The sequence below is a fragment of the Pempheris klunzingeri genome, chromosome 5, assembly GCF_042242105.1.
Source record: "Pempheris klunzingeri isolate RE-2024b chromosome 5, fPemKlu1.hap1, whole genome shotgun sequence".
NCBI classification, from domain to species: Eukaryota; Metazoa; Chordata; class Actinopteri; order Acropomatiformes; family Pempheridae; genus Pempheris; species Pempheris klunzingeri.
Genome location: NC_092016.1, coordinates 15,039,353 through 15,110,000, shown reverse-complemented (window position 1 = coordinate 15,110,000; position 70,648 = coordinate 15,039,353). Strand labels below are relative to the sequence as shown.

Sequence of the window (70,648 nt, the reverse complement as noted above, 5' to 3'; positions counted from 1 at the left end):
GTCTGAGAAATAGATATTAATAAAAGACCAGAATAATAGCAAATGCTTTTCATATAAGACTAATAACCTACTTTACCATACAGTCCATCCTGTATAGTTTTTTTACTCCATGCTGGGAATTCCCAAATAATATTAACATACCTATTATTTAAAACATATAACTGGAATAATAAAAACAATGAATAAGCATCGAATATCCTTTTAAGCCTAACCAGCTAATCTTGACTTCAGACTTCAGAAGAGAAGAACAACCTGTAGACGTCTTTGATAATAATGTTAATGTAATATTGTTCAAGTACCACTAGTTAAAAAATCAGCTTTACTGTGCTGCAAAGGGTGAGTTTATCTAATAGAGGCTACTGCCATCTGCTGGGGATTCATTAAAGTCACAGGAATCTGTTGAACTGAACTTTAGACTACTTGCAATATTACGGTATATTGGAAATAATACAAAAGAGGAACATAAATAATATAATAAGTTGCATCACAACAACATAATAATGATACATAATTACATCACAAACGCAAATAAAATATTTGTATAAAGTATGCCTATACTCCTGCTCACATAGGATTTACATATAAATGTAAAATATATTCATGTATTGAACACACACACACACACACACACACACACACACACACACACACACACACACACACACACACACACACACACACACAACCAACAAATAAATACCATTTAGTTTAAAGAACAGGAAATATAAGCTCCTTTAGATATATAAGATAGAAGAAAAAAATAAACTGATTTCAATTCAGAAACAGCCAATTGTGCTTGTTAATTCCTCTGCATTTACTTAAGGCAGATGATGTTTGCACCCAGGTGGCAGTATTCAAACACTATTTGCACCTGGGTGTAAATAGCCACATTGGCTAACGGTGTATGTTGGAAAGATGATATTATGTATTTAATGTACACTGCCTTTTATACTTGTGTGGGCCACTCACTCAGTTCTAATTTGAATTCATAAGTATAAGGATTGTCATGAAATACCTCTTTACATCTGATTACACCTTAGCAGGGGAGATGAATTTGTGAGGACATATGAAAATGAAAAAATAGGATCTGCTAAACAGTAGCTTATGAATTTAGGCATATAACTCTGACGAGAGTGAAGAAAGGCCTGGTTAGCTCATTGTGTCGTTATGTTTTCTGTTACTGCGAGCTTAACTCCCATTCATCAAACTTAGAGCAACTATAGCCCTTCTTCTTACCACATGAATCACAAAACCATCAAAAAACAATAGCACACAAAAATTGAATGCAACAATAGACATATTTTATCACAACATCTAGGTGAATCACCTTTAAAATGTCCTGATATTTAAAAAAAAGAAAGAAGTGTATAACTAAGCCCGGGGTTTATCTTTCAGTTTAACATACTGTACACAGTAGTGTGCTTTGTGGAGTGCTTTGTTGGCTGTTACTGTCTGTAACATTACTCACTGTTCCTGGGATATCTCAGATAGCTGCGGCGAACTGTGATGTCCTGATGCTCCGTCCTTTGCAAAACAAGGTTTCTCCCACATGCAGCAAATCCTGGGCACCTCCACTGCAGCAGCACTCAAAGCACACTGCCCAGAAATTTAAACAAATTAAATTTACTTAACTATAAATGTCATGTTTTTACAGCTCTCAGGGTCCATTCTCACTAAGAACCTCGCCTTCAAAAGCCCTAAAATGTCTTAAATTAACATTTTCTAATGAAAAGCCTTATAATGTATTAAATAGTCTTAAATTCTGTTTGAGATGGTCTTAAGTATTTATTCGTTGAATGCTGTCTGCTGGTCTAAAATGCACTCCAAGAACAAAATGCCTGAACATTTAATCTTTGATGAAATCAATTCAGATTGGATTCAAATCTTCAGAGTAGGATTCAAATGCTCATCCTGAATTATCCTGTTTGGCTGTATTGGACAAGTAACATATGCTGTCCACTCAGAGCCCATCTGCCACAGAATGTATGGTTTTTGCTATTGAAATTTGCAGATTCTGTCCCCTTGTGACCACTGTCGGGTCTGTCTGGATGTCGTGCAGGAGTTAGCCAGTCAGCTAATCTGCACACTCTCTACTTTCTCTTGGTTTACTCTGTTCACAACTTTAACCGTTTTCCCTCCAGGGCTTCCGTTCAGCAGTTAATCTCCAGTATTTAAAAGCGAGTATAGTTCACATCGACACACCGGTTAGCTTGAACTGGTGATTTGCATCGCAAGATCCTTCACATATTCAAAATATAAATATGAGGAACAATAGCCAATGCCCCTGAAACATTTCTGGTAAATAACTGTCCAGCTCCACCAATATTTGGACAGAAAGACAAGCTGTAAAAGATGGTGATCATCAGTCCAAAACACATGAGGAAGATGACTGGATTCATTCTGACAACAGATGTCTGTAGGCTCAAAGAGGCAGGGTTGCATTTACCTCTTTATTTAAAAGCCATGTTTAAACTAGGAAACAGAGAGCCACAATAATAACACAGGGCTCTACATGAAATTAGCTTTCTACCTTGATATTGCCTTATTTCAGACTCTGGCTGTAGGACAGATGTGATTAATATTTAAAAGAAAAAAAAACATATTTGGACAAATATTCTTCTTACTTATAATTTTGAGCTAACAATATACTGTATGTATATAATCAGATGTATGTATATAATCAGCCGCTTTTATATTAGTTATTTTTATTGCACAATTGGCATTACATCTAATAAAACAGTGGTACTAAAAGCCTTACAACGGTCATATATTTAACTTTCTGAGTTAACCTGCTCACCTCCTCCAGGTTAGCCAGAGCTAGCTAGCAACAGTCCACATCTGCTTATAGCATTTAGCTAGTTTAGTAACGTTACAGACGTAAAATAGCTCCAAAATACTAATTCTCAGCACATTCAAAAACTCATTTTTTCAACTCTGGGGAATAACAACAATTTAACAGAATTTAACAAAACTATAGTCTCACTTACTTCCTCTCTGAATGCCACTCCTTGCCACGGCTCTCCATGTATTTATAGTTTTCTCTTAGTCCCGCCCCCTCAGGTTAAATTACCTTTCTATTGCGTGGCACTGATTGGCTAACAACAAATTGACACCTGCCTATCCAATACACGAAAGAAAAGGACCTGAGAGGTTCATGGGCTTCTCAAAACAGAGGACATTTCAGCACTTCTGCTTTCTAACTGTATGTTAAATGAGCCCATTCAAATTTCAAGATACATTTGAAAACAGAAAGAACCAATATGTAAACAAAAATATGTGATATTTAATAAGTGTAAATCAGATGATCTGATTTTTATTCTCTATCAACATCTAACCTTGATAAGTATTATAAATATGTGGGTTAATTACCACAGTGGGTTGAAGAACAACTGGAATGCCTATGCAACCCCTTTGCCACCATACAAGATGAACTGGTACATCTGTTTATTTCCCAATGCCTTCATGGGACGGGATGGTTGAGACTTGCACTCTAGGATTCAAAGGACACTGAGGACATGCAGCCAGGTACAGCTAATTAAGTAAATCGTTCAGATCCTGGTTCTGTGATAATTTCATGCAGCCAAACTTCCCCCTCCTTTAAACATACTCTCTGACATTGCATGCACTGTGCAACTATCCCCCAGACCTCAAACATGCATGTGGATGTTTGCCCCATCAGACAGTATCAAAATCAATGGCCGTAACCACATATGTACATAATAATGACTGAACAGTCAAGTGCATTTCCAAGTAATGTCATAGCATAAGGACATCTTTGCAAAGTCATTGGCTTCTTTCATGGCAATGATGAAGTCAGCATTTGGCTTGAAAGCACACTGAGCCATACATTTGTCAGCAAACCTATGGAGGCCATTACCTTTTGTCTAAACTAAGTCTCATGAACCTGTACATGCTGCCTGCTCTGAAATCGATCTGTTTGGTACACATGGTACACGGTATTCTATGGTATGGCATGGTTTTCTATAATAATAATAATAATGATAATAACTTGGATTTATATAGCACCTTTCAAGAAACCCAAGGACGCTTTACATAAAGAGATAGATCTATATGGTATTCTATGGCATGATATAGAATTATATGTTAATGTATGGCACTGTACAGTATAATATGGTAATGTATATTATGATAATATATCCTATGATATGGCAATCTATGGTATTCCAAGGTGTTGTTACGGTATTCTATGATAACATATGGTAACATATGGTACTCTATGGTAATCCATGGTTTCTATGGTATGGCACAGTAACCTATGGTATTCTATGGTATGGCACAGTAACCTATGGTATTCTATAGTATTGCATGGTAATCTACCATAGAACCATAGAACTCTGTGGTATGGCACAGTATTTTATGGTATTTATGGTGATGTATGGTATTCTATGGTATGCACCATAGAGTGGCCAGTGACAGAAGAAGACTATAACCTGTGCCTGTGTTAGGACAGGAGAAGGTCAGTAGAGGGCGGTCTGAGTTTAGCTGTCAACACTCACCGCCCTCTCTCATGGCGCACAGGGAAGTTCAGAGGTCACACACGGAGCGGGCTCAAAGTTCACAGGTGAGGACTGCCATTGCAATGAAATTTGAATGTTGATGTGCGTATTTGTCGAAAGTATGAGCAAACCGTTCGCGCTAGCAGTTAGCATCATGAGCTAATATTAGCATAAAGTCATCAGTGTGAAGGCTTAGCGCTAGCAGTTAGCATCATGAGCTAATATTAGCATAAAGTCATCAGTATGAAGGCTTAGCGCTAGCAGTTAGCATCATGAGCTAATATTAGCATAAAGTCATCAGTGTGAAGGCTTAGCGCTAGCAGCCACTGTGATTCAGTGCGGCCGGAGAAATGATGCAATTTTCCATTCACCTCACCTTTAAACAGCTGACACCAGGATAGCAGGGTTGTTTTGACTGCATACATCGTCCAGTAAATAGAGTTTAATGTGTAATGATGGTGATGTTTTGTGGCATGTGGAGCTCAGATGTTTAGTAATGTCTGTTCAGTGCTGTTTCTGTGTTGTGTCTAGGTTATGTCAAGGTGCAGTTTAAGCAGGTACAAGTGTAACATTATAGTGTACTAGTTGGCTTAGATCAGTGGAGTTCAGTGTGTGTGTGTGTGTGTGTGTGTGTGTTAAGCAGGACTCTAGGCTTAAGCACACAGGGAGGTCAGGGGTCAACACAACAGGACTAATCCTGGAGAGATGCCGAGCTTTGCTGACCGCAGTATTGAATGTTAACTGGTGCCCTCCATACCAATAAATAAATATTATGTTTGAGCCCAGCGCTTCATTCAACACCTGCAACACAATATGTGTGATGTTTTTGAAATGTCACTTAAGGAAGTTCTCATATCTCTGCCAATTTAATGTCACCCAAAGCTAATGCTGTTTTAAGCCTAGCCACTGTTGCCAGTTTGACTAATCCAGAACAGAAATTCAGAGCCAGCTAACCAAATGATACTTTTTAAAAAAAAAAATCTGGCAAACACAGATCTCTGATCACTGATCACAGGGTCTATTTGAGGCATTCTATATTTGTCATGTAGCATTAATATAACTGTTTTTAACACTGTATATCAAGTATAAAGATGAGAAAGTAAAATGACTCATAAATGTTTAGTCTTTTTATTGGCACACAACGTGCGCAACATCTTCCTCCCTCTCTCTCTCTTTGTCTGACACACAGCTTAAACCACAGCAGCCTACGCTTGGGAGCGGCTTAGAGCTTAACAAATATAACTTTCCTGTGGAATAAAATAAATTCCACAAATTATGTATACTGAGGCAACAAAAATCAATTCCAATCAACAGAACAAACACAGCCTTTGTGAATCTACTGCAGCTTTAGAGACTATTAAAACTGCAACGTCTGAAGTCTACAGGCAAAATATTTTTCGTGTCATTCAGCCCTCAGTTTTTCTGAGTGACGCATTGTGTTTTTGTTTCTCACAATAATCATTCAACTTAATTTTCTTTTTCTAGAATTCAACATCAAAGTAATAAATAAATAAACAGGGCAAGCATCTGCCATGTGTCACACAGCAACTAAACTCAGGTCTGGTAACACTAAGCTTTAGACACTGTGCACACACGACAGATGCTAGTGCCATGTAGCGTTAGCCTTCGAGGATAAAAACAAACATCTCCACTCAGATGCAACAGCTGACTATATTTAGAAATATTTTCACCTCTTTAGCTTGCCATCAGACAGCCCTCTCACACATTCTGATGGGAAACTGAAGCTGTCCTCCTCAACACTGTTATCTTCAGATAAGCCAGTTGGTGTTCCAGATGCAGACAGCTGTAAGTTGAAATTCATGGCTTCAACCCATTGTGTTTGTTAAGCCACGAATTTACAGTATCAATTAATGCTAGATGTTGATGGAGAATTAATCCATGATGCAATTCATGTATGACTCAGTCTGTTAATCAGATAGAGTCTTTGTTAGTTGCTGATGCTGCAAACATTGATGCATGGCCTCTTCATGAGTCATACCGTACCTCATGATCTGTGTATTAGGTAAGCATAAATGAATACATATTAGGGCACAAGTATTGCAAAGTGTTACTAATGAAATGCATCAGTTTGGCATGATTTGGTGGTAGCATTGTGTTGTTTTTCCCCTTATTATTACAAGCCAAAATGTTTGCTCTCTCTATCATGAAAGCCGTTGAAAAAGTTGTTTGGTCCTTATGTAAGAACACAGATGTTAACGTTCCTTTTACAAAACTCAGTGTCATTTTTAAAAGAACACAACCAAGCTCAACTCTGCGTCTGTAATATAGCTCTTCTTAATATTTATTCTTTAGACTCAGGGGGAAACAGCTGATTTTTTACAGCACAATTTGCATAATATCTCAACACATCCTGTGTACAACCACAAAACCATAACATTAGATTCTTTGTTTTTACACTGAGTGAAAAACAAGACAATTTTACAAGCATATTTCTTTACAGTCAGCATACAGATAAATCTATACATATTCTGTCTCTTTTTAAACATAATCTGTAGGCAAAATATACTGACAAACCATCAACAAAACATGCAACATCCAAAACATAAAGTCTCAGACAACTATTGAAGTGGAGTAGATTTTTTTTTTTTTTCCCTTTGTGTTGTTTCAGCCGTTTACGGGACGTGGTTGCACAGATAGTTGTTGGTTGACAGCACATGTTTTGATTACACAGTCAACTCCCCTTATACAACTATAGACACGCATTGCTGTACAATAAGTCTTTTGTGATGTTTTTTTTTTTTTCCGACACTCACATGCTCAAACTTCGGACAATATAAACATTCAATCTTTGTAGAAAATAAACACTTTATGTACACATGTCAAAGGACTTGAGTCACATTCACACCCCTTAGAACAACAACAAATGGATGGATTCACAATTACAGGCAACAGCTGATCTGAACAAACAGTATTTAGCTTGAGGGAAGTCTAATGAAACACGAGGGGTCAAAGTCATGACTGAGCATTGAGGGAATATGTTTTGTTTACTGTACTTTGCACACAGACTGTTAAGTAGACTATGACCATGACGTAGTGAGAGTGATTTCTCCCCGGATTGTGCATTGTGTTTAGGAACCCCAACATGTCTGCATGTTATCCTTTGCCACATAGATACAAAATGCACACCACAATATTTTCTGCCACCACATACACCATGATTCAGTTCATTTCAGTGCAGGGACACAAAACACATAATCTTGCATTTCATTACAGTTAAAATGAGACAAGGAAATAAACAATGTAATCATAAAGTGCACAAGCTCCATGTAGATGTCAACAGCTGTTAACATCAATTCATATTAAAATCAGTAAAAAAATCAATATAGTTAATATTTTCTTTCAACGATGTACAAATTAAAGTTGGTTTTTCTATAAGACATATTTTAGACCATATGTTCACCGATATAACATTTAGTTCCAAAAAAAGAAACCGTCAAACAAAATGCATTCAAACACATCTATGTTGCATAGAATTAAGAACCAATGGGTCAAAAAATCAAGATTGGCACAGCAAAATAATTATCTGAACAATCAACCATGTTCTCTTCCTTATTATATTCTCTTTTTTGTTATCTTTTCCCGTAAGATTTAAGTGACATCTTGTTCTAAGTGTGTTTGCTGTTTCCTCTGTTATAGTTAATTCTTAAAAAATTGCACCAGCCCTGTGATATGCCTAAATACACTGACAGTTAGTTCTGAGGGTCACTTGATAATGTTTTTTTTTTTTGTAATTCTCTAGATATAGTGGCAAAACATTACAAGATAAATACATGGGTCACTTGCCACACATTAGTACTGAGACTATGCCCCATGTGTTCATCTGACATAAATATGATTTAACCCAAGTGGGCCTGAGTGAGTGTTTTGGTCACAGGCAGTGAAAGAGGCTGGTTCACTGTGTTGCAATGGGAGTCACTGACACAAAACAGCATAGTGAGTTTTACAACACAGCCAGACACAGAGGAACCTTGACATTTGACTGGTAAGAACATTTTTTTCTTCATTTTGAAATTATTTGTAGGTAAAACTCAGACCAGGGGGGCTTTACTAATACACAGAGAGCAGAGCTGCCACACTGAAGAAATGACAGTTGCAGACCTACGTATGGTTTTGACACAACTTGTGTGAATTACATGTCCATTCCAACAACGTAATTACATGATGGTCTACACAGAAAGAAATATTAGCGTACTCTCAGTGACTACATCAGCCCTAAAGTAAAAGGTTGTACACATGACACAGATGTGATAAAGTTCTGTCATCTTCTACAGTTGGGTTGCAACACAGCATCTGTTTTGGGCTTCGAAACACAAAATGCTTTTTCATTTTATTGTAATTCTAACCATCCCTACACAATAGCATGCCGATGAAATAGCAATAGGTCACTGGACGTTGACCTTGACAAATCACAGCCCTGTTGAATTTCAGTATGAATGTCGTCAGTGTGATCAGAGGACCGAAGGAGCTGTTTTTCATGGACAGCCTTGAGCTCTCATAGGTCCAAATTCACGTAACAGTCATAAGACTGTCTACACCATAGACTAAAGAAGCCTACTGGATTGTCAGTGCGCCACCCACAGCCTCAGTCTAACAGAGATCATATGTATTTTATAATTATATAATGTAGTGACAATAGAACTATTATACTGTATATTGTATTTAGTTATATTCTGCATCTGATATCTTTGTATATTATATAAATATCACACTGTACAATGTGATTATTTGATATGCTCCGTAATTTGCATGTGTGATATCTACAGTCTGACATGCTGTACATTTTTGTCTTCATCCCATAGCTAAAGTCCACTTTCTGACTCTGTTCTACATAGGCTTTGATATTTTTTTTTTCTTTTTTACATGAAACTGAGAGACGATCATACAAAAACATTATGCATTCCTTCATCACTAAATATCCCAAGACCACTGGTGTCCACACACACATCACAACCATCATTTGGACATTACAACGATGACTCTCTCATGAGGAAAACCCAATACCTTTTTTCATCTTTCCCTCTTATAGATATGTTAGCTCAGTTGCACAGCACCAAAACAACAAAGTCTCGTGGATCGTGGGATTGGAACTATGGAAAGAAGTATATCACTCTGCTCAAAGCCATATTGCTGATGAGTCTGTGTCAGTGCCTACTGTGGTATTTGCATGTTTGCATCCTACAAGCAAAGTCCAAAGCCAGCAGAGACTTAGCATGGGAAGAGGTGGACATGTGTGCTGGCAGTGTTGAACTGATACAGTTGTTATGGTATTAGCACATAACTCCCTCCCTCTTATAACGTATGAACTGGGGAAGTAAAGGAAGAATGGAGGAATTAAATGGATCTTTTCAGTTCCTCTTCTTGTCATTTTTTTTCTCTTATTCATCTTTTTTGTCAAATCGGATCCCTGAACGACCACATTCTGGCTTCACCTTTCGTTGATCCATCTGCGGTGCTCAGGGGTTGGTCTGAGTCGAGCTGACGAACAGCTTGTGCCAGCTGACCACTCTCTTCCTCATGTCCACCTTATCCAACCAGATGTAGGCTTCCCCTATCAAGGTCTTCTTCATGAATTTGCCTCCATTGGACACCAAGAAAAGCTGAAAACACATTTGAGAGAGAAACTGATTTTTCATGGCTTTTTCTGCTATTATCTGACTTACTGTTAAGCTCACCCATTACATTTTGAAAAGTGCACAGGTAAAAGCAGCAGTAAAAGCAATTATCCAGCATGAATAATTCAAGCACCATTGGGCAAAAAGGTAACAAAGTCTAATCTATGGATCAATGTATATATCTATGTAGAAATAAAAGTAAATCAGGATGGGATATAGGCATATTAGTATTATCTTTAGTGACAATAACAACTATAAATACACATATTTATTACACGTTTAACTTTTTCCATTAGAATCTGCTATTAAAAAGAAGTCAGTGACTAGAGATTGTACGATGTGTTAAACTAAAGCTGCAAGTATTATTAACCTTTTACAGACGCTGCTTGTGGCTATTTATAGATGGTTATATCCTGGGGCTCAGGAGGTCCTGCAGTCTCGCAACTGCTACATGAGGCAGCAGACCAGTTAATAAAACTTCTCATAATGAGGTTTCAGTCTTGTTTTGTCAGATGTTACGAGCCTCAGCTTTAATTAGTTACAATGGGACATTTAATGAAGTTTCTCTCAACAGCAAAAAGCTACATGTAAACTGAACTGGAATGGTGAATACGAGTTACTGCAAAAATTAAATGAATTTTCTATGATTATTACAGGCAACACCAGTTATGCAAACAATATATTAAATGTGATACAATAGAGCAGCATTGTGTGGCACGTCATGTTTGACAGGTCTGCAGGCCTGTTGTACCTGTATGGAGTGTCCAGTTGGGTTGAGTGGGAATCTGAAGGTCTCATTGAAAGAGGGCTCTCTGTCATGTCGACACACTCTGGTCTTCTTCTTGATGATTCTCTTTTGAGTGGCTACATTCACCACATACAATTTCACGTACAGGTCTGAAGGCAAATTAGATGAATGATGAAACAAGGATTAGTGAACAGTTAATAAAAAAAACAAACCCTCATATCACACTCATGAAGGTGTAAAAATTCACACTACTTCCAGACCTGGTAGGTGGTCTGGGCTCTTGAACTTGTAAGTGATGTTTCTGCATTGTAGGATCTCCAAGACCAGTTGATCTCCTTCTGTCTTCACCTCCTTCTTGAGAGCGACCTTGATCTCACCCATTACTTGCGTTTTACCACCTAACACCAAGAGAAGAGTGATATGGGTGACAAGTTTTCAGAACAAAGTTCTAGTTTTCTATATTTCTTTATTTGGATTGCTGACTGAACCCTCCACAAAGTCCCAGCAGGCTAATTCCTACAGTCGCACAGAGAATAATCTTAATAATCTCACAGTAAAATGAAAATAGGTCAGGGAACATCCTTGCAGTTTCACATTGGTTTTAGCGACTGGCATATGTCTCTAGTGATATTTAGGTGTAAAGGTTTTCTACGACAGAGTTGAATGTGATAAATGAGTTATTAGTCACCAAGGAAATGACCTTCTGACCCTCATCTGTGTAACAGCTGCTATGCAGGCAGAGACGACCTTGGACTCTTTGTTACAATTTGAAACAAGAGATGGAAGGGAGGCGTCATGACACATGAGCTACATGTAAGGTAGATATAGTTATGACAGTGGGCAGGATAGTGTGACATCCACTTCTCTTCCACCGCTGAAAGCCATGCATTAAGTCTTTAGGCAGGGTAATTATTAATAATTGACAATAAGCCCTTAACTGAGCATTTGACACTACAGTAAATTGAATAGAGTAATTATAAAAACACAGTTAAGGGGTAGTTAAAATGAGTGGCTGAGTAAATAATAAAATAATACAGTGTTGTTACACAATGCACCCAGCAGATGGAGACCTAAAACCAAGTAAGAAAACTACAGAAATCATTTTTCTTCCACCAGCCTTAACAATTTTTTTTTCCTACAGTAAACAGAGGACATTTCTCGAACTTGCCTTCGTTTTCTGGGGTCCCCAGTTGGTTTTTGTCGGTGCCGTTAGGGATAGTCTTACCACTGTGAGCAAAAACACATGTTTACTTCTGTACTCAGGAATGTGACACCATCAGATATATTGAATGACAATGCAATACTATACATTGCTGTCGGCCTGGAGCATAACCGGCTGAAAACTGTCCGAAAAATTAGACACAAATGGTCTTACATGCGTGGCACTTGAAAAATGGCACTGTCCACTCCAGTGTCCGCTCCCTCTTCCCCATCCAGACCTCCATATGCATCTCCCACTAGACTTGGGGCAGACAGCACCACTGACCCTGAGACATCACCCAGTCGGTGTCCTGGTCCTGAGGGTGGCAAGAGTGAGCATGATGGTGAGGAAATGTCTGTCTGTCTGTCTGTCTGTCTGTCTGTCTGTCTGTCTGTCTAAAATCTTCACTGACTTAGCTTTTACCACACGTGCATGCATGTCCAACAGATATGCAGAAACACTTCACACCCCCAGCTATCACTCACTGACGGTGACACTGTCTGTCACACTTAACTTTGACTGAGCATCACATAACGGCATACCAGGGGAGGGACAGATCAATGTAGACGACACTTTGTCCTTGCATTCAGCAGTGCCGTGCGTAACCTTGGTTGAATCATAAAGAGCATATCAAATCCCTTCACTAGAAATAATTGAAGGTTACTGAGTTTAATTCAGACATGGAAAGGAATTTAGTGCGAGACAATATGAAAGTTATTTCATGGATTTAACTATTAGCTTTTGGCCCCTGGCTGCTGTGGGGTTATGCTCATACAGTATGAAAGAGCGTGATTAGTTCAGGGAATAAGTGAAGTGTTTCTGTCTAGACTAAGGATGGATACAGGCTTTGCCTTCATGGTCACAGTGTCCACTGTCTTTATTTACTCTGCAACAATGTCTAATACTAGTTAGATTATGTTTCTATTGCCATGAAAACATAATTATAACAATAACAAAAGTAAAAATGATGTAAACACACACAGTCACAACATTCACACTTACATACATGAAAAATCATTGAATGAAAATTAATTTGTTACTTCAATTATTTGCAAATTTGGTTATATGTTAGGCTTTATTTAGTTTCAAGTCTACTTTTTTAGTTTTTAGTTTTATTGCATTATGATTAATAATGTAGGGTTAATAATACTTATCAGCACATTTTTCCTATGTTGCCTCACCTTCCCTTGACACTTCTGTTCCTCTCATGGTTAGCTGACCGCTTTACTCTCATTGGCCGGTGAGTACAGAGTGAGCCTCCTGTTGACTTTTGAACCTCTTGGTGTGTCTGTGTTTCCTGGTTTGACTGGTTCAGTCTCTCATTTGTGTCCCCTTTGTTTTAGGCGGCAGGTTTGGGAGAGGATTGGGGTAGGAGGGGGAGCCTGTGTGCCACACTTGTGTGTGTGTGTGTGTGTGTGTCTGTGTGTGTTTTGTGATTTTTCTAAGGGTTCATTCATATGGCACACACATGCACACAGAAAGACTGCAGCATAACAAAGTCCTCAGTGGCCAGGGAACAGTAGCCAGGGAAGCTGCAACTGCATGCTTAAATAGCTCTGACACTGGGCTAACTTATCTCAGAAAGGGACGAACACATCTTCATTTTGAGGACATCACACCAAGGATTATGCATAAACATGAATGGATATTGTTTAAATCATGTTAATATAGTACAAGACGTGAGGGACTGCCATCCCAGTTTGGTTTCTATACTGGGGTTGGAAATCTTCACACTGGGGTTCTGTAGAAACCATATGCTTGGGATTGGCACATGCACAACTCATGTAGAAAAAAAGGAGTCTTATTTTGGAGCTAATGAAATATATCTATTCCTTTTGCTATGTTATAAGTTGTTAAACTCTTCTACTGTGTTAATAACTCACATTAATATATAAACTTCATGTTCTATTTAAGTTACCTAAATAGGCAGCAAAAATGTTAAACAGATAGTAAATGTCAAATACTGGAATATTTAGTGGAATGAATGTGATTTATAAATATTTAATTTCAGATTTAAATACTGAAGAGAATAAAGCTTTTACAGCAAGTTTAAGTTTTCATATATCTTAGTTATTTGTCTTTTTCATCTTCCTTAGATTTTTGTTCACTGACTATATTAATACGATCGATCTAACTTGAAGAAGGAGGGAATTAAATTAATTACTGATCAATACAAATCTCTTTGTGCTAATGAGGAGAGCAGAAGGCAAAGGCAAAATGTTAAGGATGTGAATGCACAGCAGTTCAGGTTTTCATCAAATGATCTCAACAAAGCTTGCATGCACAGGAAAATGGAAGCATGGCACAGGAAGTGTATCATGGGTAGGGGCGGGATTTACTTGGTTGCAGGCGGGACTGTTGCACGGCAGCCTCTGCGGCAGCAATGGCTATCCCAGCATCCTCAAGGTGGGCCTGAGTGACGCTGCTCTTGCTTTGGCTTCGGGAGGGGCCATGGGAGCGTAATTGGCCATCAGAGGAAGACTTGGAACTGCCAGGGCTGCTGTGTGACTTTTCCAGAGGCATCATCTGCATGTCTGGAGGAGAATAAAATGGGTGGTTAGGACTGCTAATGAGACAACAGATATAAATGAAAATAATTCACACACTTAACTGTACGTAATATTTTGCGCTCCACGTCGGGCCTGATTATGCCATGTAGCCGTTGACGAGCTCATGCAGTGTAATTACAGCTGTCAAGAAATTATTAGCATTTTTGTTTCTATGGTAACGGCCTCTGTCACTATGACAACTGAGTGACCAACTCAAAAATTGTACTTTTTGTCATAAACAGAAACCTGCATAAAGCAATTCATGGGAATTATGGAGATTGAGGATGTGTAAGAGTAGCATTCAGGCTAGGACCAGACATGTAGTGGGGGATTCTTTTTTACCTTTGGCTGGATCAGGGAAGATGCCATGGCTTCTGCTCTTGATTACAGAGTTTTTAGGTGAATCATGAATCCCATCTCCCTGTCCTGGTGCTTGACCTGGTCCCATATAAGTCCCGGGACCCATCCCCGGCCCAGACATATGGCCCTGGCCTTGGCCATATCCCTGTCCATGACCCTGACCTGACCCAGACCCTGAAGGACCTTGAGCAGCATGGTGGGCTCTGCTGTGCTCAATGCTCTCACTCTGCTCCTTAAGAGGCAGCCAGCGAGGAGTGTTGTCTAGCTGGGTGGTGTTCGACAGGTCAATCAACACCTAAGACACAATTCAAATACACGCACACAGTTACAATGAGAAAGACAAAGAAAAAGGCCTCTAAACTCAAGTGCAACAGTCAGGTATAACATGTTAAAAAAGGTTCACTGATACAAGGAATCAAGGAGAGGAAACGGTAGATAAGGATTTGCCTATAAAAATTCAATGCATACCGGATTTAGTGCAAGTTAAAAAGCACTGCTCAGGTACTGAATGAAAGGCATGAGGTGAAGCTTGACTTTGGAGTTTGAAAGAGGAGAGGGTAATATTATTCGGCTTCTTCAAGAAAATCTGGTCCGTCAAAATATGCAGCAAGCGAAACCTTTTGTGTGACAAAAATACTAAATGCATTTGACAATTTCAGACATAAGATTCAGATTTCAAAAGCACTCACTTCTCCAAGGAAGTCATTGGAGGAGGATCTGTCATAGTCCCACACTGTCACCTCTAGGGTCTTTTTCTTCAACTAGATAGAGAAGAGGAGAGAACGGTACAGATTATAATGACAGTATTATGTGCCTATATATGCATGAGAGAGAGAAATTAGTGGGTGTGTTTGTGTGTGTGTGGGTGGAGGAAGCATGAAAGAAGAAGAAGAGCTCAGGCACACACATAGTAGTTCATGTGCGGCACAACTAATGCAAACCTAAAATAGGAGGGTCATTTACTGTAATCAGAAAAGAAGTGAGGAGTTCCATTATATCTGGCTTGTTCCAATATATGTCCATGCTCATGTGCTTATACCTGCGTATGTATATGTGTGTATAGGAACATGTGGGAGGAGACTGACGCATATCTCAGGGAGGATTGGGTGAATGAGCCTTGCAGCATCATTTTTAAGGCCACTCTGCCCAGCAAAGAGACTTGAATAACAGAAGGCATCCCCGGAGGATCCGATGGCTTCCTCTGCCCTCACAGAGGGCCTCTATTCTCTGACCGCTAAAGCCACTGCATTTGCACTCATCCCTCACAGTTGTAATTACTGTCTGGGTGCTCTCTCTGTCACAAACAACACATGCTCCTAGCAAACACAGAGACTCAAGAATAAACACGCCCATTAACACTTGCACAGTGACAACAAGCACACGGAGCACAGATGATTACCAAGTTTCTATCGTTCTTTTTGTTAAAATGACAAGCAGTAAAGCTGTGTGCATTGAGACTGTGTGAGAGGAAAAATGATGGTTGTTAACTTCAGTCTTGGAAATGCTGATAAGAGTTTGCACAGGGATACTGAAAACATCCCTGGGGACAAGACATGAGCACAGAATCCTAATACTAATAAGGGCATAACGTCCACTTCACCCAAAGTGGCCCACGGCACATACAGCAACTGTGCAATCAGACATAGTGAAAGTTTGTGTGTGCATGTGTGTGTTAATGTCATTCTGCACAGTACCTGCTCCAAATGAATGTTCTTATAGATGACAGTCTGGTTCCATTCTGGGTTCATGGTCTTCTGGGCATACTTGGTCCTTCTCTTGTTATCAGCACTGATAAGTCATGATATTCAGAATGATTGGTTGTCAGTAATGAATAAAAATTTGACTTCCCTACCTGACGCCATGGCAAACAAAATTCACCAAAATGTGACGGACTCAGTAAATGTGAACTTGAAAAGAAGCATATTATAAATAGTCAGTCTCCCGTTGTGGAGATGTCAGATAACAATCAAATGTAAATGTTTTTTTAAATTCTCTGTTTTGACTAAGATGCTCTTACACAATCACAAATTACTTCTGAGGTAGATGCTGAGGAGAGTTTAAAGTGAGAGAATGGAGAGAAAAAAGCAATGATAAGATTGTTCTTAACCACTATGAGATAGAGCGGGTAATTGGACGAACAACAAAGGCCACAACAAAAGGATGGAAAACCACTTTGGAGACATAAATTACAGAAAGAAAAACATAACACCAACAGAAAGCAAAGATCAGCACCACACTACCTTGCATTCTGGACAACCATGACTTGGCTGAGGGAGTCCAGAAGAGGAAGAGGAGGGCAGATATCACAAACAAGAAAAGCAAAAACACAAAAAACAGTCAGAGAAGCCCAGAGAGCTCAAAGAAAAAGCAGTAAAGGATAGAGAGCTGAGGCAATCGATTTTCTCTGCAGGGTGTATCACTGTTTTTGTGCCCTAGCAATGTATGTGATGCAAGACCAAAAAGCCTCAAGATAATTACAACTGGCTCTTGGGTGAATGACTAATTCACTATTCTGAACTGTACCATGGATGTGCGCTTTACTGCTAATGTCAGACAAATGCGTTTCAGAATACTCTTCAAATGAAACAGCAGGAGAACAAAAGTGCTCTCCTACTAGTGTGTAGGTTGAGAGGGCTTATGATCTCATAAACAGGTCTGATAGGGTCATTATCTCAGAGCAGATACTGTTACAGGGCAGATAAAGGCTGTATCGATCCTTTCTCTTGCTATTCACAGGCTCTTGGGAAGACGGTGGAGCAGTCAGGATAAGAGGAGGAAGCCCAGGACACGATACTAGGGGACACCACTATAATACTTAATTCAGTCAAAAGCGGGCAAAGTAAGAATGAGCTTGTGATGTCAGCATAGAGCATGTTTGCACACATGTAAGCTGTCTATGACTAGGTAATTTGACACATTATAGGCATCTCTCCTTAGACCTTTGTATAAAGTCTAAAACACCCATCCATTGATTCATACAGACTGAATCAAATTGAATCAAATTACACTGCAAATGAGTGCCTCATATCATCATGTCCAGTCTCATTCACTCACACAAACTCAAGTAGTTAGTCAATTCCGTACAGCACAGTCAATACAAGGTCAGAAAGAAATAGGGGGAGAGAAAACAAGACAGACACAGAAACAGAAAGGCAGACACAGACTAGACATTCATGAACAGTCAAACACACTCAGAGCTCACCCTCTTCCAGGCAAGAGGTAGACCTTGACAAAAGGGTCAGAGTAGCCGTCATTGTCCCTTGGGGCCAGGTTTCTAGCCTGCAGGACATGGACGATCAGGTTTCCTAGGTTCCTGTCATAGTTGATCTGGAGCTGAGGGAAAAAGAGTGGAGTTTATGGGAGAAAGTCCAAACTACACGTGCATAAAATTCTCTTGTGCTTCTAGTACTTTTTGTACCTGAATTTCTCCAGTGATGGGATGAGGTATCCTCATTACCTCTGTTGGCTACAAAAAAAAAGTGGGCAAGAGCATACAGTGGTTGTAAAATCCTTGCATCATGATTATTCAAATGGACACAGACAACGCTGACAGACCTGACTCACAAAGAAAAGTTCATACCAGACTTCAGCTATTCTACTCTGGGATTAGTTTGCAGTAAGCGGTGCTTTGACTTCTCCAAATATATATTGTCGGTTTGAAGATGAAGTGGGTGTCCTTGTAGAGAAGATGCCAAGTAAAGATTTTGTACTGGATCTATGAGCGTCAGGAGTAATTCCACTATCTGAGTTGTGCAATTGACCGAAAAAGTCCTCTAGTGACATTTGAGAAGGTTAATCAATTATTTGAGGTACTTAGACATTAATGAAATTGTCTATTTCAGTTCGGACAATGTTCAAATATATTTCTGCTGTCATTTTAGTTACATAATGCATTTCTTTTTCAAGAATCAAGCATTTAAACACTTGTTTATAATGAAGCACTTGCCCATTTCACGTTGAGAGGAACCCACATCCAGGGTCATGCAATGTACCACACAATTTCCTTTCTCCATTTTAATTGGCCTGTCACTTTCTGATGAATACAGCCACACCATTTGACCTTCACATGCAACCTCCCTTTTGTAGTGTTAATACTACTGGAGATGCATGGTGGATCACACAGGGTTCCACAGACTACATTTTAAAACAGATCCACACTATTATTCATTCAGACTATTTGTATTTTATACAATGTATCAACCTCTGATATTCAAAGCAGTTGTTCGCTATTTATTTCTCCTCGTCATCACATTGTAAATTAAACTCTTCATAACTGAAGAGTGTGCTTGAGATGAGTGGGCAGAAAGCATGCTAACAAGTTAAATCCACTACCTTGTGTCGTTGCTTCTTGTTTATGGCTGGGGATGCAGGCTGGCCGGGGCTTGGCACACCACTGGAAGCAGCCGATCCAGTACCTGAGTGGAGGAGGGCAGAGCGCTCCAGTGCAGAGAGGACGCCCAAACCTCCTGGCCCAATCACTGTTCCAGCCACACCAGGAGCCTGCTGCTGGGACACCTTCTGCAGTTCTGCAGCCAACTGCTTAGGATCCACTCCAGGGGAACGCTGCCCACCTACTGAGACAAATGTGTATAATGTTGCACATTGTATTTACATGGAATAAGGTACACATACATGCATGCATGCAGACATATCAACAAATCCTTGTACATACCAGCCTTAAGCTGGACATGGTGCTCCAGGGCTTGTGGGTGCTCAGGGTCAGACAGCATATTAAGGTCGCTGTTTGGATCCATACAGGAAATTTATGATTGAGTATCAACCAGTGTATCTTAGCAGTAATCAGTCATAGAGTGATATTTATCAGATGAAGGGGTGTGGAATGAAGAAAATGGAAAGTAGGGAGGAGAGAAGGTGTACATCGGTGCAGAGTTACCATATTGCGACTAAACATGTAGGAGGTTCAGTGGGATAGAGGGGTAAATGATGACAGATGTAACTCACAGCCTCACGCAGAGCTCCGCCTCTGCACATGGCTGGCCCATGATGCATTGCACTTCTTCATAAGTCTTTCCCGTCAGAGGGACTCCATTCCACTCCAACACCTGCATTCCTGTGGTGTGATAAAGGTAAGCAGGTTCAGATGTAGGGACAAAAGGGCGTTATCAGTTTCCAAGCAATATACTCAAGCAAATTCATCTCACCATCTCTTCATATAAAACACGATTCAGTCTGGATAGGCAGCAATCATGCTCACATAGCAGATGTGATACTGTAATTTATAGTATACCCAGTGGAAAACTTTTTCAGTTTGGTGTCTGTGTTGACTTTGATATTTCATCATTATAGCATTACACACACAGCACAGCAACATGAAACAAAAAAATTGCACAGAATCTTATTTGGTCTTGGTCAAACAAAGAATGGCATTTCAGAGGTACAAGAGATAACATTAAAATGTTTGTATTGATCACATACTATACAAAAATAAGAGCACAGCAAACTTCCAACCCAAGGCCACAGCCAGAGCTGTATGAGGCCTAACTTACACAACTGAACACTGGTCTCCAGATTAGACTTCTGCTTATGAAGCAATTCATCTGCTGCTGTGACAATAAAGACTTGAATTAATATCTCCATATTCTTCTGCATGAGCCAGTGCACATTTAGATTATTCCCTCTGCTCTCTCTATAATTCACTGTGACCTCCCCCACTTTATTTCTCTTTGCACCTGAAGGCATGTTCTGCTGCCATTCTCTTTCAGTGAAACGTAAACGCTGCATTTGCATAGCTACAATTCAAGCATATGCTAGAAAGTAAACATTGCCAGCCTGACCACTGTTTCTGTTTCTTTATTGCAATTGCAATAAAATATACAATGCAATGAAAATGGAACCCAGTCTAACATTTCATATCATATTATTTCAAAACAAAAAGAGAAGAATTAAATACATCAGACGAAGAGGAAATGAATTAGCTGATCTGTCCCCTCCCTTGTGCAATAGCAAAGTCATGGCAATCCCTATGGTGGAGTTCCCACTGTAGAGGAAAACTAGAGCCAGCGTGGTCCTAAAAAAATCTTCAAACTGTACCATTAATAGAAATGATTTTCTCTTTCCAAGCAATAAACATTAAAAGATCAATAATTTATAAAATCCAATAACTCAAAGCACAAATTGAGAAGGAACTTTTGAACGTTTATAAAGCTAATTATTGTGTATGTGTGTTTGTCTATGCCTGCCCTAGTGTATTTGTGTGTCTATAATGATTCTAAATATAACCTAATGACTAACACAGCCCAGTGCTGGGGAGGCTGAGTTGACAGGCTTTCTCTGTGTTTGGATGTGATGTGTCGGGGAATGAGACATGACAGACCACAACACAGCGGGCTACAGCAGCCTCTCACATCTCCATCTGGAATTCAGTGATTCAGGCGGGGATTTTTACTTAGGACTTACACTGTCCTAACATTAATAATACTTTATGATATGTATGGATTATGTAGCATGTAATAAAAGATTAGCATTTATACATTAATCTCTCAGGCCTCAGAAATGCTATTTCTTACCATATACAGCATCTCTCCGAGTAAATGCAAATAGATGCACCCCCTACATTCCATTCCAAACATAATAATACAAATAAGAAATACAAGGAGCTCACTGGAGCAAATAAGCACCAATTTATACCACTTTGTTTTCTCATTCTTCTCTTACCCTCTACAACTTTTCCTGTTTGTTCGGCCACACCACCTGTGATAACCTTGGCAATGTAGGCTCCAATCTCTCCGCGGCTCCCCGGGATCTCCTTCCCACCCACCACACGGATTCCAAGTCCATTACCTGAGGGGAAAAATGAACATTCAAATCCTAATAGCAAAACTATGATAGAAAATGGTCGTGTGCATAATCGTTGCATGATGTGTCTGTGTGTTCTGTGTTTGCCTTATACCTGACACACTGGTGTCCTTCAGGTCTCTGTTAAGCTTGATGCGAGTGTGGGGAAAGGCATAAGGAACCAGTTTCATCTGAGGGAGAATTTAAAGAATTGCAGCATAAAGAAAACAGGTTTACCTACAGAAAACATTTCAGCATACTGATAATTAAAGTAAGGAAACAACATAGTGTATAACTAACTGTTGTTAGCTTGGACCTGTCATCTCACCTGTCTCCTGTCTGACATGTTTCCGCTCTGCGGATGCCCTTCTCTTGGTTTATCAAACCAGTCTGTGTCCTCTCTCCTCAGGTGGTAGGCTATAGGTAGAGAGAGCTTGAGGTTAAAAGCCACACACACACACAGACACACATCAACTGTATTCCAAATAACTTGATAAATCTCTGCTTTAAACAACGTAATGACAACTTGGGCAGAGATCATTCTGCAATCAAGCTTTGGAAACAGTTTATGTAGTATGCATCGCAATATTTGTCACATATCCATTCCTGACTGGATAAGTGAAAACAAAAACATATAAACTCTGTTACACCCTATCCATTCTACCTGTGAGATAAAATGATCACTGTACACTGAATGAAGAATGAAAAACTTCAAGAGCATTTCAAGTTTGGCATGCTTTTAGTACCATGATACCATGCAGTGTTCCCCATCAATAATAATAATAATAATAATAATTGTACACCTCATTCATATTGCCATTATCCAAGCAACTGTTTTTTTGCAATTTTTCTTGACAGGGAAAAAAATCTACATGGCATCTAAATCCTTACCTTCCATTGTAACTCATGTTATAGGAACAAAAACCATATAACTGTGAAATAATGTACTATGTTAATGTATTTTTGAAGTACTCTAAGTGTTGATGTGCTGTGAAACCCCCCACAGCTTATCATACAGACATCTAATACCTTTAAAGCATTATATGAAACATCTGAAAGATATTGGATGTCTTGTGCTAAATTTTACCGTAAGTGATTATTGCAAAGCTCAGAAAATTTTAAATATCTATAAAGTAAAAATAATCTAAAGGGTTGGTGGAGAATGGTCTACATTAGAAATGTGAGTCATCACTTTGGTGTATGGATAGAATGTGCATAGGTCTGCCAAATGTCTCTTTGTATTATCAGTCATCTAATTCCACCAAAGGAGATGCACCAGTAATGATGAAGAAAAATAGCCTGATGACTATTTATGCTGAAGGTAAATGTTGCCTGTTATCTACATGTCTGGGATTAGAAAGCAATTATCAGTACTTATCGTTATCAGAGTTTTCTGATCCAGGGTCAGTAAACAGTGGCAACATTGACCTTCAGAATTCTATAAAAAGTGCCTTAAAAAAATATCTTAGTTTTAATATGCTTCACATAGAAATTCAAAACTACTTGATATATAATATATAACACTTATGCATGATCACACAATAGACACGTGATTTTTGCAAAAGTGCATGAACATGGATATTGGAAATGGGTCTGATATGCTTACAGAGCCACTGTGATGTGCAGCCATTCCAGAATGATGTATAACTGAAGTCACTACAGTATATGACACATAAAATATGTCTGGAGCCATTAAGATGGGTTCATTCCAGAATGGTTCTGACATGTCAACTACTACAGAGCTGCTAAATGACATGTATTGTATAGTATTGAGATGTGGGTCATTGCAGAATGAGGCTGGTATGTTTACAAAATCAACCAGAGAAGTGGATCATTCAGAACCATGATGTGCGGCATGGAGGCATACAGGCTCTATTGTAACTACATGGAAATTGAGATGCTGTCTCACCTTCTATATTCCAGTTTGGGCCTCCAGCTGGGGTACAAAGTTGTATGTTTTTTTTAGAAATATGTTCAACATGTGTTCATTAATCTAACAAACTACAGGAACGGTGTTAAGGTTAGATTTGTATTGTGAGTATACTTCAGCACATGCACTGAAAGCAGTAGTAGTCAATGTAAGATGCATGCTTGAAATTTCTACAAGTCTGACATTACTAGCCAGTCAGACAGTTTACAAATTTAAGCAGAAGCATTGTGAAAAACATAAAAAATACAATTTAGGGAAAAAAGCCATCTATTAATTAATATAAGATTGAGCCATACTAGTACCATGAAAGTAAAGGTTTTTAACTAGTACCATAAAATACTCTACCGTGTCTGATACTTTCATGAAAGATTCTGGCATCATCTCTGTTCAAAGCCAGCATGGACTCACTTAGTGCTGTAATCAAGGCAGATGGACACTTTTACATAGGGTCAGAACAAATATCACCCTCTTATCAAGAAGTACACTAATTCTTTGTAAATTGTCGAGAAATGAAGCTAAAGTTGCTAAACATATTTGCTACTGTTATACACTGATACTCAATGCGAATCCCTCTTAGTGTTTTGCAAAAGCCACTTTTTTTCCCCATTGTACTATTTGCAGCGTATAATTTTACTTGTTTCTACTAAATGCGGAATATTACTGTATCTATTTAAATCTTAAAAAATGATTAACTAACTTTTCCATATGGCATATTGATATTTACTGAAAGGGATTTACCAAACCTAATGGAACACTACCTATCACACACTTTTGGAGATGGGGAAAGTTCATATCAATATTTGCTGTCAATCCTTCGGGGGACATGGACATCTCGCATAGCAAAGAGACATCCACAGTAACAACCAACAAGCTGAAAACATTCACTTTATTAAAATGGAAATGGAAACATATGCATTGCACAACATGCAAGGATGCAAAATCAGATACAGATAGAAAATTAAAGATATATAGAAACAAAGGTACACACTCACAGAACACAAACGAGACATTAATATGATGCTAAATGTTATTTTCAACAGTACACATAACTACACGGTAGTCCTTAAGAGAAAGTCGTTGCATTGCAGTATGGGTTGGCATGTACAAAAATTGGATTATTTTTAAATCAGTAGGTGCGTGTCACTGATTTGCTGGAGTTAGAGAGAAAGAACTCCCCAAAGTGAATGCCTTGACTGCACCTGCAGAACACTTAAGTACATCCAGACACCATGATTCAGCAGTATTCCTTTAAACCCACTGCTGCTAGTTGTTCTCAAAAATAGCTATAAGGGTAGCTTGGAAAAGTAAATATACTTGTTTCTGAGGCAATGGCCTACTTCTGACAAAGACACTATTTTGTTCTGCAGATTGGTGGGGGAGGGTTGGAAAAAGGAAAGAGAATCCCTCGACACTTCTTGTCATATCTTCATGTAAAAGCAGCTAAGACATCTTTCAGATGGTCTATACAGCATCTCAAACACTCTTAATGTCACTGTTTTTAAACATGTATATTCAATATCTGTATGAGTCATGTATATGTTTACCAGATTTTTGTTTGTCAGGCACTTCACATATGAGAAGACAATTGAATATTATATGGTTCTATTTTAACATCGGCTCCTTTGTTTAAGAATGAATTATGCCTTACACATCGTAGGGTTTTTTAATAACACAGCCTAATCTTATATGTAAGGTTTTCTTGTTATTTCATTTTTAAAAAAATGATAATATTTTGACATTCTAGCTCTGCTAATAAATTTCGAAATAAGTCTGACCTTATGTGCCACAACCTGTCTTAACATATATATAAATGCGGGAGTGCCTCAACTGTTATATCTACCATGCATTCACTGAATGTGCCCAGTGCAGGTACTTTGTTGGGGTGACTATTTATTGCTTAGATTTTGGGCTCTCACTAAAAGTAAGGCAATGTGGACAACATGGATGAATGAAGTTCAAGCCCAAAGATTTTGTGCAAACCAATTGGGTTACCATTGAGTTTTAAGAGTAAGTTATCATCATTTAACAGTGAAGAAGTAAAACCATTGATAAAACCATGAAATAAAAAGACAAAGCATGCTAGTGAAATCACAGAACAAAGATGGATAGAACTGATTGGTGACATACATAATCTCTGAATAAGAGTATTATGTATCGGTGAGTAAGATATTCAGAAGAAAGGAAATAGCATGCAAACAACTAACGTGACATTTACTGTGACAGAGGGAAATACAGTAACAAACAACTAACGACAATCTAGAAAACAGATGGTTGAGAGATGCACAAAGTCAGTATGACCACTCGGCGTTAGCATGCATGACAAGCAGGTCCACATAGTCGTGTTGCTGCAACAGTCTCAGGCTCCATTTACCTTCGCTGTCAGACATGGCGCCTTGCAAGTCATCCATGATGAATGCGATGTCTCGATCATAGCCACGTGTCCGAGATTCCTCCCTCATATGTTGCTGTACCTCTGGCAGGGAATGGCTAGAACCAAATTGGTCTCTGGAGTCAGCAGAGATGGGTGGGAGAGGTCCAGCTGAGGCTCTAGCCATACCCATAGGCTGCCCCACTGGGCTCAGAGGGCTCTCTTCCTCAGAATTCTGAGCCACAATAGGGATCCGTCCCCGACTTTGGCTGATAGGTAAACTGGTGGGCTTTGCTCTGGCCACCCCAGGAGCAAATGCTGCGTCGAGGACCTCTCCTTCTGTTTTAAGTCTAAGTGAAGAGCTGGATAGATCCCTTTTGATAGATAGATCCAAGCCATATACAGAAGAGGGACGGGACGAGGGGCGCGATGAGGGTCGGGAACGAGTGCCACTTGGGTAGGTGCCATCATCATGGGCAGTGGCCCTGAGTGTGGATCCAAGTCCAAGGGACTGCCCAAGATTAAGAGAACCAGCTAGGTTGGCCCCTAGAGAGGAGCCTAAATATTTTTGCTGCTCAGACAAGTTCTTTCTTAGCCCAAATGTAATCTCATCCTGAAGCAGCCTAGCTGTAGCAGCCAGATTGGTCACAGAGGAAGCTCCAGATCCCATGTAATTGCCAAAGTCAGGCTCCAGGTCCCTACTCTCTTGAATTGGGGAAAATTTAGTGATGGCCTTCGGGTCTATTAGCGCCTTTTTGTTCTTCATCTGTTTCTGGTAAAGCACAGCTGCTGGGAGTTGCTTTGCAGCCTGTTTTTCAAGGGTGAGCCTGCCAATGCTATATTTCTCTCCTTTAGGGAAATGGCGGAAACTGCTATCACTTGGGAGATACTGAGGCAGGCCTAGGCCTGTTAAGTGTTCTAGTCCCTCAGTTCCTCGCCTGAACTCTTGCTTGATCTGCTGCTTCAGTAGCTTAAGCTCATAAGGCTCCTCCATAGTATCGTCTTCTCCTTTACCATAACCCTGCAGCCGAGATGAGCCTAAAAAATCTGCCACCTAAAAGGGAAAAATAATATGCCACACATTAAGTGTTTTCTCAAAGGTAGTGTGCATTTTACATGTTTCACATACAGAAAGACATTAACATATATACAGCATTGGCTCAATTGATCCATTATGTCTACATTTGTTTGCAATTTGTTCTTCTGTTAGTTGTGTTTGACAGAGGTATGTTGCACAGGCCTGCTGATCTTGTTTGTCTCTTTCAAATTTGTGTCTGTATTGACATATTCAAAGAATGCAAAGGCAGAGGTATCTGTGTAGCCAACACACAATAGTATCTGCCCAACAGCTAATGCTTTGTTTTACATCCCTCAATTTTGGTGCATTCCAAACAGGCTATAAAAATGTTTGATAGGAATACAATAAGCAGTTTAGCAATTCTGTAAAATTTTTAAATTTTGTATTTTCAGTGACGGATTAGTGAATATGCACCCTAAAAAACAAACTAAAAATCTAAGTATGAACACAAGGAGATGAGGAAGGTTAAAAACAGAGAACAATTCAGTATTTACCTCAGCTGTGCGCCTGACTTCTGCTGCCCTGAGTAGTCTGTCTGCCTTGGACAACTCCTTATCAGGCAAGTTGAATCCAGAACCCAAGCCGGTGTTGCTAAGCCCTGTTGAGGCCTTGGTGAGCTCCCCTATGTCTTCTATCAGCACGTAGTTCCTGGTATTGTGGTGGTCAATGTCAGCATAAAAGGAATCAGCAGAAATGCTAGACATGGGACTAGAGGCCATGCTTCTCTCCTCTAGCCCTAGCCTTAAGTCCAAGTTGCCATACTTGCCCCCCAGGTGAGCCACCCCATAGCCACTTTCTGTGGAGCTTGGCACAATGAGCAGAGGCTGGTTGCGCATCACTTCATAGTTGGTGGTGATCTTGGGCTCTAAATCAGACAGGGTGGTTTGTCGCTGCTTTCCCTGCTGCAAGAGCAGAGCATGTTGATAGCTGCTAGGCTGAGTCTGGGCATGGGAGAGGGATAGGGTTGGGTAAGGAGATACCTGTTGGTGATAAAGGGATTGCTGCTGATATAGGTTTTGTTGGGTGTAGTGGCTGGTGGTTTGGGTCTGAGGAACATACTGGGCATAGTGAGAGTAGGGACTAGTTAGTGTGTTGTACTGGGAATCAGCTTCTGTTTGTGGGGGGATGAATTGGTCAAACTCAGACTGGGGAGCTGTCCGTGGTCTCTCTAGGCCATCACCCCTTGCCTCTCTGATGTTGCTAACCTCACTGTCTGACATGTAGTCTCTTTCTTCTGCCACACCCTGAAGATAGGCCCTCTCCCTCTTCTCCCTCTCCTTCAGCAAGGCTTCCTTACGCCGGTTGATACCCATCTCCAGGTACCTACAGTGATAAGAAAACAGGATCCACATTGTTTTACAATTTAGCACTAACAATTCTATTAACATAACAATCAAAGAGGCAAATAATGTTCTGGGTTCTCACACATTAGTACCTTTTACTATGTGTGAGTGTGGAGCGGTCTCACTGAGTGATGTCAAGGCAGCCTTTTAGCCCATAAGCTATCAGGGTAAGAGGGGAATCATGCAGATGAATTAGGAATAGTGAGTGAACGAGAGGGACGAATGCAATGATATTGGCTATAATAAATTCATGACATATGAATTCATTATTAATATTATTTGTTTATGAATAAATGTCACAGGGTCTGCAAAAACATGTAAGCCTATATCCCAAATTGTGTTGAGACAGATCTGTCGCATCTCACCGTAACTTGGCGTCAATCTCCTTTTCTTCTTCATCTAGCTCAGCCTGCTTCTTGCGAAGTTTAGAAGATTCTCTCTCCACCAAATCAAGCTCCTTGTCAATGTCCTGCAGGATCTTTGCCCGTGCCATTGTTGTACTACGGGCAAGACGGCGACGAGCGGAGTTGGTGCTGTAGCCTGATCGTCCTGTCAGAGAGTCATCCTCGGGAGGGGGGTCTGGTAGTGTCCGCTTTACCTTCTTACCTGTACCAGAGGGAGAGCCTCGACCCTAAAACATAAAAACAAACCATAAATCTGTCACTCATTACATGATGATTAAAAACACAAAGACAACTGTTATTTTTTTTCCATTCATATTCCGCTATGACTTACAGAATAGCTATCTGCATAGTAGCTGCCCATCCTGTCTTCTGTGGTAGGACTAAGGGATTTCGGATCAGATAGAGACTTCTGACCAGCCTTTAAAATCCGAGGGCCAGAGGAAAATCTGGTTGGGTCAGCAGTCAACATTCTCTGCCCTCCAAGTGACTTTTCCGGGGACAGGGGGGAGACTTGGTTGTAAAACACTTTAGACTTAGAGGGGACATCTGCTGTTAAATGTGTGCTGTAGCCGATCTCAATTGGTGTGTGTCTTCTGTCTGAGTCTGTCTGGCAGCTCAGACTGCCACCCCTCTGAGAGTTCTCTGGAGCTGAGATATGCTTGATGATTTCCACCTTAGTGTCCATCTGGACATTGGGTCGTTTGATAGTTCCAGAGTGGTCAGTCTGAACAGATATCTCTGCCACTGTCTGGATAGCAATGCTAGAGACCTTGGAGCCATGTTTGCCATCACTGCTATGTTTTCGAGAGCGTCGTCGAGCCTTTGTAGGAGCATCCCATTCATCTTGGTCCTCATCATCAGTCTGAGCTGAACTATCAATATTTCTCTTATTCTTCTTTCTTCTTCCTACATGCTGCTTCTCCGCTGAATCTTCATCATCTGTCTGCACGCCACTATCAATGATTTTTTTCCCTGTGTCCTGATCAGCTTGAAGCTTCTTTACTATATTAAGCTGGTCCTGATTTTCCTCTAACTGTGTTCTGATAGATGGAGTTGTAGATTCATCTTTAACAGGCCAGTACTGGCCACTGTCCCCTACCCCTGCATATTTAGCATCTAGGAGGTTCCCTGTGGTACCAGTGCCACCATAGTGCTCATCCAGCTGGCGCTGGAGTTGCAGTTGGAGTTGCTGGATTTGCTGCAACTGCTCTTTCTGCTGGGCATAGGTCTCCTGCTGGGCTACCATGTGTGCATGGTGCTCTTCCTCTTGCTGCATGAGAAGCTGCTGTTTCAGAGCCTGAAGCTCCTCGAGCTCCCTTTGGACCATAAGTTGCTCCTGTTCACGATAACGCTGGATCTCCTGCCTCTCCCATTCGAGCTCCTCAGCTAGACATAGCTGCTTAAGCTTCTCTAACTCTAGAAACTCCCTCTCCATCTGATACTGGGCCATCTTGGTGTTGTCTAAGCCAGGGAATATTGGGGAGGAGGCTAATGCATCCAGAGAGGCAGCAATTGCTTCCAAGGTGGTGTCTGAGTACATGTCTGGATAGCCTGTTATAATGTCAGCCAAAGCGGTGGGTAGAAGCTCCTTAGGTAGCCCTGTGTCAAAAGGAATTATCTGTCCTGGGTCTGTATTGGGAATGAAACCATACGGATGTGGCAGTGACTGGTTCTGGACTGTTGATGTAGGTGTTAAGGTGGTGCTAAAAACGGAGCCTGGTTGAGTTGTAATTGCATATGTGGATGGAACAGGGGCTGCAACAGAGGAGTAAACTATTCCATCTGAGGTTCTTAGAACGCTATTTACACCAAACCCAGTGGCTGGGATCTGGGAGTATGGAGCAGTAGTCATCCCAGGGTAGCCTCCAGTAGCTTTGCTAGTGTAGTCTAGAGCTTTACCTGCATAACAAGTCCAAAGATACAGACTTTACTTAATTGAATACATTGTAATTCCAAAAATAAACATACTGTACTGTACAGGGGTTGAAGATCATGCAATTTGCATTTAAAAAGACTTCCATTGCACATGCATATCTGCAGTCATTTTGGCTAGCAAGATGCAAAACCAAAATATTGAGGGAGCACACGCAGGCACACACATGCATCTGTATGAAGACAAAAGAAAAAAACAAAAAACAAGCAGGCATTACTATTAAATGAAAACATGCATATTAAACAGCAAAGCCGATTAAAGAAATAAAGCAAAGCATGAATTAATCAACTTGAAGGGAAGACAATCACACGTGTCTTCTGTAAGCAAACTATTGAACTGTCAAAATGAGGCGCTTTGTGAATAAAAGTTTAACGTATATTACATCCGTCAAATGAAAGCCCATAAAGCAAGCATAGAAGATAGAAAAGCTGTGAACATGCAGAAATACCCCCATACTTACCAGCAGAAAGTTTGGCAGCAGTGAGGTCTATAGCACCATCTGAAGATCCATTGAGATAGTCATAGTCGTTCTTGGGATCATACGAGAACAGTCCTGCCTCTGTCAGGTTGGTCTCAGACATTGAGGCCTTTATACCATTCATTCCTTTGATTCCATACAGTCCAACGTTATCATACTGGTAGTGGTCATCTCTATAGCCAAAACGGTTGTCTGGCTGGGTTGTTACCGGGGGCTGTGTTCTGCAGCTTCCTGTAAAAGGTAGCTTGTATATGACATCACAACACACACTCCTCCTACCAGCTGTGAGGTCAACAGGGGTCCCGTCATCTTCTACAACAGTGGTCACCACTCCTGGGCTTCTGTCAGACAAAGCTACCATAGCTCTCACTGGTCTGTAGTTTGATAAATCCATTGCTCCTGTGGCCTCTAGAGAAACAACATGGCCTCCATTGCTGATAGCTGCTGGGGCTAAAGGAATTGGCTTGCCTCCTGAGGGGACTCCAAAGGAAAGATTAATGGGTATGTCTTGAACTGTGGATGCTACGGCACTGACGACTGTCTGAGAGTTCACAGGTCTGTAAACAATCTGTGCTAGAGGTTCGAATGGTTTATATGTGGTTAGAGGCAGAGGCAATGATGTAACAGGGCCCTGCAAATCAAGTGGTTTCTCTGATGGAGTGTTGTTATATGAGGCAATGGTTGCTGTGCACGTAACTATTGTGATGCTGTCAGTGACAACAGACAGTGTGGTTGCAGGGGTGATCTCTGCACTGAGGTTTACTATCTCAGGCTGCACTGCTGTGATTTGACGACCACTAGAGTCACTTGAAAAAGACTGTCGACATGACTCAGGTGGTGTCAGGTCCATGCCTTGTTCAGTCATCTTTATTCCAACCTTCATGGTGCGTAAATCAATAACATCACCAGGGTAGATTATCTTCCCATTCTGTTTCGGTAGAGGTTGGACTTTAGCTATATCTGGTTGTATAGTGATTGCAACACTGGGTGGAGGAACCTGTGGAAGTCTTTCATGGACAACAGAAACAGTGGTCCTCTGGACTTCAGTGGTGACCACCTGAGTGACCAGACTAGGCAGGCTTTCAGGAGGCTGGCCTGATGTGGAAATTGAAGAAGAGTACATGTGACTCATACTGGAAACCACCTTTTCTGGTCCTCTAATTTCTTGGCTCTCAATAGACTCTTGCTGGATTTTAGTGATTGTGACCGGTGCCACAGACACACCCTGTGGAATGTCCTGTGCAGTGGGGATTGAGGTTCTCCTGGAGTACGCGTCAGTGGTTATTATCTCCAGAGGGTGATCATATTCCGATGAATAAGTCAATACCTGCGGCCTTTGTTCTGTTGAAGGGATAGATCCTCTTCTGTAAGGGGCCTGAACAGTATGACCATCAATTGGAACATCTTTTTCAGCTGGCATGTTTACTATCTGTGCCAATTGTAATGGTTGCTGCATAGCTATAGATTCTCTCCTGGTGGCAGCAAAGGCCTCAGTTGTAACCACCTGTGTGGGACTTTCATACTCAGCAGGATAGTTAAATGTCTCACTTGTGTATGGTGGCTGCACTATGGATGATACAGATGTCCTCCTCCTACTGGTGATTTCTTCAGTTGTAATAACTCCAACTGGCATTCCAGCCACTGCCTGGGGCTGCATCACAGACGATGGTATTGAAGCTCTTCTTACATCAACATCCCCAGTTATGATTTCTATGGGTATTTCTCGTTCAGGCTGCAATGCTATGACCTCCAGTGGCGGTGTTGAATATGACAAAACCAAAGGTGTATTTGCTCCATAGACCTGTGGACTATGAGTAACCTCTGGCTGTACTGCCACTTGTTGGACTTCCATCACAAATGGTGATGGTGTTACTTCACTGGTTGTAGGAATTATCATCTTAGCAAATGTTGTTAGGGGCACTGACATAGCCACTTCAGGTGTTGGGGTAACTTCACCTGCCACAGGTAGGGGATGAGGCACTGGAGATACTGTTGCTACTACTGGCATTCTGACAGCAGTGTCCATTGTAATAACATCTGTGGGTAATTCAAACTTTGTGGGGAGGTTCCCCACTTCAGCTACTAGAAGTGGTTGCTGCGAAGATAGCTGCTCTGTCACTAATGGCAGAACTTCCAAAGGCTGAATTTTTTGTGGTACCGATGGGAGTTCAGCTCTGGTGTGAGTATAGTTAAAACTTGCAGGCAATCCTTGTTCTGTAGAGTCAATCACTGCTTCAACTACCGTAAATTGCTGTTGAACAGGACTCTGTTGACTCACTGCTGGTATTGATGATCTTATTATACGTCCTTCAGTGACAATGACATCAGTAGACATATCTTGTTCTTTTTGTAGCATTTCTATATGAGTTTCAAGTTGTGGATAAAGAACAGTTGTAGGGACTGCAGTTGATCTATCTTGGGGAACTAACACATCTAATGGTACCCCAGGCTGCAGTGGTACAGTAACAACTTCTGTCAGAGGCTGTGGCTGCCCGGGTACAGTTGGTATTGGGGCCTGAGAAATAGATATTTCAGCTGAAACCTCTTGTGAAACTGGAATTATTTCTGAGGCTATGTCCGGATGCTGAGCAACAGATGGTATAGACTGTGCTCTTGCTGTAGCTTGAACTATTTGTGGTTGAATAAGGACCATTGGTTCTGGGGGAATTGTGATTACCTCAGACATTGTTTTGGGTGGTGGCAGTGGATGAGTAATTGATTGTTGTTGTTGTTGTTGTACATATGGCTTCTTAATTGGAAGAGGTACACTATGTGCCTGAATAAATATGTCCTGACCTGATGACACTGTGATGACATCAGCTACAGATGATGGTGGTGGCACTACAGAAGGCACATAGTCTCTCCTAGCTTGCACTTTAGCAGCCATAACCTCAGACGGTGTCACCTGCTCTGCTGCCACAGTTGGAGCTATGGGCATTTGCGGAGAATGTCTTACAGTGGGGACAGAGGCTCTCCTAACTGTAGCCTGCGCTGAGAATGCCTCAGTGGGTGTTTTCTGCTCTGAAGGTGTGGTCCGTACCCCTGACACTTTTGTAGATGTGATGGAGCCTCGTCTTACAGGTGCCTGGACTGTTATGCCCTCAGTAGGTGATCCAGGCTCAGATGGAAGGGTTATCACCACATAGGTTTGCAAACATTTGGCATGTCTTGGAGACAAAGGTGACTTAGGAGATGTTGCACCCAACTTAGACTCCACAGGGCGTGTCAGACTAAGTGACAGGGCATTTGGAGGTTCTTTGGTCCTCGGCAGTGTTGCAGCTTTGGCGGCCACAGGAGGAGGTGGCCTGACGCTCTCTCCTGGCTTGTGGCTGAAAACCAATCCAGCTGGAATTGATATAGGCTTAGGTGGTATGGGTGGAGGAGGCTTGGCTGTTTGACTAGGGCCAGTTGTTGTAACAAAGACTTGTGCTACTGTCGATGTAGCAGTTGCCACTGCAGTGGGAACTGGTGGCTTTGGATGAACAGTTGGCTTTGGTAAAATGGTAAGAGGTGGTAGAGGTGTTTCTGCAACAGGTATTTCAACTGTGTCTGCAAATGTTGTCCCCGCCATAGGTTTAGGCGGAAGTGGGGGAGCTGAAGCCACTGGCACTGCTGACACCTTAGTGGATAGTGAAGCTGTGTCTGTGCTAGGTATATCAGAAACAGGTTGTGTGGCTATTTGACTACTTTGTAGAAGAGAATGAGTGGAAGCTGTTGGCCCTGTGCTACCTATATCTTGTGGGGTTTGTCCAAGCAGGGATATGTTTTCCACACTGGGCACAATGATCACTACATGCCCTTGTCTGGTTGGGGTCACTAATTGAGGTACAGCTGCACTGTCTGGTTGTATGTTTTCCATTCTTGGCTGTATATCCACAACTACAGACTGCATTGGCTGGCGGACCACTGTGGTGGTGGTGGCCATTGTAGGGGTGATATGCTGAACAGTCCTTACAAGTGATAGCTCCGTGTTAGGCTCAGGTAAAGACACTGAAGTAGATCGAGGGGGAGGAGGGGGCGGGACCTTCTTTTTCACTATGGTTGTTGATGCTGGAGCAGGCACCTGGACTGCTTGAGCTGAAGCTGGGAGTACCACTGGGCTCATAACTGGGACAGCTGCTTGTATAGGGACTGAATTTACCACCTTGGCTTGGGCTTGCCCTGGGATAGTTACGAGTGCTGAGACTGATAATGGGGTTTGTGTTGAGATTGGAGATGTAGTTGAAACCAGATCAGGCATCTGAACTATGACTGGCCCGGTGCAAGAGGCCACAGAGACAGAAGCAGAAACATGGGCTTGAGTTTGAGTGGAGACTACTACAGGTGTTGCTGCAATGAGGACCGAGGGTTGAGCTGAGACAACAACAGGTGCTGGACTTGGTGCTGAGACCTGTATAACAGCTGGAGCTTTTATAGGAACCTGTGATGGAGATGAAACCAAGTCTGGCATTTGAACCACAATGGGTACAGGAGAAGACATCTCCACTGAGGCTGGAGTTGGGGCAGTTGGTTGAGCTTTGGATGGATCAGACACTACATCTGGTATTGTAACTATAACTGTGGTTGGGGTGGGATGAGAATCTGAGCCCCCACTAGACGGTACTGCAGCAATTGTGGCGGGCAAAGGTGGCGAGATCTCTGGAGGTGTTTGGGTTACAAATGAAGCTGGAGGAGTTGGTGTAGACAGTGGAGTTGAATCTGATGAAAGAGGTGTTTGAGTCTGAAATGAGGAGGCAGACGTGGCATTAGAAGCCAAACTGGAATCCGGAGTGGCTGGTGAAGTTGGAGGTGACAATGGTGATACAGGGGAAGGTGTAGTGGTTAGTTCAGGGGCTGATATTGGAGTTGGAATAGGTTTTGGCTCTGGGATTTCACAGACCACACAGATGGGCTCCATTTCGGGGGTTTCAGACAATGGTGGACTTATGGATGGATCTTCTTTAGTCTCCGAATCATCACTGGGTGTAATGTCAGAGGAAATACCAACACCATACTCGTCTGCAAGACTGTCATCCTCTTCCTCCCCAGATGAACATTGGGTAATCTTGAGGTCTGGTATGGGGAACAATGCCTTTCTGAGTGCAGGATCTTGAGGAACCATAGGCCTAACAAAACCTATAGATCCACTAGTAGTGCTGGGTACAACAGTCACCTCAGACCGCTTAGGAGGTTCAGACGGGCGTGGTGGAGCTGGCCGTTTCTTCTTCTTCACTGGCACTTCGCTGGAAGTTTCAGTGTCTGTAAGAGGCATATAAATTTGTCCAGCTAGTAATGTTTCTTCCTTTTGTATGGTCACCACACAGGTCTCAGCAACCAAGGGTGGCCCAGTGACCGAAGTCCCTGATGTGGAAGATTCCATGGCAGTCTGGGCCTGTTGAAACTCTTGCTCTATCATCATTAGTTCTCTCTTTTTCAGTATCATCTCCTCATAAACCTCTTCTGGAGACCTGAGTTTCTTGAGAGATTCAGAGCCAGTATCCTGTTGAGGTTCTTCCTCTTGAGATTCACTCATCTTAATTTCAGGCTCCTCAACCAAGGATTCATAAAGGTAGTCCTCTATTGCCATACCTCCATAGAGTGGCTCAATATCAGGAGGACTCTCCCCTGGAATAGCTTTTGTTTTCTGAATTATTTCCTCATATGCCTCCTCTGCACTCTTCAAGGACTTTGCCATGAAATCCATTTGTTTAAATGGATCAGAAGAGGTGTATGGTATGACTGTTGGTGAAGGCTTACGTCCTCTCTGTACAGCCTGCCTCACATCTGGTTCTGATTCTATGCTGGCAGAGTACTCAGAGCCAGATGTTCTGGTGGTTTCATCCATTATGTTGACCTGTCGCAGATCCTCTGTGGAGGAAGCATCTCCAGTTGGAGACAGTAGTTGGCCATGGGCCCTAAGTTCATCTTTGTCTTTTTTAGACTTCTCTTCCTCCCTCATCTTTTCTTCTTCAGAGGAGTCTTCGATGGTTGGGAGAGGCTGGGTTGTCTGTCTGTGTTTACCTTTGCGATGCTGTTTGTCCCCACTGACTTTCCTGTGACTGGGGCTGCTATCACTGTCGTCCTCCAAAGATGACGCTGACGTGGGTGAAGATCCTGGAGTAAAGCTAGATGCCTGAACACTAGACGATCCCTTTGATAGAGATTCTGTGATACTCTCTACTTCTTCATCAGTGCTTTGTCTCTGTCTCATGACTGGAATTGCTTTCTTGAAAGTAGTGCTGGGTATTGTCTCAGGAACATCTTCAGTAGGCGCAGTGACAGTTTTCAGGGGGGCTTGTTTCCTCGCTAGGCTATCGTCAATATCTGTACTACTTTTTCTAGACAATGGTTTGGCTGTCGCTGAAGCATTGTCAAGGTCAGGCTCCTTGATAGCTTCCTCATTTTCCAAATTCTTTTCGTTTTCATCCTCTGAAAGAGACATTTCCTCTTCATCACCCATACCCATTATCTGCTTGCGGATGAACTCTTCATCTTCCATATAGGAGTCAGCACTTTCAGTTTTGATGTCCTCACTGCTGGATGAAATATTGCTCACCTTTAGCCTTCTCCTCTGGACTTCAGGTGAGGGTGAGGGTGAGAGCTCACTTTCACTACTCTCATCCATTGCTTGAAAACTAAGACGTCTTCTCTCAGATTTAATCTCCTCCTTTACTGGCATGGATGGATCTATATTTATATCATTTTTACTTGTATCATTATCCACCTGCCCATCCGTCAATTCCTGTGATACAGGTAAAATCTGGGGTTGATCTTCATCATATTCCTCTGATTTTGATTTGGGCTTAGTAGCTGACGCAGAGTCAACTATGTTTTCCAGTCTAACCTGCCCAATTGGTAGGGAGACCTTCCTTTCTTTAACTGGCTCTTTTTTGGTTTCATCTTGCTCCTAAAAGAAGAAAACAAGAAACAAGAAAAAACAACTGTAAATAAATTTTTTTCAATGAAAGAAGCAAACTGTCTGGGACAAACATATATTTTACCTTGTTTTCACTTGTAACTCATCATGCTTTTAAGTTTAATTCTGAAAATGGTCTAATGTAATGGGAAGATGGATCATTCAGTCAATTCTTATCAATGTAAGATAAACAGTGACAGTTAACATATTAGATAAGACACATAAACAAGCTAAACAGAGCCCAAATGAGGGATGAAGTAAACTAGTAAATGATGGGTTAGCAAAAAATGAAAGTTCACTAAAATATGCAATGAAATGCAGTAAAATAGTAATGATGCCAATATAATGGCAATGGAAATGTATGCTTAGTGTACATTTTATTTTTTCAATGGCAGTCTTCCATACTGTTAAAAACACAACATAGTCTGCACACTATAATTATTTAGTTATTTTCTTTTATATAATTTAGATTTTATTGTGTTAAATGGAGCAGTGGTCAATTTAAGCATTATTGTTTATCAAGAGGACCCACTCTTACTTTAATGATAATGTTCCTTGTAGATACTGGTTGTGTCTCTGGAGTTGAGGTGACATCAGTAATCTTTTCCAGTTTATCAGCCACTTCCTTATTGTCAACTGCTATGACTGGTTCTGCTACTGATACCAGTTCTGGTTCTTGTGAATGTGGTTCCATCTCAACTTGCTGTAAAGATTTTGTTGGCTCTGTCAGTTTGATATGATCATCAGGCTGTACTTCCCCACTAATCCCCTCTGAAGCAGACACTTCTGGCTTTGTTTCAATCCCTGGAACAACTGCAGCCATAGTAACCTCTGTAGTAATAGGGGAAGGGGGTACACCTGTAGCCTCAGCCACTGGGAAAGAGGAAGCTGCAGCTACACTGGCTTCGACTTTGACTTTGGGAAGGTCAGGTTTAGGCTCATCAGTTTGAGGAAATTCAGTTACACTGAGCTCCTTTTTCACCACCTCTTGTTTATCTTCAACTGTTACAGTCTTAGACACATCTGTAGATGGCAATTCAACCTTTGGTGTAGTGGTAGTGGCAGTGGCAGTGGCAGTGGTTATGGGTTCGTTTATTGATGTTGCTAAAGGCTGTTTTTCTGCTGTAACAGGTGAAGTCTTTGCTGTGGTGGGTATGAGTGTGGTCTCCAGTTCGATTTGTGTAGAAGCTGCTGGGGCTGTGGTTTCCATCTTGACAGATAGAGGTTCCATTTTTGCTTTTGGGGTAGGAGCAGTTGATACCGATTTGAAGGGAGCAGGTGTGGGCTGTGATTTTGCGGTTGGAGGTGTGGGCTCTGCCTTTGAAGGAGCAATTTTGGGTTCTGCGATTTTCGTTGTAGGTGTGGCCTGGGTCTCTGGTTTGGCAGATACAGGTGAAGGCTGGGCCATTTTTCCTGAGTCTCCTAACTGTCCCAACAAAGCTCTTTGAGTCTGGCAGTTCAGACACAGCCATTCCTTCTGTGGTCAAACAAAGAGACACAACATATGATTAGGAAACATTCTACATCAAGACTAACATTGAAGTATATAACACATACAATTTTAATACATTGCGTTATACATTCAATTGATGCTACATCAGTATTTAAAAATATTGGCCTAGAGAGGTATTTCTTACAGGAGGATACGAAAAGCAGGGCTTATTGTGTGACCTAACTTACGTAATTGATCCAGGATTAAGATATTTATTTTGGTTGCTGTTTGTTTTGTCTCTCTCTCACTCTCTGTCCAACCTCCACCCTACATGGACCCTGACAGAAAGCCACCCACCTCTGAGCCTGGTTCTGTTCAAGATTTCCTGTTAAAGGGGAGTTTTTCCTGCCACTGTTGCCTAATATAATATGTGATGCTTGCTCATGTGGGGATTCTTGAATCCTTAATTTTGAATTCATTTTGAATGATATTCCACAAAGCCAATTCGGAGCTAATGTCATTAAATTAATTATAGCCTATATCAAAGTACTTTGTTTGTTCAACAAGATAAATGAAGCATTGTATTGCATTAGCTGATTAGCATTAGCTGTTTCATTCAATGTCTCACCATCAGTGGCTGGTTCATCAGCTGCTTGGCTACCAGCTAAATAGTAACATGCAATAATATTCATATGTGTGAACAGCACAGCCATCTCTTTTTCGGCTTTTGTAATCTACTACTTTTTTCCTCCACAAATGTTTTTTGGTGTTACTTAACTCTAGTGTTCTGGTACGTATTTGTCGATTGCCCTTGCAGTATTTTTGTTGCTACTTGACTTCTTTGTGAATTCAATTCACAAAGCTTTGCTGCCCAATTCAACAGTAATAAGCATTTTTCATGAATTTAATATCATCGATGTAAGCTCTGACTGAAGCATTTTTGGAAAATTAACAAAAGCAATAATACATTCTATTTATTTTGTAATAGTGAAGTCATCTACATGGTGCAATTGTTGTATAACGTTTGATAGTATTTTTATTTTCAAATTGAAACACATAAAGCCAAAGCAGTATATTTCCTCCACTGATTTTACTGTGTGTGGTGCTGTGCAGACATTCGTGCACGGCTGGCACTCTAAATTTTAAAAAGACAATAAACAATAGTAAATAAACAAAAGGTTGCTATGGATTTTAATTAAATTCTTCTTCTTACTTTGCATTTTGTACAGACTTATCAGCATTTTAATCTAACTGAAGATTGTTACACTGGCAAAGCCTGAGTTGAAGCAAACCCTGAGCTGCAGTCTGATTAGGAATTGGATTATGCTGGAAAGGTAGTTTTCATTGTAACATAGCTCAGGTTTTGTAACTCAGCTCAGGTTTTTTGCTTTTTACTTTTTGAAATACCTCTAAATTTTACATCAGACACAAATAAGCATGCAACAAAAAAGATTTCAAACTTAAACATAAATGTCTGGTCTCTGTCTAGTCTCAAAACACCTGTGACTTTGTCACAGTAATAGCAGGTTCCAATTCACTGTGTTTTGCTGGCACATTTAGGTCTTAGACTGTAACTTTAAAGTTGAAATAGGAAATGGAGGTGACATTTAAAAAAAATAATAAATAAAAAATACTCTCAATATCATATGTGTCAAAGCAATGAAGTATTGACGTGTGTTGCAGTACTCCACAACTCGTACTTTTCACATTTTCAACCACTAAAGGCATCTTGTCGTAATTTATTATAAACAACAACATGCTACTATAAAACACAGTCTTTTATGCTGAGTAATACCATAGCACTCAAATATAAATCCACTCTTCACCCTGCACTATTGTTGCTGGACAATTCAAATAACCAAACCATTTACACAAAATATATTAACATATTTTATAATACAATATTTTATAGACGTCAATAGACGCTTGTGATCCCTAATATTAAGATGCTCGCTGCTATGACACCAGAACTAACGACACTTGTAATACAGCAATAAAAATGCTTACCTCGCAGTAGAGCTAATCACATTTTATAAGCAACACTATTACTTTAAAAAATAATCCTCTGAGGACACATTTCTTATCACATCTAAGCTCCATTAATGGAAAGTTAAGGAGGAGAGGAAAGCATAAGCTGTCAATAGATAAAACAGTGAGTCTGTAGCAACCTAGCAGATGAAATCACAGCAATGCGCCTGCCTCTGCAGCGCTAGGGAGAGCAGTTGTGATACACAGGATAGAGGAGGAGATTACATTGCTCACATATCCTGTTTGTGAAACACCATAAAGTTTTAATTGCTTCATCCATGACAAAATATTTAATCTATGCACATTTAACCCAGTGCATCTTAATTATGGAACCACAATTGCCACATGTGCACACCAATATTTACATTGTTATAAATAGGATGTGTATCTGGATGTGTCTCAAAGACACATTTGTCTTGGAGATTAGCACTGGTTCAGGAGGCAGTGATATAAATGAATAACATAGTTCATGGGCTCATGTGCTGAGTTGGGCTTTGGTAAATGATGTAATCTACTCTCTGTCATACGCTGGCTTAGGCCAGCTTTTACAATCCAGCTGTGCTGGACATTTCATCTTTGTTCCAATAAACAAACCTAAAATATCACACTGCTAAGACCTGTGGTGATCATACTCCTAAACAGAAAGACTAGGCTAGAGGCTTGAGGTAACATTTACATTTGATTGGTCAAAATATTTTAATATTTGGCCAGACATTTTTATTTTTGTCATACTAAGAATCCAGTTGTCCAATTAATTAAACTGATTAGATATTTCGGAATAAAAGCATGTTAACATAAATCAGCTGCAAAGAATGAAAATATAAATGCTCATATTGTACCCTGAGCCTGTGAGTAGCAGCAACACTGCAAGAAAAGCGATTAGCTGCAATGCTGTAAAATGCTTTCACTGACTGAGAAATCATAGTAAACAGACTTACAACTAATGAGAATGTCTCTCTCTCTCTCTCTATGCTTGCATGGTTTAGGAGAACATTAATACTGGTGCATCCAGTTTGATTGACTGAGTTGTGATTCAGTCAGGAAGATGATAATCCTATTGGTTGCCAACAATAACAAACAAAGCCTCATCAGCATAGTGCATGATGCTGAAGATCATGTAAGCTATTAAATCATTTAAACCTCAATTTAATGTTATCTGATGCATAAAAGTTCAGGGTAAGATCTAAGGGTTTGTCCCTGTTAAATGACATTCAAACGATAAATTAGTAATCACAAAATCCAGCTCTCCCTACATTTCTGATCATCTTAAATACCCAGCATAGTGGCCTTATTAGCAAGAGCTCAAATTCAATGATGCTATCTTTAAAGCTATGTAAATAAGTTGAATCATGCCTGTATATAATTGCCATTTTGGAGGAACATCTATTCTTTTCTTACAACAATATGAAAAAGGAAAAAAAAAAACATTGTTCTATTATAGATAAAAGTGCACTACAGTGTAAAATCAGATCAATTTCATAATTGCCCAATGTGGATAAAAGAGAAAAAAATATATATATAATATAATAGTAGATTTTCACATTTTTATCATGTCTGTCATTGCCATTTCATCAATCAGTTGTATCATTGCAGGGTAACCTAAATTCATTTTAGCCACTTGAGATTATTGCGTTCTGAAATTAACACATATTAACAATACACAGGTTGTTAAAAAGCTACAGGATTGTCAAAAACCACATTTGCATAACTCATTAAAATCTGACATTGTGGTCTATTCCCCATTCTATCTCTGCTTCCCTCTAACAGGACAAACTTGAAAAGAGATAACGGGAAAGACTGAGAGAAGGATCAAACAGCAGTGTTCGCAGATGGCAGAGCCATGGTCGTGCGTTGTGGAGTCTTTCTGCTGGTCGACTCAATTCTCCCTCTCCTGCAATCTAAATATGGCCCTGCCCCTCACACCTCTCCATGTGCTGGTATCACACAGGTCCAAGTCTCCGCATGATAACTGCCCCTTTTCAACCCAAGTCAAGAACAAATAGACAGAGAAATTTTAGAAGTATGCAAATAAAGGGTTGCACTTCTGCATTATGTGTTATATGCCAAGTGAATACCAAACAAATCTGCAAAGATAAACATTCATACACCACCACTGCACCAACCTTGCATCTGATAACTCATTTATTCTAAATCAAACTGAAAAAAACATCTCAGTCAACAAAAAGACTTAATCCCATCATATTCCCCTCCAGCACTAGTCATTGCCTCACAGTCACAGAGTCTCAGAGCCATGCATCAGAGCCACAGGGTTTGGAAAGCCGCCATCATCCTTTTGTCTAATTAAATCTGTTTTATGAGTAAAGAGCAGGAGCCCCAAGCAGAGAGCTGTGGGAGAGGCTGCTTCCCACGATTAGCCTCTGAGCTGGATTACCAGACCATCACAATGACAGCAGTCAGGAAATTATGCTCTTGACACACAGGCGTGCTGCATTAGGCTGGATCTGCAGAGCTTTATAACAAATTGCCCAGTTCGCTTTATTCACAGCAGAAGACATTCTGCATTTATGCAACACCTTAGAAAAGGCTGCCATTGCCATTGTTCTGATGACCCATTATTTTGAAACCCCAATGTCCAAAAAATGTCTCACTGGTGCACTCCAGTCCAACCGTGCATTGGAGTGTGCAGACCCACAACTTTCAGTGTGTATTATTTGTACAAAACCACATCTTCTTTTAAAGCTCTAGTCAGTGGGTGCCCAAGCTGTCCCAAAATTTACATTTTATGGTAGCTTGACTGAAGCGATGCTCTTTGGGCTGTGGACTACACTACTATTTCTCAGCCTCAGCCTTTCCTGTTGTTGATGCCTGAGTTGGTAAGTTTCTTATTGATTTTCTGGCAGATGCCTTTTGGCATAAGCTGTAGCTGGCTAATACACTTGGCTTTCAACAGCCTCCTCAGAGCAAACTCCACATAAATCAAGCCCTCTGATAATAGAGAGCATTGACCTACTAATCTGTAATAAGCAGAGTGCTTCATTCTAAAGACAAGGAAATATGCCCTCTGCTTTTTCCAATCTGTCAAATGGTGCATCAGCAAACTTTGATGGCAGGGTGCAATGGGGCAAAGCTTGAAGTGGAAGACAGAATGAGAGGGTGTGGCATTAGATAGCAGACAAAGACACTAAGAGGTATTTGAACAAAGCAAAACCTGTAGGTGAGGCCCTGTTCCTATTATTTTTCTCACTGGAAGCCACAGTATCTATTAAAATAGTAACATAGATCCTTTTCTCACATTCAGGGAAATTATCGCAGTTTGAGGGACAACTGTCACATCCTTACAAATGTCATGAAACACCAAGCATACTCTGTCCTTTCAAAAGTTAATTCATAGTCTATACTGATACAACTACGAGAAGAGGCATTAAAAAATTACTACAAAGATGTCAGCGTTCACTTTGGTATAACAGTATTTCAGGAATGGTCTAATGCAGCATAAAGTGCAAAGCATGAGCCAACTCAATTTTAGCACTGCTTGTCTCGATGTGCCTTCTAAGAGAGGCTGTGAAAAAAAAGAGTAGGGATGCAGCAGGTAGGCTGTGCTTGATCTCTCCTCAGAGTGACTATTTTTAACACCGTCACTTGGTGCACTAGGGGGTGTCTCCTGCTTATCATGGGGCCAACAGTCTGTGGTTGTCTGCCTTACAGCAGGAAAGATTTCGTGCATGGACCGGGTGAAGAATGTGAAAACTTTGCGGTTAACGAAAAGGCTTCAAAATGTTGCAGGTTTAAGGGCAGTCTGCTGGGTTTATGTGTCAGAGACCATGCATCTTGATTTGGTCTCTCATGGAGGTTTTGCAAAATGTTTGGCAGTTGCTTTACCTTTAAATGGTAGGCACAATTCCTGCAATTGGTGTTGAAATAAATTTATATTTTAAGATAACATATGAGTTGAAGACTGGTTTGTACAGTGGCCGACAAGGGCAAATGTCCTACAATGGCCCATAACATTTGCATGAAGAGAAACGTACGGCAGCTTCAGAAACAATATTGCATCAAAAACACACATGAAAATTAAACACAAATACAACAACAGAGCATGTTGTAAATGAAAATGATGCAAAGTAAACAAGAAAAAGGTTTTGAGTAACAAATGCAACAGAAAAACACTGCAATACAGCTGAAGTGCTCCACGTCTCTAGGGGGAGCACTAATAGCTTGATTTAACAACCTGAGAGACAAAGACTAGACAAGAGACGAAGTGTAAAGTACTGTAAAAGAGTAAGGAGGCGAAATAAAAAGGTATGTATTCTTCTTAACATTTAGCCTTAGTTTGACAATCTACTCTTATATTCTCTTTTATATATTGCAAAAGGCTAACGGCAAATATAAAAAAAGAATATGTACCTTTTTATGATGCCTCTTTACCATAGACTGTATGTTCTTTACTCCACTGTTCACTTTCTCATCTGGTCTCTCCCTCTCTCTCAGGTCAAATATCAAGCTGTTACACTTAAGCTATTACACTTAAGTTGTGTTGCAGTGTCTTTTTGTTGCATTTGTTTTCAGGGTTTGTTTGCTTTTAACTTAGTTGTATCTATTTTGAATTTTCGTATATGTATGTTTTAGATTTGGCATCGTTTCTGAAGCTATTGTAGTGTGTTTGCCCTCGTCCGCCACCGTAGCTTTTAACTGGAAAAATTAAACAAGAAAATCCATTGTAAGCCAAAGACAGAGTCACGTGGTGACATTACAACATGGTGACAATACTGAGAACTATCATTCATACTGTCTTTCCTGTCACACAAAAAGCTTTAGCTGGCAAAGCACGACACACGTGTGTCCTACTTATCAGACAACAGTCACTCCCAGGCTTTTGATGATATCAGCTGAAGCAGAACAGGCAAAGGGAAAAATGGATAGACTTGCTGCTAGCACTCACTTTGCTTAGAAAGGCCTCTTTTTCTGTCAAAACCTCACATTTTCATGCTTTAAAAGGAGGTATATTTCTACTACACAGCAACACATATTCACGATAGAGAACTAACAGTCACAGCCCATTTATGGTTAAAGCAGGTCATAGGATTGCCAAGTATGCCAACTCATCCTATCAGTTATGTTAAGGCCAAGCTATTTCTGTTTTCCTCAGCTATTAAGAGTAATGAATCTGTGCTGTACACACACCAGCAATCATCCACGCTTGTCCCTTCCCCCATCAAACCTCCAGCCTAAGGCTCTTCCCCCTCTCTGGTGTCCACGAAAAACGTGAGAAGTGTCAATTACATAAGAGGTACATCTCTGTCAGTGTTATCTCTCCATAATAATGTGCCATTTGGGCTGAGCGTGTGGTAATCTGTCTCTGGGAAACCAAACTGAAAGCAGAAAAAAGAAAAAGAGAAAAAATATAGCTCACATTCACTCAATCACTGCAGAGATGACTTATGTTGTTTACTGAAAACCAACATAATGCAAGAACACTGTCCTCAGTCTCTCTGCAAACATCTGTCAACTAGATTTACTTTTTCTTTTATAGAAAAGTACTAATTCCAAAAATTGAATAAAGGGTCAAGTTGTATAATAATTGCATCTGTTATATATTTTCCAGATGTAATTTATGTTTTTTTCTCCTGTTTTAACCGACCATTGAAAATAATGATGATTAAAGAATAAAGAGCCTTTAATGTTTTCACCAAATTACTCTAGCTAGAGCAGGAGCACTCTGGAAACCCATCTACAAACTACTGAACACATCAACTGTTCATACTGTTAACAGAAAAACAGACCAACCCCGTGGGGAAATGAGAGTTGTTCAGAGAGGAACGTATTACTGCACCATACGTATAGGGTAAGAAAAGGCAAGGGTACACAGTCTTCAACAATTACCTGCATGCAGACGTCACAAAGCGGTACATGTACTACTGCCACCCACATAAAATGAAGGGAAAATTGTTGAATTACACGAAGCCACTGATCTGTGATAGAGCAGATGGCCTGAAAGGAAATGTCTGCTGCTCTAATGTACTGCACTGTGTTGTGTTGGATTTAATCCATTTCACCTCTGCTTATTGGCATATCACAGGGCTTTGCCATCTCAGATCTCTCACGGGGGCTGGAGATTCCCTAGTCCCTTGTCTGCAAGGGCAGCAGATCCCATCTCACTAATGCTGTTGCACAACCCTCAATCACTTTATTACATTTTCAGTGCTGCTGGTAGGCTGAAGCACTCTTCTCATGAGCTGTTATGTAATGACCGGGCCACTCTTGTGGAGGGATAGCAGCCACCACATGCCTGTAATTTACTACTAAATTAGGTCAAAAATTACATTAATTAACTCCATATAGATCTCTGTTCAAAGCATAGACTGAGTATAATGATGGACGACATGCAGCTTCACAAAAGCGAAGCTAAAACATCTTCATGGCCCTCTGGTGGCTGGCTGCAATATAAGTCATAGACCCCGCCCCTCAATGTTAATCAAAGTATACATTAAATAATTTTTCACAAAGATAGCTTCGGTTGACTGGCAGCTGGGATTGGCTCCATGGATGGATGGGTGGTTTCTGTCCTTTTAAGTTGTTCTTATCATGCTTATGTGTGTTAAAGTATTCATTGTTTTGATACATTTCGTTTAAATTAGTTAAGTGATACTATAAAAAAAGAGATGTGTCAGCATAATTGACAGATAACCCTAACTCGCGATTGAGTCTGACGAGTATTTGGGTGGGACCTTGATACCAGGGCTCCAGTTCAAATGGCATTGCCAGCACAGTATGGCAGGGCTCATATCAATATTTTGGCTTCATTTTTGGACGATGGGAGGAAGTGAAGAAGCGTTGACCATCTTTATGTACAGTCTATGATTCAAAGTCACTGTCTAGAAACCAATTCAAGGAAGCTCTCTGCTGTGGCACTTTCATCTATTATTCCACCACACATGTAATTCATGGTCTTTAAGAAGAACATTAAAATCAAAAGCTGAGTAAATCCAGCCTATTGTGTGCTACATTTTCATTAACAATATATGGCTGACTAGACAGGCCGACTATCGCCCAGTTTCTCCACCACTCACTCTGAAGAATAAGAAGCAAAAAGACAGAACTTACTAAAAATCTATTGTATTGCTTTTAGACTCCAACCAAAAAAACAAAACAAAAGAATGGGGGTTCCTGACACAACTACCTACTTCCAAGGTGCATGGAGGACAGGCAAGAGTCAGAGGAAATCAAAACTTAACACTTGTAGTTAGACCAACGTGTTTTGGTTTGTGGCCTCTGATGAACCTGATAGGATGACCCTGATGAAAGTCACAGGCCAAAACACAAAGTTGTTTAAACTATAGGCATTGCAAAAGTTTTGACCTCTTGAGACTCCAACCAAAATAATAACATGCTTGACTGCACAAAAATGACCAATTAACAAAGACAGTAACAACTATATGAACTTGATAATACAAGAAATAGTCCTTTTCTGTTAATATTTATTTAAAAAAAGAAACTAAATTACAAACTGTAATACTGTTGTGCTGTAATACTGTTTTCATTCTGACAGTAAACCATGTTCCACAGCAACACTGTGATTTACTGACTCTGAACTACACAAATTTCTCCAGGTGGATTTGGCATTATGAATTCTAAAGATCTTAATATCTTCAGCTTTTATACATTTACCAGTTCATTGCTCTTTGCATTCTATTCATTATATCTTCAGTATCTCTCTCATGTTACATGTGAGTCATGCATAATATGGTGTAGAAACATGTGCATTTGGATTAAATTACACTGCTTCTCTCTCATACTGAAGTGCCCTTAACTAGTATTTTGTTGCTCATTGTCAGACATTAATACTAAAAACCCATGCCATAATTACAGTCCAATAAAACAAATAACACCAAGTTATAATAACCACTGCTGTCAATTGAAAATGAAGCAACTCAACTGATAAAACTGCTGGGGTAGAGTCAGAAATCATTTTTTTCAATGCAAAACCTAAAGAAACTCTAAAAATTGATGTGAAAATGACATGTGAAATTAAATGTCTTACCGTATCTGTATGAGGCATGGGGTTAAATCCACAAAGACTGCAGACAGTGTTCTTGCATTCGGTGCAGGTGTTGTAGTTGGGAAGATCCTTGGAGCCTATGTTGAGTTCAGCCTTACAGAGTGGACATGCCAATGAACCTGCTTTAGATGCAACTTGAGTCACTTCTGTGGTTATGGGAAGCTCTGATGGAGCTTTTTCTACTTTGGCCTGTGTTGATGAAGCAAGCTTGGCCTGTTGAGGTGGCTCTGATTTCACTGCAGCAGGTTGCTTGGTCTCCTTTGCAGGGGACATCTTAGGAGAAACTGGAGGTGTAATTTTAGGAGAGACTGGGGCTGTAGTGGACATCTTAGGAGAAACTGGAGGTGTAATTTTAGGAGAGACTGGGGCTGTAGTGGACATCTTAGGAGAAACTGGAGGTGTCATTTTAGGAGAGACAGGGGCTGTAGTGGACATCTTACGTGGAGTTGGTGGTGTAGTTTTAGGTTCGTCCTGGACAGCTGAAGTTATCAAAGTGGATGCAGAGCTTAAGAAAGATGACCCAAAGCCAAACATCTTTCCAGTCACTGACTCAGCAGACTTTGCTGCACTAGGCTGTGTTTTAGGACCACCAAAGCCAAAGAAGCCTCCTGACTCCTGTTTAGCAGGCTGAGCTGGTGGTGGCACTGATTTAGCTGGAGCGGTACCAGCTTTTGGAGTCTGTTGTGGTGGTGGCTTTCCTACTTCTCGATCTGATTGTGGTGCAGATTTGATAGGAGGAAGCTGATGTGATGGTTTTCCAGCTTCTTGTTTTGCCACACCTGCCTTGATTTCTTGCTTTATAGATTGAGAAAGCTGTGCTTGGGGGGATTTTCCAACAGGATGCTGCGGGCCAGCCACATCCTGGCCTTGCCCTTGTTCAGTATCTGAAACAACCTGTGTCTTCTGTATAGAACCTTGTTGAGGTGTGTCTGTCCTTTGGACTGCAGTTGGCAAAGGAGCCTCAGCTTGTGGGGTTTGTTTTTTGCCTGGAGTTGCTTGTGTGACATCTTTTTTGACTGCTACAGATTCTGTAGGCTTCTCCTTCTGGTCTAATGTTGATATATGCTTCTGCTCAAGAACAGCAACCTTGCTTGGAGAGGGCTGTGGTTTCACTACAGTAGGTCCAGTGGGCTCAGATGCTCCTAGGGCTCTCACCATCTGGCAGTTCAGACAAAGCCATTCCTTTACCTGAAAAGAAATTACAATGGATTGTATAAATAATTGCTGAAGAACAAGCAAGAACACAGTATTTTGACAAACCACAAAGCTTAACAGGACAAAAGTGGTTTCATCACTAAAAATTTTGATTTCAGAGGGTATTCAAGCACTTCCTCACATCCTCAGTTAACATGTATCTATTGCCTATGCTTATTATAAAGATAAAATCTGTTTATTTATAATTCATATGAGTTTGGTATTTATAGTTACTGATAGGACTGACAGAATAAACGTGCTGTATGAGGTTAGTGAACAGATGTATGTCAAGGAGTTATCGAAAAGACTGTCATATTAAATTAAGACTACTTGTTTAAGCAGTTAAAATGCACTTAAAATGATCACCACTAAAATTAATATTTGCTATTTAAACATTGCAACATATTGATTACTAAACAACATTAAAGTGTTATATCAAATTATGGAAGACCACTGTAGGCATATAAACAATGTTGAACAAATTAGAAAATGCTTATCTTAATCAAACAATAAATGTTTTCTTTAATTAATAAATTACATCTTTACTTTGTTGCTTTCTTAAAATAATTTTAGCAAAGGCAGCAGGAGTAAGCAGCAAGGAGTTAGTGATTTACCTCTGCCACGTTTGGCATTGGATTAAATCCACACTGGTTGCAGACAGCAGTCTTGCATTCCGTGCAAGTGTTGTAGTTGGGAGGATCTTTGGAGCCTATGTTGAGGTTGACCTTACAGAGTGGACAGTTGGACTGATCTGCTTTTGGAGCACCTTGAGTGTCTGCTGGTGCCTTGGGGGGTTCTGATGGAGCTTTGTCCACTTTGGCTTGAACTGCTGAAGAAGTATTTTCCTGCTGGAGTTTCTCTGGTTTCTTCTCCTCAGTTTTCTGGACAGCAGGTGGCTTAGTTTCCTTTGCAGGTAATATTTTAGGAGAGGCTGGTGGTGTAATTTTAGGAGAGACAGGGGCTGTAGTGGACATCTTACGTGGAGTTGACGGTGTCATTTTAGGAGAGACAGGGGCTGTAGTGGACATCTTACGTGGAGTTGGCGGTGTCATTTTAGGAGAGACAGGGGCTGTAGTGGACATCTTACGTGGAGTTGGCGGTGTCATTTTAGGAGAGACAGGGGCTGTAGTGGACATCTTACGTGGAGTTGGTGGTGTAGTTTTAGGTTCATCCTGGACAGCTGAAGTTATCAAAGTGGATGCAGAGCTTAAGAAAGATGACCCAAAGCCAAACATCTTTCCAGTCACTGACTCGGCAGACTTTGCTGCACTAGGCTGTGTTTTAGGACCACCAAAGCCAAAGAAGCCTCCTGGCTCCTGTTTAGCAGGCTGAGCTGGTGGCGGTGCAGATTTGGCTGGAGAGGTACCAGCTTTTGGAGTCTGTTGTGGGGGTGGCTTTCCCATCTCTCGATTTGGTGGAGGAGATGATTTAGCAGTAGAAGTCACAGCTTTTGGGTGCTGTTGTTGAGGTGGCTTCCCTGCATCTTGATCTGGTGGAGGAGCAGGTTTATCAGTAGAAGTCACAGCTTTTTGCGGCTCTTGTTCCAGTGCACCAGGTTGTCCTTTGGGTGTTTCTTCAGAAGACTTTTGTATAGCCTTTGAAACATCAGTCTTTATATTACTGGATACAACAGTTTTGTCAGGTAATGAAGCAGCTGTAGGGGTAGCTGCACCAAGGGCTGAGGATTCAGGTTCTTTGGATGTGACAACATTAACAAGGTCGTTTTTGGGTGAAGCTGGTTTAATGTTGTCTTCCTGAGAAGTTGACATTGGGGTCTCTTTCTTTTGTGAGGTGGCAGGGACCTCTTTGCTTGGTGAAGGTTGGAGTTTTATCATGGGAAGGCCTTGGGGTTCAGAAGCTCCAAGTGCTCTCTGCATCTGGCAGTTAAGACAAAGCCATTCCTTTGCCTGAAAAACAAACACAAAACATGAGTGACATCCTTTGGATTTGTTAATAACAAACTGTCAAACCAGTACTTTGATGTATTGGTCCAAATAAATAGTTTTACTAGTAAGTAACAACAGCGTTTGGGGAAAACTAACCAAAAATAAAACTTGTGAGTCAATAGCCAATGTATGCAATTAAAACAATCAATGTATTAATTTGTCTTCTGAGCAAAACTGTAGAATGAGGAAATTAATTCTACGTAGAAGTTAGTTATTTAATCACCTCTGATAGATTTGGCATGGGACTAAATCCACATTTGTTGCAAACAGTTGTTTTGCATTCTGTGCAGGTGTTGTAGGTTGTAGGATCTTTGGAGCCCATGTTAAGTTCCACCTTACAGAGGGGACAAGTAGACTGGCCAACTTTGGGAGCAGCTTGGGAAGCTTCTGGTTTTGCAGGCTCTGATGGACCCTTATCTACGTTGGCTTGCCCTGATGGAGGAGCCTGGGCCTGCTGAGGTTGGTCTGGTATCTTTTCTAGATGTGGTTTCTGAGCAGCAGGTGGTTTGGCCTCCTTTGCTGAAGTTATTTTTGGAGAAACTGGGGGGCTGGACTTTGGAGAAATCTTTGATGCTGACATCTTGTCAGACACTTGCGCTGGGGCAGACATTTTGCGGGAACTTGGTGGTGTTGCACGGGACTCCTCCTGAACTGCAGATGTTATCAAGGTGGATGCTGAGCTGAAGAGCGATGAACCAAATCCCAACATTTTCCCTGTCACCGCCTCAGTTGTTTTTGAGGCAGCACGCTGAGATTTGGGACTACCAAAGAGGGAGAAGCCTCCTTTTTCTTGATTTGTAGGCTGTGCTGCTGTGGTAGCAGATTTGGCATGGATAGAGGATGTGACCGGCTGATCAGCCATTTTCTGAACTATTTCAATTTTCTCCTCTTTCTTTTCTGATATTTCTTTAGTTGTAGGGGAACTTGGTGGAGTGATATCCTTTTTCTTCTGGAGAGATTTTTCAGTATCTGTGTTGACAGGAGGAGTTTGAGCAGGCAGTGGTTTATTGAGGTCGGAAACTATAGCTGTTGCCTCTCTGGCAGGAGGTGCAGAAGAGGCAGGAACCTGCTTGGGAAGAGGTGAACTTGTTTTCTCCTCTGTTGTTGGGGCTGAAACAGTAACTGGCATCTCTTTTGCAGGTGGTGAGACAGTGGTTGATATTTGGGTAATATCCATTTGAAATTGGGGTTTAGTTTCTTCTTTCGTTTGTGGTGCACTGGGTGTTGGGCTGTCCTTCTGATTTTTGTCTGGCACTTCTTTTTGTGTGGAGATAATGTCTTTCTTTAGATCGGCAGTTGTGTTTTTTTCGGCAGCAGCAGTTGTGGACACTTTGTTTGGTGATGCCTGGGGTTTCATCAGTGGAGGCTCTACTAATTCAGATGCTGTGAGAGCTCTTTGCATCTGGCAAGTCAGACACAGCCACTCCTTCATCTGTGGGGAGAACCATATTCATTTGATTAAGTGTTCCTCTAAAACATTCAATGGTTTGTACAATAATGCCATAGTATAGTACAAAAAAAGCAAGCATGTATGTGTTTTTATATTCTATTTTAGATACACCACATCATCAAATTTTAGATTGGCATTATATATTTTGAGTGTAAACTAAAGCCTTTATAAAATGTTGATATCATATGGAAGAAACACCATTAATTCACACATCTTGTGTGAATCTCACTTACGTCTGACACATTTGGCATGGGGTTAAATCCACACTGATTACAGACAGTGTTCTTGCACTCAGTGCAGTTGTTGTAGTTGGGTGGTTCCTTGGAGCCAATGTTGAGTTCAGTCTTACAAAGTGGACAGGTGGACTGGCCTGGTTTGACGGTGGCTTGGGCGGCTGCTGAAGCTTTTGGAGGCTCTGAAGGAGCTTTGTCCACTTTTGCCTGTACCAATGGAGGTGTCTTGGTCTGCTGGGGTTGTTCTGGCTTCTTCTGTTGTTCTTTCTTTGTGGCATCGGGGGATGTCATTACTTTTGCTGGAGACAACTTGGGAGAAACTGGTGGAGTGGTCTTGGTAATCAAAGTGGACGCAGAGCTGAAGATAGAAGAACCAAAGCCAAACATTTTCCCAGTCACTGACTCTGCTGGCTTTGCCTCCGGTTCAGTTTTACCACCCCCAAAACCAAAGAAGCCTCCTGATTCTTGCTGTGTGGTACTCTGCTTACGTTCTGTTTGCCTTATCTGCTCTGGTGTTTTGTTAGGTCCTGATGTTTTCTGGGGCTCCTGTGGCTTTTTCTGAGAAGGAACTGGACTGGGCTGTTTCTGACCCTCTGGCTTGTTAGTGGCCTCAGCTGTAGCTGGCTGTGCTGTTGCAGGTGGCTTCTTTTGAGGTGGTGTTGATGATTCTTTATTTTCAGGTACACGTGAGCTGATGATGTCTTTGTTTTGTGGTTTTGCAGGAGAATTGACAGACGTGACTCCTGAAGGTTGTGTGACTCCAACAGCCCTCTGCATCTGACAGGTGAGACACAACCACTCCTTCACCTAAAAAGAAAAAAAAAAGTTCCTTTATAAACTGCTAATATGTAAATAGTTACTCAGTATTTTACATGTACGTCATGCAGTTATATTTTAGCAGAAGTTAATGTAGTAAACAAGACAAATTGAGGATTTCAATTGTAACATTCACAAAAATCTTGAACAAGGGCATGCATAATTTGAATACTATGAAGAGCCAGTAAAGGACACTTTCAAAACAGTAACAGTCTGTCAACTGTTGAATGTAAAATGAAACTGTAGTTAAAATCTATTTGTTCTCTCTGGTCTTACCGCTGTTTCATTTGTCATAGGATTAAATCCACACTGGTTACAGACAATGGTTTTGCATTCAGTGCAGGTATTGTAGTTCGGTAGAGCCTTGGAACCCAAGTTGAGTTCAACTTTACAGAGTGGACAGGTAGACTGGCCTGCAGCCTTTGGAGGCACTGATGGGGCTCTGTCCAACTTGGTCTGTCCTGATGGAGGTGTCTGCTGGGATGGCTCTGTTTTCTCCTGCAGCTCCAGCTTCTGGGCTACAGTGGACTTGATCTGTTTTGCAGGTGACATCTTGGGAGAAACTGGTGGAGTGGTTTTGGGTTGGTCCTGAACAGCTGAGGTTACCAAAGTAGATGCAGAACTTAAAATGGAAGAGCCAAAGCCAAACATCTTCCCAGTCACTGACTCTGCCGGTTTAGCAGCATCAGACTGAGATTTACCACCACCAAAACCAAAGAAGCCTCCAGACTCTTGCTGTGTTGCTGCTGTGGTATTACTCTGCTTACATTCACTTTGGCTTGGCTGATCTGGTGGCTTCTTTGGATCTGTCTTCTGTCTTTCCTGTGGAGTTTCATGAGCAGGTGCTGGGCTAGCCTGTTTCAATGGTGCAGTAGCAGCTTCAGGTTTGCCTGACTGTACTGACAATGTGGACTGTTTTCTCTGTGGTGAGCCTGGTTCTGAGGTCTCCTTCTTTTGTGCAGCAGGACCTGGACCGTCCTTCTTTAGAGGTGTAGTTGGTTTTGAATCATCCTTCAACTGGACTGCAGCAGGTGAAGGAACTTTACTGGGTGATGGCTGGGACTTTATTGCTGGAGGTCTTGGGGGCTCAGGTGCTCCAACTGCTCTTTTCATCTGACAGTTTAGACATAGCCACTCTTCAACCTAGAATACAGTAAACACCTAGTTATGTGTTGCCTTGGAATTGTGAATTGTAGTAGTTCACAACTATAATATTCAGAGGAGCAGACTCCCTAAAACTGCACTACAGTTCAAGGAGATAACTATAAAAAAGTCACAGATCAATGAAAAAATAATTTTGTAATGACTGCATTTATACTTTAAATGTATACAGATGTATTCTCTCACTTACCTCTCCCATAGGCATTGGGTTAAATCCACATTGAGTACAGACAGTGGTCTTGCACTCAGTGCATTTGTTGTACTTCGGAGGGTCTTTGGAGCCGATGTTAAGGTCCACCTTACACAGTGGACAGGTGGCTTGACCTGCATTAGGAGACGTTTCAGAGACTGTTGCTGCCTTTGGTGGCTGTGAGAGAACTTTGTCCTCTTTGCTCTGGTAAGATTCCTCTGGTTTCTTCTCCTGCTCTGGCTTCTGAGTAGGAGTTTTGGGTTCTCTCGCTGGTGACATTTTGGGAGAAACTGTTGGTGTACTTTTTTGAGAAGTCTTAGGCACTGCAGACATCTTGGGTGAGACTTGTGCTGGTGCAGACATCTTACGAGAGCCTGGTGGTGTAGTGCGTGATTCCTCCTGAACAGCGGATGATATTAAAGTGGATGCTGAGCTGAAAATGGAGGAACCAAAGCCAAACATCCTCCCAGTCACAGACTCCGTTGTTTTTGAAGCATCAGGTCTTGTTTTAGGGCCACTGAAGCCGAATAGGTTTCCTGACTCGTGCTGTGTATCCGGAGTGACCTTATTCTGTTTTAGTCCATGTTGACTTGCCTGGTCTGTTGGTTTCAGAGGACCTGATGCCCCCAGAGAAGTTTTTTGACCAGGAGTTGGGCTAGCCTGTGTGTCACTTTCTGGTCCTTTAGCAACCTTAGTTGCTTGTGTTTCTGCCTTAGGCTGTGCCTTCTGAGGAGAACCTGGCGTGGAACTCCCCTTCTTTTGAAGTGTATCAGCCACTGGAGTCTCCACCCTCAGAGGTGCATCAGTTTTAGATAATTCCTTCTGTAGAGTTTCCACTTGATTGGGAGCTGTTAATTTCTGATGTGCAGCAGATGGAGGAATTTTATTAGCTGCATTGTTAGGTTTCATAGGAGGTGCTGTGAGTTCAGATGCACTAAGAGCTCTCTGCATCTGACAATTCAGGCATAACCACTCTTTTACCTGCAAATAGAAAACATGTCAAATTAAAATATGAAACCTCTACATCACCTGCATGCAATCATTCTTTACTGTCATTTCAAAGTAAATTGGAGAATTGGGAAATGTCATCTTTGCATTTATTACCTCTGATACATTTGGCATTGGGGTGAATCCACATTGGTTACAGACAGTGTTCTTGCATTCAGTGCAGTTGTTGTAGTTGGGAGGTTCCTTGGAGCCAAGATTGAGCTCCACTTTACAGAGTGGACATGTCGATTGGCCTGCCTTGGGAACAGCTTGGAAAACAGCTGCATCCTTTGGAGGCTCTGATGGCACTGTGTCTACTTTGGCTTGCAGCAATGGAGAAGTTTTGGGCTGTTGAACTTGTTCTAGTTTCTTCTCCTGATCTCGTTTCTGAGCAAGAGGTGATTTGGTTGCCTTTGTGGCCGGTATCTTGGGCGAAACTGGTGGTGTTGTTCTGGAGTCATCATGGGCAGCTGAGTTTATTAAAGTGGATGCAGAATTGAAGATGGAGGAACCAAAGCCAAACATTTTCCCACCCATTGATTCAGCAGGCTTTGCAGCATCAGGTTGAGGTTTAGGGCCGCCAAATCCAAAAAAACCTCCGGATTCCTCTTGCGTAGTTGAGGTAGTATTACTCTGCTTCTGTCCAGTTTGACTTGTCTGGTCTGGTGGTTTCTGAGGGCCTGTCTTACGGCCCTCCTGTGGAGTTTTCTGGCCAGGAGCGAAGTTGACCTGTTTCTGACTTTCTGGTCCTTTCACGACTTCAGTCTTGTCTGGCTGCTTTGCTGGTGTTGACGGTTTCCTCTGAGGGGAGCCTGGTGCAGAAGTATCCTTTATTCTAGATTCAGTAGGTGTTGGAGTGTCTTTCTGTTGAGGTTTATCTAGTCGGGGAGTCTCCTTATTTGTGGCATTGACAGGTGCAGTGACTTTATTTGGTGAGGCCTGTAGTTTCATCATGGGAGTTCCTGGAGGCTCAGATGCTCCTAGTGCTCTCTGCATCTGGCAGTTGAGACATAACCACTCCTTCACCTGCATCATAGAAAACAGTTAATAAGTAAAATTTACATCATGGCTGTTGAAATTTATTTTACTTCTTACAATACATTAATTGCATTATTAATCAAAAAAGAATTCATTGTTCAATCATTGTTCAAGTGACGTTTCTGTAATCTACGACTCTTATTATCTTACCTCCTTTACATTTGGCATTGGATTAAATCCACACTGGTTACAGACAGTGTTGTTGCACTCCGTACATGTGCTGTAGTTGGGAGGATCTTTAGATCCCACATTGAGTTCCAGTTTACAGAGGGGACAGATTGACTGGCCTGCTTTAGAAGTGATTGGGGAAGCTGATGCTTTCTTTTGTGACTCTGATGGAGGTTTGTCCATTTTTGGGTATACTGATGGAGAACCTTTGACCACTTGGGGTTGTTCTGGTTTCTTTTCCTGTTCTGGTTTCTTGGCAGTGGGGGATTTGGAGTCTTTTGCAGCAGGCATTTTGGGAGAAACGGGTGGTGTTCTTTTGGGCTCATCAACAGCTGAGGAAATCAAAGTGGATGCAGAACTGAAGATGGACGAACCAAAACCAAACATCTTCCCAGTGACTGATTCGGCAGGCTTTGCAGCATCGGTCTGACTTTTAGGACCACCAAAACCAAAGAACCCTCCTGAATCTTGCTGTGTAGCTGAAGTGGCAATTCCCTGCTTTTGTGCAGTTTGGTTTGACTGATCTGGTTGTTTCTGAGGACCTGTCTTCTGGCTGGCCTGTTTATAACTGTCTGGTCCTTTAGCAGCTTCAGCCTTGGCTGGTTGTGCTGCTGGTGTAGATATTTTCCTCTGAGGAGAGCCTGGTGCAGAAGTCTTTTGTAGCGCAGGCTGTGCTGGAATATTCTTTTTAGATGATGAATTGACCAAAGATGCGTCTTTGTGAGGTTCAATTCCGCCTGCAGCTCGTTTCACCTGGCAGTTTAGACAAAGCCACTCATTTCCCTTAAAAAAACACAACAAAAAAAACAAATAACAAATTAATATTTTTCTTAATAACAAATTACAGTGAAAGCTCTAAAGAAGAAAGCCAAACAGAGAAGCAAGGAGTGGAGGTGCCCTATTCTGAAAAGTAAAAACACACCCACACACATATAAGTCATGAAAAACACTGAGCAGACTCTTTAGATAGCTACAGCAATGTGGATGAAGACAGGACTTGGTTGGGTGTGATGTAGGACTGATGTGACTGATGGTGGAACATATCATCCAGCTTAGTCCTTGCTTGTAATTTTTGTCACATCCACTATTTAAGAAAAACACTTATCTGGTGATTGTATTTAATCAAGTATGTTTAAACTTTAATTTCATCAATTAATTCTGTTATCACAAAAGAGCAAATGAAAGCTTTGAAAGAAGAAAGCTAAGTGACACCACTGACAATGTTTGGATGGAGAGATCCCTCTGTGCTTGCAAAAAACACAGAGGGATCTCTGTTTTAGCTATTAGTTTAAGCAGTATCACGAGATCAAGTAGCCTTGGGCTGTCCTTGGCAAGGTAGCCTACTAACTGTGCATTGAATTACAGAGTCAAGTGTCAGGTCCTTTGTTCCTCAGATAGCCTGGAAGATGCCATGTCCATATGTGGTATTCCCCACAAGACAATCCCCAAGAGGTGTGTGCATGTGTATGTGGAATATGTGTGTAACTGTGTTTTCACTCTCAGCTTTTCACGTAAGTCTCTTTGGATAAACTCCAACAACAGTATTTAACACATTTAATCATGGAGCCATTGTCTTTGGATTGTGCATGTAACTATGCAGTGTAAACCATCTCCTTTTTTATTTTGAAGAGCTGTAGGGAAAGACAGTGACACCAAAGGTAGCCTTCCCATAGACTCAACACCCACAGACTGGTGGCACTGTGAGTAAGATATGAACTGAAATTGTCCGCACAAAAAAAAACAAAGACGAATCTGTTTGGTGTGACTTATCTGCTCATACAATTCCATGAGAAAAAAAAAAAATTCTAAAACACGCCTCTGTCATGAGCTGAACTTTAACTCTGTAACATAAAAAGGATTGCTGTTTTGTCAACTAAACTTGTAAATGAGTTATACCATTTGGGAATAGCACTCCAAACAATTAAATGAAATCAACCACTCTGAACATCAAAAGGGAACTTAACAGCTTCAAAGAGCTTAATTCACAAGTATCATAAGCATGCTACAGTACTGTGTCTAAGTAATGAACACTTCGGACGCATTGAGGCAATAATATAACAACCCAGACTGAACCAGCTGACAGATTTTGTAAGGCCAATCAGAAACCTCACAAAATTAAAGCAATTTGCCTCTAAAACTATAAAACTATATAGTGATGTAGCCTATGAAAACTTTTTGAGATCAAATTTGAAAATTTTCCTTCCTCCCCTTTCATCAGTTCTTTATTCATTTCTTCATTAGTTAATGTAATCAATACCACATGTGTCTTACCTCTTTAACATTTGGCATGGGGTTAAATCCACAATGGTTGCAGACAGTGCTTTTGCATTCAGTACAGGTGTTGTAGTTGGGAGGATCCCTCGAACCCACGTTGAGCACCATTTTACAGATTGGACAAGTGGATTGGCCTGATTTAGGAACATTGTGGGTGGCTGATGCTGCCTTTGGAGTCTCTGATGGGGCTTTGTCCACTTCAGCCTGTCCACTTGGATGAGCCTTTGGCTGCTGGGTTTGCTCTTGTTTCTTTTCTTGCATTGATTTCTGGACAGTAGGTGCTTTGATGTCCTTTGTGGACTGCATTTTGGGTGAAACTGGTGGTGTGGTTTTAGGCTCATCCTGAACAGCTGATGCTATCAAAGTAGATGCCGAACTGAAAATCGAGGAACCAAAACCAAACATCTTCCCAGTCACTGACCCTTCAGGTTTTGCAGCTTCGGTTTTAGCATCACCAAAGCCAAATAAACCCCCTGACTCATGCTGGGGAGCTGCAGTGGTACTGCTTTGCTTGCGTCCAGTTTGACTAGTCTGGTCCGGTTTTTGAGACCCTGATGTTCTCTGGGTGTCAGGTGTCACTTTCTGAACAGAAGCTGGGCTTGCCTGTCTTTGACTTTCTGGTCCTTTAGCAGCTTCGCCCTTGGCTGGCACTTTTGCTGATGTAGACTGCATTCTCTGAGGTGAACCTGGTGCTGACATCTCTTTTTTGACAGGTGCGGCAGGAGACGGTGTCTGGTTTTGAGCAGCAGAAACTTTGTTGGGCGTGGGCTTTTTCATGGAAGGTCCCGGTGGTCCAGAACTTCCTTGAGCTCGCTGTATCTGGCAGGTAAGACAAAGCCACTCACGGCCCTATACAAAAATAAAAAGATACATACATTTTGACACAAGGTATAAGAAAAAAGCATCACATCAGCATAAATATTATAACATAAAAGCTATTCACAAAAAATAGTTAAGTGGCATCACAAATAACTTTTATAACTTTATAAAATTTAGCAATGCCACTGAAGATAATTCATTGTCATTTCTATTTTCAAGACAGCCAGTAAAAGGTGTTGACAATGTTGTATAATAACTTGACTTGTAATAGATATGGTGCAGATACTGTGGTAGATGTGGTTGTGTGTAATAGTAAGTCCAAATCATATATGTGGTAAAGCTTCATGTTGAATGTACTTTCAGTAATAAAGCACTACTATGACTGTATTGAGTAGCGAAATAATTTTCTAATTAGTCAAAGAGAACCATAAAAAAATTAATAGCAAATCATATGTACTGTAGTATATACACATGCACATTTAGTTTAAAGCATAGTCACAAGAAAATAAATGATACGCAAGCAAATTACTAAGCCACTACTTACATCAGAATCTGGAGGACTGAAGCCACACAAGCTGCACACTTCACTTTTACACTGTGTACAGGTTTTATAGTTAGGTGGTTCCTTGGTGTACATATTGAGTTCTGTTGTGGTGCACACTGGGCAAAGGGACTTAGCTCCTGCTTTTGAGTGAGAACCTGCTTTAGTTGCTCCCGGTGATGAAGACACTCCAGGTCCCTTAGGGCCTTGTTGCTGAGGCCCAGGCTTATCAGAGGACTGCTGCTGGGGTGTAGTCCTGAAGCCTTGCTGTTGTTGTCCCACCTTAGACGTGCCCTGTTGTTGCTGTGCAACTTTAGGGGAACCTTGTTGCTGCTGTGAAAGCTTAGGTGAGCTCTGCTGTTGCTGTCCAGTTCTCGGTGATCCCTGCTGTTGCTGTCCAGTTCTCGGTGATCCTTGCTGTTGCTGTCCAGTTCTCGGTGATCCCTGCTGTTGCTGTCCAGTTCTCGGTGATCCCTGCTGTTGCTGTCCAGTTCTTGGTGAACCCTGCTGTTGCTGTCCTACTTTAGGTGACCCTTGCTGTGAACCAGTTTTTTGTGACCCAGCCTTTGTGGCCTCTTGCACCCCAGTCTTAGCAGACCCTTGTTGTTGCATCCCTGTCTTAGGTAGAACCTGTTGTTGTGATGATGTCTTTGGAGATTCTGGCTGTGCCCCACTTTTAGTCAGGATCTGTTGTTGAGCTCCAGGCTTAGGTGAACCATGCTGTGGTGGGCCCTTGGGTTGACTTTTTTGTGGCTCTCCTTTAAGCTTGTCGTCAGGCTGTGTCCCTGCCTTTGGAGCAACTTGTTGCCCACCAGGCTTATTAAGGGGTCCAGCCTGTCCATTCCCATGCAGCTGTGGTGACTCTTGTTTAGGAGGAGGCTGGGTCTTTTGCATAGGGGGGCCCTGGCCTGATTTTTGGGATCCCTGCTGCTGTTTAGGGCCTTTGCCAGATCCTGCTCCCATCTGCTGCTCTCCAGATGGCTTCCCCTCCTGGGAAGGTGATTTCTGATTTTTATTCCCCTCCCCATCATCTCCAAATAAGCCAAACTTATTCACAGCAGAGGACACGGCATTGAGGGGGTTGGCCCCGCTAAGGAATTTGGAGGAGAACATAGTGGGGTCTTCCTCCTCGTCCTCCTCCTCTTCCTCCTCCTCCTCCTCCTCCTCCTCCTCCTCCTCCTCACAGGAGCTGGAATCTACAGGACTGTCAGAGTCAGAGCAGGAGCTGTCCCGTTTCTGTCCTGGCTCTCCTGCAGAGGCCTGAGGGGGAGCTGGGGCTGGAGCTGTAGAGAGGGCATCTACAGCCCCACTGCTGCTGCTGCTGCTGCTCCCTGGGCTCTCCTCTGGTTCAGCATCTACATCAGACTTCCTAAATGCACGACAAACAGACAGAGAGGAAGTGTGAGAAGACAGGTAACAAAGGAAGAATGATAAAGGAGAGTTGAGAATTTGCGCACCACAGTCGTGATCCTGTCCAAGCCAATATGCTGTCTGGTAAACAAAATAAAATGCTGCAAGAGCATGCTAAAGTATAATGGATGCAGAGGAAACATGAATCATCCACTGATTGACTGTTTAAGGTGGGTTTTTGATCCTCTTTTTACATATTGAGAAATACTTGTGATGGATTTATCTGTAACTCTCCCATTTAGAGGGGTGCATCTTTCTCTAAATCCCCAAACTACATGTTTTACAGTAGAGGAATCCACATTTGAATACACTGTACACACTGCGTCTATGACATATAACCTTTACTTTCATCCTGGAAGCGATTATCATTTGCAGTGCAATTGTCGCTTCCATCCAGAGACAGCCATTCATGTTTCAGCCTCGCTTTGATTTACTCTCCGACTGTTGCTTTCAGGACCACGGACAGGGTCAGAGCCGCTCTGCTGATCACAGCTCATACACACCTCTCAGCCTGCAATACAGTAGAGACCAGTGTGCAACACATGAGGCGGATGCCGCTCTCCATAGACTCAGCTACTACAAACACAATTCAAATCACCATTCAAGGTGCACCCACAGGTCCAGATTACTATTTTTCAGCCATTGATAAAGAATTTGACTTTCTCTGCTCATCACATCCTGGGATTTTCCTCATTCATCACCCAAACAGCACCGACTGCCGAGGAGTGAGAAATCTCATGCAGAATATGTTTTACAGCAGCCAGACGAGTAAACACAGGACATCTAGCGCTCTCTCTGGAGTAACTGCAGGCACATCCGGGTAGAGGCCCGTCAAATAATGCATGGGAAGTGAATACTGATACTTTCCTTTTCAAAAGCAACATCAAGGGCACTATAGGTCTGTGGTAAGAAATTATCTGTACGTAATAGTCGGATTTAACGTTTACTAAGCTCAGCCCACTGGCAGCGATGGCTCACCCAGAGGCGGATGAGTGGATCTGATGTACCCACAGTGTTTTATCGTCACGAAAAAGCAGCACGCATGACGCCCGACCACTCTAAACGCGATAACATGTTGGTCCGCATAGGGTGCGAGGTGATGACATCTCTGTGCGCACGGTTGAGAGGAGATTGAAAAAAAAAAAAAAAAAAAAGCACATTATCACTTATTTGTGTGCCCTTGACCGGAAGCCTGTTCAGATTTTTCCGAAAAGTCTAAATGTCTTACAATGCTGGTTTATTTGAAACCAGCTGAAACAGCGAGGAAACCCAGCAAAAGCCCTGTCATCGGTGGCATCTCCCGAATACCATCTGTTATCCGCTCCGTGTCCCCCCGCTCATCTCCTCCCATCCTGCAGCCGAGCATCCTTCACCCTCCACGGTCACAATGTCAAACACTGAAGCGCGGCGTTCCAGTGACAGCGAAGGAAATTGTACCTTGATCAAGAGCAGATTTGTCTCCCTATCCTCGCCCAAACCTCCTCGGATATCCCCTGTCCGTGCCTGTCTGATCGCCGAGGGATGGAGGGCACAGGGCAGCGGATAGAGAGCGATCAGCATCCACTCCGCCTCCCTCTCCAGTGCGCAGGCGCCGCATCTGACAGGTGATCACAATATATATCACGCACGGAAATTGAAATTAAAGGGGACAAGGCGATTTATATCCCCGGAGTCACGTGGGAAGACCGTAAGATTTACCCTCCTGCGTTATAGGTTGCACATTTTCTCAGCGACCGGTGACATATTTGAAATGTCCCTGGGGTGATCATGAGTAGTAGGCTAGTACATAAAGATAATGTGACAGTACTACTGCTGTACCTGGTCATGAGAGCAACATCAGATGTATTCACTTCACTTTGAATTTGATTTGACATGATCATTTATATTCTGTATTTACATAATTCTTTCAAAACACCACAGTCAGTTGTGGTGCTTTTTTCTGTTTTGCAGCATTCACAGGGCATGCCGTAACAGAGCACTAGTGAGGCGTGGTGTATTTCATCTGTGGATTCAGTGTAGATAATCTTGTCTTGCTTTTACTATTTTATATACACACAGATGCATGTATCCACATATCTGTGCGCACTTCCCTAGTCGTCGCAGGAAATGAGCTGTCCCCTTTGTCTTTATGAAGATACTTGTCTATACCTGATGTGATCAAGCAAGAAATAGACTGATAGATCATCTATCTCCATCTTACATATCTTAACCATCATCAATCCATCAGCCCCGTCTAAGTACAAAAGCACAGAGTAACAGATGATTTCAGCAGAAATCAATGCATCTCAGAATTTTCATTTAAACTGCATCTTCTTAGCTCTTGCTCTTTGTCAGTTTATCAAACTGTATTGCACCGTCTACTTTTACTCCCAGACCTTCTACACCATGCACAATATGCTGGGTATAATCCAGACAGCTTCCAGTTTTGGACAGCAGTCAGTGCGTTTATAAAGAAAAATGTCTGGTCACAAACTGTCCACAGATTAGGACACATTATTTTATTTAGCATAAACAAATGCATTTTGGACTAGATGTCTTTCATCAGTGTGCAGTAATTCTTCCTCTGTGTATGCACCGTCTAGACATTCCCTCTTGGGCCTGAATTGAAAGTTGTTGCTGTTGGTTGCATTTAAATATATAGAATATCTAAAGGAGATGTATGTAATAGGAGGTGAACACCCACAGGCGCAAAGCACCTCCTCAGTCTATGCAAACCTTCTCTTCTTCCTGTAACGACCTTCTTATTCTGGCATTTTTCCCACAAGAGTTTTTCTACAGGGCAGATGTGATGTGAAGAGACAATCTGGGCAATCTTATCCTGTGCTGCTGTCAGAGTGATAAAAGAAAAAAAAAAACTTGCTGACTTTCTTCTTTTCTACACCCAGATCAGGCCAGATGGATAGACATGCTGAGATTTCTGTCCAACCAGGAATCGACCATGATCCGTGAAAAGCATTAGTATCTATACACACATACACATTGATTCAATTTAATCAAAAAAATTGAATTCAATTAAAAAGATAAAACTCGTAAAATGTAAATAGCACACTATATGGACTTGGGGCATTAAAATAATAAATTTGCTCTATAATTTAATTTAAGTGGAGAATGCAACACAAATAGGATGAAAAAAAAAATCCATAGTTCACCCCAAAGGAGAGGCTTTTGTTAAAATTGTTTGAACAGAAGCATTAACCTTCACTCACATGCAAATTTACACACAGCATACACTAGATCAATTCCTCTTCTGAATGTGGTGTGGGTGAGATGTGTGTGTGTGTGTGTGTGTGTGAGATGTGTGGGAAGGCTGTAGAACAAGTGGAGTGTGGGCGTGTGGAAGAGTTACGTCATGCATGATGTGTGAGCAGCAGAATCGCTATGGTCTCTCTTTGGAAAGCGCCAGATTTGGCTTCATTGCTGGCACACACACACACACATACACACAGGATACATGCACACACACAGGAAACATTCATCAGCACAAACTCCATCTGGGGATATAGGCTGTAGCTTTGCTGTGGGCTCCTACATGGGCCGGAAATCCTTTAGGTAATCTTAGGCTGCTTATATCTACCTCATTCTCGCAATCTGGTACTTAAAAAAAAAAGTTTTTGGTGGAGCTTTGATCATCTTCCTGTTGTTGTGGAGTATCAGAGTAGAAGTCATGTCAATGCACGGCTGATGTCCTTACATGTCATTACTTATTATCTGTTGGGAGATGTTATTGCCTAACTAACCACTTTACGTATATCCTGAGAAGGGTGCAGAACTGTGGTTCCTTGGCCTGTTATTTTAAGGTGCATAACAACTGTCTAAAAATCAGATTCTATCATGAATGTTTTTGATGCTGTTAAACTCCTTTCATTCCACTCCACAAGTGAGTAGTGTTTGTCAGTCAACAATATTATGTAAGACTGTGAGACAGCAGGCAATCACCAGATGTGGCACCATCATGTTCTTTTCTTTTGATCTCTCCCCGCTTGTCAGTTTAAATGCAATAACTACAATCTCCACTGTCACCGGCCTTTTTTCTCCCACGCATTCTCTTATAACGCCAGACCAGACTTAAATCCCGCGCTCACACAGCTGAAGCATCACAGGCTTTAACAGCATCACTCATTCGTAAAGACGGACCCCAAAATGAATTGCATGCTCTCGTGTGTATTGAGGAGTGAAAAGAATTCAAGCTGTTCATGGGGAACAGTTTGAAAAGCTTGAATACGTAATCATGTTTCACCTGCGGGTTCATTTGTCCGGCTTTACCACAATTGTAGCAAGTAAATTTGTAGGAGGGCCCGAGATAAAATTCCTGTCAAAGGCCTTTTTTAATACATATTTTATTCATATTTTACTCAAGCAGAATAGCTATGAAATCAAATTCCCAGCAGGAATTTCAAAAGACAAACAGCATCAGTCACTGTGCTTCCCACTTGGTGATGTGATTTATCAGCCCTAACAGAGTCATAAAGCCTACACCAATGACCAGAAGCTTGTTGTAATATGTTTACTCACACATTCATCCCTTAAAGTCACCTGATTTCTTCATTAAGGTATACAGTCAGCAACCACAACTAGAAAACGTAGCACTTGACATAATGAATGAATATTAATAATGAGGAGTGTTCTGAAAGAATTTTACTTCTTCAATGACAGACCTGAAGGCTTCTCTAACATCGTGCGTGCCTCCAGTTTGGTTTTGAATGAACTCCATTGCATACTGTTCAGCTGAAATTGAAAGGTGATCTCCATTAGAAGAAACCTATCATGTTCAAGGCTTTAGTGTCTGAAACCTTTCGGGAGAGGTGAGGTATCTACAGGACAGGTCACTAGTCCATCACAGGTCACATATAAACCTACAGGCGTTTTAGTACGTGTTTGCAGTGCAGCTAACCTGCAAGTCTTTTGACTGTGGGAGGAAACACATGCAGGTTTGAACCCAAGACCTGCTTGCCCAAGAGGCAATAATCAAGCCACCTTACTGCCATGGAGCAAACCCAGAATCCATTAATGCTAACAATAACGTTGTCATCCTGGATTTCCATTTTTCATTCCAAAGATAAATATAGACATGAGGGCATGGTCCCATCTGACAGTTGACCAGGTACCTCTGTGGTTCTCCTGTCTACAGCATTGCCTTTCTGCTCACTCAGGCATACACCATTAGCGAGACATCATTTTTATACAGCATTTGTATTCTTCTCTGCACAATCGAGCCTGATCCCAGCACCCACACACCCATCTTTCTCTCTCTCTCTCTTTCTCTCTCTCTCTCTCTCTCTCTCATACTCTCTCTCTCTCTTTCTGTATTTGGCTCTCTCACACACAAACTCAAACAAACAGAGCTCAGAAGCAGTACTTATCTCGCTCTCATTTTAATTAAGCCGACACACTGGAGCATAATGCTGCCTAGCAGTTGCAAACTCCCTCAGCTGTAATTCTCATGGACGAGAGTACAACTACCACAATAACAACAGCCAAACAGTCCCTTACAAATGCCTTGTTTTAAAGTATTTTGATAAAGGAAGTAGTGGCAGGAAGACACACCTCTGACGTTGACCCTTGAGGAAGGCAAAGCAGTTTTTCCCCGGCATGTTTTTTTCTGGAGCAGAGCCGGAGCGGTGTGGAGCGGTGACCTGCATGGAGGTGTATTGCGAGTCCTCTCTAGGTCTCTAGGTCTCTGTGCCTGTGTGTTTGGCAGGGTCACCATGTAATCTATACAGTAACCCGATCACACACACTTTGCCAGTGTCATTAAATTTACATATCTGCCCTGAGGAAGGGAAAATATGGACTCACAGCACTACTCTCTGGATGGACCCAAAAGACAGGTGAAATGCACCAAATGACAAAAATTTAACTGGCCAGTTTTCAAGTGTGACATTTAAGCCTAGGTATCAATTATGTCGTGTGATCAGCTGAATTGTTTGTATCATATTAATTACCTAATACATAAAGCAATATACTGGCTCCTATCGGCTGAATGACTCTTAAATAAAGTCTTAAGCCAAGTAGCCAAGAAAAATTACATTGGTTCATAATGGCTCCCTTTTGCTTTTAAATACCTGATTATTTAAGGATGGATTGGAGCCAGTAGTTTGTCACACATTATGAATGCTCCAACAATGTAATTGAGTGACTGATAACTTGATTGCGTGAGAATGTGCATGATAAGCAGGTAGAGTTACCAAGCCTTGGCAGTCTGCTGTGTGTCACTATAGGGAGCATGGTTTGTGCTTTGGCTTCTCCCTTCCTCACTCAGCATCATGCTAGAACGCTGCACAAGTCTCTAAAGCCACCCAGCCTTTTTTTCCCGATGAGTGACCACTGCTATCTGCTATACTAAAAATACTCTTAAAGAAACAGCGTCCCCAAGACATCAGTGCAGCCTTATCGCAACTTCCCCCTATTCTTATCTCCCTTTTCGCACCAGCCCCTCCCTCTGCTGCCATGTCATGGGATAATTCCAAGGATAACACAGTTCACGCCCCCAAATCCTGCAAATCGGTGAGCAGGAAATCACTGCTGTTCAGAGTCACACTGGCAAAAGAAATGTGACACAATCAAAATAGAAAACAGTGGGTAGGATAAAAATACTTCTAGTCTGATTGTGGAAATTAGGACACTATGTTGGTTAAAGAAAAAAAGATGAAATGAGAGAAACAAGAAACTGACAAATGTGTAAACAGTTATGGAGTTGAAAAAGAGATGCTCT

At 41.4% G+C, this 70,648-nt stretch overlaps 2 protein-coding genes across 2 annotated transcripts; both read right to left on the bottom strand.

The window, feature by feature from the left end:
• Positions 1-9,991: 9,991 nt before the first annotated feature.
• Positions 9,992-37,941, bottom strand: LOC139201256 (protein piccolo-like). Its single transcript, XM_070830531.1, has 29 exons — positions 34,134-37,941; positions 31,308-32,678; positions 30,016-30,825; positions 29,258-29,898; positions 28,888-29,153; positions 28,044-28,502; positions 27,692-27,983; positions 26,105-27,155; positions 24,079-24,147; positions 22,132-22,220; positions 21,919-21,994; positions 21,684-21,809; positions 19,971-20,079; positions 19,681-19,748; positions 19,500-19,582; positions 19,341-19,445; positions 18,427-18,474; positions 18,211-18,341; positions 17,249-17,275; positions 16,703-16,796; positions 15,698-15,769; positions 15,192-15,303; positions 14,991-15,140; positions 14,439-14,633; positions 12,274-12,415; positions 12,067-12,125; positions 11,159-11,296; positions 10,902-11,047; positions 9,992-10,135 (listed from the first exon to the last, which is right to left on the bottom strand). The coding sequence occupies exons 1-29, from the start codon at positions 37,939-37,941 to the stop codon at positions 9,992-9,994; spliced, it is 10,881 nt and encodes a 3,626-aa protein (XP_070686632.1).
• A 1,328-nt stretch (positions 37,942-39,269) lies between these two features.
• On the bottom strand, positions 39,270-65,762 carry LOC139201255 (protein piccolo-like). Its single transcript, XM_070830530.1, has 15 exons — positions 65,755-65,762; positions 65,374-65,533; positions 64,440-64,447; positions 62,530-63,895; positions 61,164-62,015; positions 58,875-59,675; positions 57,804-58,712; positions 56,700-57,680; positions 55,625-56,491; positions 54,533-55,339; positions 53,118-54,281; positions 51,518-52,810; positions 49,692-50,897; positions 48,682-48,721; positions 39,270-39,709 (listed from the first exon to the last, which is right to left on the bottom strand). The coding sequence occupies exons 1-15, from the start codon at positions 65,760-65,762 to the stop codon at positions 39,270-39,272; spliced, it is 10,902 nt and encodes a 3,633-aa protein (XP_070686631.1).
• Between the last annotated feature and the right edge of the window lie 4,886 nt (positions 65,763-70,648).

What these genes read in the sequence shown, in the direction of transcription:
- LOC139201256 (XM_070830531.1), bottom strand. Translation starts at nt 37,941, where the DNA reads ATGGATGAGAGTAGTGAAAGTGAGCTCTCACCCTCACCCTCACCTGAA. An exon ending in ATGGTTGTCCAGAATGCAAG is followed by an intron (nt 16,797 to 17,248) that starts GTAGTGTGGTGC and finishes ATGACTTATCAG; the next exon opens with TGCTGATAACAAGAGAAGGA. An exon ending in CCAATGACTTCCTTGGAGAA is followed by an intron (nt 15,304 to 15,697) that starts GTGAGTGCTTTT and finishes ATTGTGTCTTAG; the next exon opens with GTGTTGATTGACCTGTCGAA.
- LOC139201255 (XM_070830530.1), bottom strand. An exon ending in CTATGACAAATGAAACAGCG is followed by an intron (nt 55,340 to 55,624) that starts GTAAGACCAGAG and finishes TTTTCTTTTTAG; the next exon opens with GTGAAGGAGTGGTTGTGTCT. An exon ending in CCATGCCAAATGTGTCAGAC is followed by an intron (nt 54,282 to 54,532) that starts GTAAGTGAGATT and finishes TTCTCCCCACAG; the next exon opens with ATGAAGGAGTGGCTGTGTCT.